At 45.1% G+C, this 68,995-nt stretch overlaps 5 protein-coding genes across 9 annotated transcripts; 2 read left to right on the top strand and 3 right to left on the bottom strand.

The window, feature by feature from the left end:
- Positions 1–4,802: 4,802 nt before the first annotated feature.
- Positions 4,803–9,871, top strand: LOC133922597 (uncharacterized). The gene is made up of 3 exons (XM_062367987.1): positions 4,803–6,496; positions 6,928–7,144; positions 9,469–9,871. The coding sequence occupies exons 1-3, from the start codon at positions 4,919–4,921 to the stop codon at positions 9,762–9,764; spliced, it is 2,091 nt and encodes a 696-aa protein (XP_062223971.1). The 5' UTR covers positions 4,803–4,918; the 3' UTR covers positions 9,765–9,871.
- Positions 9,872–18,102: 8,231 nt separating this feature from the next.
- Positions 18,103–23,013, bottom strand: LOC133922596 (nuclear transcription factor Y subunit C-4-like). 2 transcript variants are annotated; one of them, XM_062367986.1, is made up of 3 exons: positions 22,719–23,013; positions 20,322–20,377; positions 18,103–19,051 (listed from the first exon to the last, which is right to left on the bottom strand). In XM_062367986.1, exon 3 carries the CDS (start codon positions 19,015–19,017, stop codon positions 18,250–18,252), a length of 768 nt encoding a protein of 255 aa, XP_062223970.1. In that variant the 5' UTR covers positions 19,018–19,051; positions 20,322–20,377; positions 22,719–23,013; the 3' UTR covers positions 18,103–18,249. The 2 variants fall into 2 exon arrangements, with proteins under 2 accessions (XP_062223970.1, XP_062223969.1); XM_062367985.1 differs by lacking the exon at positions 20,322–20,377 and having other exon boundaries at positions 22,719–23,012.
- Positions 23,014–28,510: 5,497 nt separating this feature from the next.
- LOC133920692 (uncharacterized) lies at positions 28,511–29,677 on the bottom strand. Its single transcript, XM_062365293.1, has one exon. It carries the CDS (start codon positions 29,583–29,585, stop codon positions 29,223–29,225), a length of 363 nt encoding a protein of 120 aa, XP_062221277.1. The 5' UTR covers positions 29,586–29,677; the 3' UTR covers positions 28,511–29,222.
- A 5,658-nt stretch (positions 29,678–35,335) lies between these two features.
- LOC133922595 (uncharacterized) lies at positions 35,336–49,614 on the bottom strand. 4 transcript variants are annotated; one of them, XM_062367983.1, is made up of 15 exons: positions 49,424–49,546; positions 48,775–48,820; positions 48,124–48,333; positions 47,521–47,571; positions 47,141–47,271; positions 46,945–47,061; positions 46,716–46,838; positions 45,888–45,946; positions 45,583–45,752; positions 44,849–44,902; positions 44,100–44,209; positions 43,545–43,658; positions 43,338–43,463; positions 43,122–43,181; positions 35,336–35,670 (listed from the first exon to the last, which is right to left on the bottom strand). In XM_062367983.1, exons 3-14 carry the CDS (start codon positions 48,298–48,300, stop codon positions 43,154–43,156), a joined length of 1,260 nt encoding a protein of 419 aa, XP_062223967.1. In that variant the 5' UTR covers positions 48,301–48,333; positions 48,775–48,820; positions 49,424–49,546; the 3' UTR covers positions 35,336–35,670; positions 43,122–43,153. The 4 variants fall into 4 exon arrangements, with proteins under 4 accessions (XP_062223967.1, XP_062223966.1, XP_062223965.1 ...); XM_062367982.1 differs by having other exon boundaries at positions 35,336–35,591; XM_062367981.1 differs by lacking the exon at positions 35,336–35,670 and having other exon boundaries at positions 42,967–43,181.
- A 4,006-nt stretch (positions 49,615–53,620) lies between these two features.
- LOC133922593 (glyceraldehyde-3-phosphate dehydrogenase GAPCP1, chloroplastic-like) lies at positions 53,621–58,428 on the top strand. The gene is made up of 14 exons (XM_062367980.1): positions 53,621–53,859; positions 54,371–54,441; positions 54,521–54,579; positions 54,673–54,711; positions 55,074–55,174; positions 55,763–55,875; positions 56,437–56,536; positions 56,635–56,781; positions 56,931–56,991; positions 57,086–57,183; positions 57,259–57,401; positions 57,847–57,930; positions 58,015–58,104; positions 58,199–58,428. Exons 1-14 carry the CDS (start codon positions 53,797–53,799, stop codon positions 58,251–58,253), a joined length of 1,224 nt encoding a protein of 407 aa, XP_062223964.1. The 5' UTR covers positions 53,621–53,796; the 3' UTR covers positions 58,254–58,428.
- Positions 58,429–68,995: the final 10,567 nt, after the last annotated feature.

Here is a 68,995-nt window from a genome sequence, read left to right as displayed (position 1 = left end):
GATCCTTCAGATAACATTGTGAGTTTGTAACCCTCGGCTTCTATGCTAATTGACCATTTCTTTTTTTCCTTCATAGAAATGAATGCTGAATGTGGAGGCCTCCAGCCTTAGGGGCACTCAGTTTTTTTGTCATCAGTGTTTGAATTGCCTCTGATTATTCAAAACATTTATCCTAAGGGCAATCAACATTACCATGGCGATGTGGTAAAAATAGTGGTATCCTCAAATCATCTGAAAATGTTTTCTGTTATTTAATGATATATTTTAGTGTGCTCCATGTACACCTCAGAAACTAGTTGTCTTTCCAATAGACCTGAACCATAGGACAACAATGATTATTTCTAAGCACAGACCAATGATCATTTCTTTTGTGTCCCTCCATCCAAGAATACAGGGTGTGCTTTATTTTGAAAAAAAAATCAAGTTTTGTGTGCTTTGATCAACAATTAGTCAAATTATAAGTATGTCTAGTGTATAAAAATTATAAAACTAAATTCATATTTCAAAATACTTCCACACTATACTAGTTTTGTAGCTATAAATGAAATTTTGTAAAAAAAAAACTATGGCCAACGTCTAATTTTGGATACCAAGCCACAATAAAACAAGCCTTCTATTCCTGGACGGAGGGAGTATTCAATTATTGCTCCACTAGGTTAGAGTTTCACAGAACTGCATTCAATGTTACAAAATAAGTATTCACGATTCCATTCCATATTAATGTTGGTTTCAAGGGTATTTACTCAGGCTTTGGGTTTTCTCATTACTTTTTATGGTTTCTCATAGGTAAGCCCTTTTCCCTACTGATTAAATGGCCTATGATACAACAACTTGTTCTTCTTATATTCTGTACATAAATATGGTGAAGTCAGCTAAAAATAATTGGGATTTACTAATGTTGTATTGCAAGTATAGCAATTGAACCACATTCAAAAGGTGATGGAGAGGTGAGGTATATATACCATCTTTTAAATTTTGAGTTCCCTTTAATGTATGCTTTAAGGTGATGGAGAGGTGAGGTATACATACCAAGGTTCATTTCATGGCATAGAATTGAATCCAATGGCCTACATTGTGTTGTAATCAACCGTGAGAATCCTATGTTCACCCCCAAAAAGTGCTCACGGAACAATCAGTACCCTCATATTTGAATCCAATGGCTGAGATTGTGTTGTCCCTCCACTCTCCCCATGCTAGATTTTGCTCGATTGATGGCTTCCCCTAGCGGTGTGCAATTGATGGATTTTCATCCTTGTAGAAAAGGATGGCAATCACCTCACACGGCAAGCAAAGCTGCATGGTGCATTATATATTGATCTCTGGGGATTGTTTCCCAAGAATACAAGATACAACAGTAGTTAGATATGCACAGCTTAATGGAAGAAATCCAAACTAACCAAATATAGTTATGCAGTTAAGGAAACTATCCTAGACTACCAAAACAAGTAATGCACTACCCCCCCCCCCTCACAGTCGCAGCGGGAGGCTCCCGGATGCCAAGACTGGACCAGAAATCAAGAAAGAGGTTGATCGGCAATAGGGACATTAGGTGCCAAGGGACCGAAAATCAAGAAAGAGCTTGCCTCCAGTTTGCATCCTGCAACACAGAGCAATAGGACTTGGGCACTGGAGATATGTCAGGGTGAGTCGTGGGGAAGCCTTAGTGCTGAACTAGCGACAATACCGTCCTTGGCGCGTGTCCTCGTGGTGTGAGGAACGAGCCCAAGTCGAGTAGCTGGGGCATCCGGGACAATGGAGGCTGGAGCAGCAGGGACGTTAGGTGCCAAGGCTATTGTAGGAGTAGCCAGCCCTGAGGGAGGAGCAGCGAACGATGATGCAGCAGGAGCAATGGGTACTGTTAGCTCTGAAATCGTAGTAGGGGTAGCCGGTGATGCTGGTGTAGGCGCCTGGAGTCGACTAGGCGCACAGGCGACTTACTGAAGGCCCTTGGTGTTGTGACCTAGGGAACATGCGCATGTGGTGCTATTGGACAACAAAGAATCCCATCAAATGCTTGCAAAAATCAAGGTATCATGTCGTAGAAGGTGAAGATGAGGTTAACGAAGTGAACGGAAACATAGATTCGTCAAAAACCACATGACGAAACAAGATAATACGCCAACTGTGGGGATCATAGCAGCGATAGCTGGCGATGATTGAGCGGATACCCACGGAAGATGCAAGGGATAGATCGGGGCTAAAGTTTATTTGTGTCTGTGGAGGCGACATTTGGGTAGTATACGCAGCCGAACACCCAAAGATGATCATAGGAAGGATGAATCTTATGATGGGTGTAGTAGGGTGTAGCAAAAGCTAAGGCAGTACAATGATGCCTATTTAATAGATAGGTAGCAACAGAAAGAGCTTCAACCTAGAAGAGAGATGGATGCAGAGCTTGAAAAAGGAGAGTGCACATAACATCATTAATGGTGTGAATTGTGCATTCATCTTTGCCATTTTGTTGAGATGTACAGGGACATGACCGGTGGAATACCACCATGGCGAGTAAGAAAAGAAGCAGTCACATGATTGACAAACTCTTTACCATTATCAAGATGGAGCAAATTGAGACCCCAAATTGTGCGTGAACAAACGCAAAGAATGACTCCAACTCAGCAAAGGCATCGAATTTTGCATGGAGTGGAACAGTCTAATAAAAGTGCAAGAAATCATCAACTATAACAAGATAATATTGATAACCCGACATGATGATGACCGGAGAAGTCCACAAATCATAATGTATTAAATTAAAAGGGGCCTTAGACACTGAAGTAGAGGGACTGAATGACAAGTGGACATGTTTGCCAAGCTAATAGGCATGACACAAAGAGCTACAAGGCTTTATTTGTGGAATGGCGGAGGACCACTATAGTGAGGCAGTGGCATCACAACCAGGATGACCGAGGTGACGGTGCCATCTGTCAGGAGACACTGCGAAGACACAAAGGTTGTAGGACTGAGATAGACGACTAGAGGAGGGTGAATAGACGCCTTACAAATTTCTTCTAAAATAGATGTCATACTCCTTGCTCACCCAACGCTCCTCAAAACGCACAAACAGAAACATAAACTTTAAAGAGACAAAGCGAGAAAGAAAGTTCCAAACTAACATGACTCTACGGATGAAATATGAATCATATGCTCTATTTAAGATCATTCCATGTGTCTTTGTATAAAAACTTGAAACTTGAATGAATAACAAAGCAAAACGACAGTCACTAAAAAAAGCAACTCTCCAAGTTAATGGTCTAAAGGCAAGGAGATTCAAGACCCTCTCAAATACATGAGTATATGGATGTTATACCTCTAGTAATAAGAAGAATTACTTCACAAATGTGAAAAATTGCAGCTCAAAAAGAAGAAGAAAATCACAATCGAAAAAGATAAACTTGCAAGAGAACCAATAGAGAAAAACTAGAAGGAGGGGAATTCAAGCATATGCAAAAAATATAAACTTCATTACTCAAAGAGGTCTGTCCAATTTTAAACGGATTACAAGGATTTTTCTCTCAAAAACTCTCACCTATTATATAGTATAAATATTTATATTTCTTTCCTCTAAAACCCTAGCAGTAGACTCTCAATTAGGTGGCACAAGGGGCTCAAATTGCTAGTTCACTCTCTCCTATAGTCATATTCTTCTATTTATAGGCATAGAAAACTTGAAAACTTGACCCTAAGTTTTCTAGCTTGTTACCAAAATACCACTCTTTTGTAGTACACTTCTACCTACTATCGAGGGTATTTTGGTCCATTTCTTGCTCCGTCCATCGAACGGTCATGACACCTTCACGACTTAGTTTCACCTCGACGCAATCTTTGCGATTGTGATACATACTCCTCCAATCCTCCTACAGTTTTGAGGCCCAACCGTGAAACCCTTTGCACGCTTCTCAAAACGTGACTCGCCACTTGTTTACACCTTAAACAAACACTCTGATGTCGACACATATACTCCATCTTGCAATCGTAACCATCGTCAAGTCTCTCTCACTCTCGACCTCTCAGGCCACCTTGTCACTTGCACCAACATTCGTTTCACTTGACTTTGTTAACACACTGTCTTCATCCTCCATTTCATACTTTGCTTGATCTTCACATGTATAATTAGGATCACCCTTGACTCTGTCCAGCCTCCTTGATCATCCGGCACCAAACACCTGCTTAGCCTCGATCACCCACTGGTGACCACCAAGTTGCATATGTCACCTGTACACCATGAGACAAGCAACCACATTGCTTTAACTCTAACTACAGTTAGTCTATAATCAAAATGTTCAAACCAAACTCAACCAATCCAAAACTCGACAACATTATCAATCACTTATCATATATAAATCAAGACATATTTCAACTTGGTTTCTCAATCTCTCCTTTGATAAGTGCATCGACAACATTTCAAAGCACAAAGATTTAGTACTAATAAATAGGTATTACAAAGTAAGTTACTTTTTCACATCATAATGTAGGGTGGGAGATAATTTTATAAATTATTACATCATATTAGAGGAATATTAGTGAATTTTTTCATATTTTTTGAAATTTTTGTGAGGACTTAAAAATTACTACAAGTTGCAAAAATAACATATTTTGAAGAATTTTACTTTGAATTCTACACGAGATTTCTAGATGAATCCAGTTAAAATAGGTTGCTTGTGAATTATAGAGCAGCTACAAAAAATCTTTTTTAACTTATGGTTACTGTTCACAACGACTGTGCGCGATGAAAACCGCGTTCCAACAGTTTTTGGTGGTAAATGGGTAAGAAAATTTGGTAAGATGGTATTTGGACGAGCGCTATTCGGTAGAATGGAAAAAATCAATTGCCCCAGAATTCGAGGAAGGGGAATAGTATTAGAAACCCTAACTAAATTGGAGTTCTCCCACCGATCCACGCCCACAGCTCACCCTAACCGACATGGCCGGCCGACGGCGGCGTGGCGGGAGCGACGGCTGTAATCCGGACCTTTCTGACGACTCCCGGGCGGGCATGGCTCGCAACAGACGCGAAATTCTAAGATTCATGTACGGGTACTACGAGGCGGCGTTCGACGCGCTGCCGCTAGAGCACATGCCGGCGCTTGCCCCACGCCTCCTCGACGCCGGCGTTTGCTTCGGCTTCGCCGACCCCGTCACCAACATCATCGCCAACACTGTCTGCTTCCTCCCCGACGAGGATGGCGAGCCCGAGCCCAACGGCGCCAAGAAGCGGAAGATGAAGACGATGGCCTCAGGGCAGGCAAGAGCGAGGGACGAGATCCTCTCCAAGATCGTCGCCGGCGACGTCCCCTCTAGCTTGGAGGCACGGACCATAGCGGAGCGCTCTCTGGAGGGCCTCGTCAGCTTCCTCACATCTTACTTCCGCTACCTCCCCACCTGGGATACGCTGCGCTACCTCTGTCTGGCCCGGGCCGACCTCCTCGTCGCCGTCCACCTCATCGAGCACGACCGCTGCTACCGCAGGAAGGATGAATTCGGCATCCGCTCGCACACGGCCAAGACCGCCCTCAAATGTGCTGCGTGTTCGGCGAGGCAGCCCAATATCGATGCCTTCCTCACCTGCTCATTTTCCCTAGTGTCTCATCTCAGCGTGATCGCCCAGACTGTGCCGGCAGGGCGCCGCTGCCGCCTCTCCATTCAAGATATCTGCTGGTTGTCTGGATTGCTTCTGAAGCCGGTGAAGCTGAAGAACTCACAGAATCCTATGAAGCTTGCTGCTCTGCGGTTGGATCAATATGGCATAGAGAAGGTGCCACCCATGCTGACTGAATCACTTCGTGGTGTTCTTCTAGACAAAATCCGTGTTGTGTACCTGAAGGCGATTTCTAGGATGCCAATGGAAGATTTCCGCAGTCTTCACCACCACGGCCTCCTCAAGGGAGGTTACTGCTATGGCCCATTCAGTCCTATCTCGAACATCATCGTCAACACCGTCTGGTACGGCACCGCCTTCCCTGCAGCACAAGCTTTTGAGCTCGACATGATCTGCACTCGAATTTCTATACGCACTGAGTCTCGATCTCTTGATGGACTCATCAACCTCTTGCGTGCACGCATCTCTGAAATCTCTGAACATGATGCTATGGTCTATCTGCTCAAAAATAATCTAAAAGTGTGCAAAGCAGTTCTGATGGCAAGACAAGATGGGCATAATACATCCAGCTGCAATGCCAGTGCTTACAAGGCTGCGGCGGATGCAGCGCGTCACCCTGAACCTGAAGCATATGTGCAGTTCGCCATTAAGTCGCTACCTGTGGTGTCCTCTGCTGTCAAGGCACTGCTGACTACTCACACACTCTCCTCTAGCGATATTCTTTGCCTCTCTAGGCTGTTGTCACCTTCAAGGAGTTACCCTTCTAAATCTTTGGAGCCAATTGATGAGCTGACTAAGGATGCCATAGAGATGCTCTCAAGCTACAAAGAAAATTTCTTCACTCAACAGAAATTTGTCCGCAGAAAGGTGGAAGCTGCTTTGCAGAACTGTGAGCAAACTAAGGTCAGTTCATTTTCTCCTGTCTGCTGCTACTAAAGTAGATAAAAGTCCATTTTCGGTCCTTCAACTTTAGCCTCGGTGTAATTTATGCCCTCAACCACGATACCATTTAATTTGCATTCTCCAATCTTCAATACCAGTTATTTTCTTCAGCCCATTAATCTTTCATCCGATTTCTAGGGTATTGGAGTGTATACATTTAATCTTTCTTCTGTTTTTTTGGATGGTATAAAAAGTAAATATGACACATGCTACAAGGAAAAAAAGGTCTTCTTGACACATATGCACCCGAACCCGCCCCCGTTGGGTCTGAAACCCGCGGGAACCAACCTGACGGGGGAAATTGCCACCCTTACTCATATGTGTCATCATAGCTGCACTAATCTGCACGTTCAATCTCTATGTGTTTGCTTATTTGACATTCCTGACCGTAGGGACAGTATGAGCTACGTGTTATCTGTGCTGTGAATGATAGTGTGGGCAGAAAAAGCTTCAGGGACTTGAAATATCCATATTCCCATGTCAACTTTTGGGCAAGTCCAAAAGCTGGAACAAGTCTTACCTTATTTTTCGCCGAAGTCAGTAACGATGAAGAAGATGACGAAACTCAACAGTCTTTTTGCCGCCCTGTGTTAGATCCATCAACAAATGGTATGTTTCTATCTACACCAGATACATCTACATGTGTGGTATTTTCTTAAACTAATTTCGTTTTTGCCATTAGCACAGACTAAATCTTGCTTCTGCCATCGTCTTTTATCATGTTTCGTTTCTGCAGCCAGGCTGGTTCAGTCAGTTAGACCACCTTTATGCGCATGCTTTTACCGTTTTGCCCTTTGATTCTGTTAGAGCATGTACAATGGGGTACGTAGAGTAGTTGCTTATATAAAAAACCGGTTAGTTATGCCACGTCAAATGGGGTAGGTGCTTATAGGGAGGAAAAGGTGCTTAAGTTTGCTTTAGGTACTTAAAGTGTGCTAACAAGGTAATTGAACCTTTTTAAGCACCAGTTTGTATTGGAGAGAAGGATTTTTCTATAAGTGCTTAATGACGTGGTAATATTCTCTTTCCTTAAGCACTCGTGTCTAAGAACCTTGCATTGTACATGCCCTTATAAGGCCCAGCCAGACACGGGAAGAGAGAGGAAGCGAGGGAACAAAGCGCGTGAAAGGAAAGACCGAGACCTTGCAAGCAGGTAGTAACTGATGTATGTGCGACAAACAGATGTATTTCGTGTCCACCATGTAGTGCAACTATCAAATTAACATGGAACATTGCAGTTGCAAGCAGGTAACACATAGCATCAGCATGTCAGTGCACAAAATACTACATGTCCAGGACCCCAAAATACATCATGTTGGACTAAGTTCTACATCATCTTGGACCCCAAAATACCATAGAAGTTACTTACACTCCACTGCTCGAGACAAATGAAGCTTCTTCCAGCTCCTATTGCCAAAGGCTGGGCTGTCCGGTGCTTCTGCAGCAGTCCTCTGGACTGGAGGTGGTGAAGTAGCAGAAGCGCCATTGTCAAGGTCTTTTTGAAGCTTTCCTCTCCGTTCCCTTTACGCGTGCCTTGGTTGAGCTACACAAAATGAGAGTGCATATCATGACCAGAACTGAAGAATGACTGTATAAGGAAAAGGGATGAGCGTGATGAGAACACTTACATCTCAATGTCAACTGGTTCCTTGCAAGTTCTAGTAAAATTGCGAAATCCACGACACCTCTTGCATCTCCTCTTTTTCCTAGTTTTCAAAAACTTCTCACTAGCTGGCTTTATCCTTTCAGTCCTAGGCCTACCTGGCGGCCTTCTAAACACAGGAGGGTGTAGCTTGAAGCCCGGATCAACATGTGCCCACTGTTCCTTATCTGTCAGGGTGGGGAGGGGGGGATCATGCCTGCATAGGTTGCTCTGAACCTTGCAACTGAGAACATTTCATCCACAAAACCTTCTATGGGACACTTTCTCATAGAAGTGATGAGTGCAAGAGCATGATCACATGGCAAACCTGTAGCGTGCCACTTTCTACATGTTTGATCATCCCTTAAGCAGGCCAGGACAACTTCACAAATCCACTTCCTCTTGGCAGCCATCACTTTCTTATCCCTGGTGGTGCTCGCACAATCATGTTCACAAGGTATAACCTTCACTTGCATTGAACATGAAACATGACAATTATTACCAAATTACAGAATCTAAATGGAAGCTTGAAAACAAACTATGAGATAACCTGGAAAGTGTGACTATCCTTCATATTAGAAGCCTGAATCCTCCACCTACAACCTTCAGCAGCACGAGAGCCTCTAAATCTGGTTGGATCACTCTTTTGAGTAGTATATGAAAATTTCTTTTTTATTGGAAAATTGACACAGCGCCATCCTAAACTCATCAATTGATCGAAATACTGTGCCCACTTTAATGTCTGGCTTAGCTTTGTCATAGTGCAGCACAGGCATGTCTTCCCCATCCCTTGAATCAACATTTTCCCTATCCTCCGGTGCCTCTTCATCCACAACTTTGTCAACTGTTGGACCTGCCGCACCTTCAGTCACTGTGTTAACTATTGAACTCTCCTTGTCAATTGTTGCTCCTTGAGTGGCCTTGTCCTTCTCTTTGCCATTTTCATCATACATGGTTGCCTCATTGACTTCTACATCAGAATCCTGCCCACCAAAACGACACTCAATTGGATTAACCTTTCTTTTCTCTAGATCAACTGCTTTTCTTTTCGCTGTAGGTTCAATAGTACTGAATAAAGTGACCACTTGGACCACCTTTGACTCACCATGCTTCCCAAACATTTCAGCAAACTCACTATCACATGATAAAAGACGATGGCAGAAGCAAGGTTTGGTCTGTGCTAATGACAAAAACGAAATTGTCCCTTGGATTTAATTACATATTTACTTATGTTTGTACTATTGAAGCTAACTGTTTTCTCTTTATGTTTTCTATCGCCCCTCTCGAAAAGTTCGTTGCTGCTATTGTGAGTTTGAAGGGACTAGGATTGTGCATCCAGTTGAGGGTTACTGTGGAGGTGCCATGGATTTTGAGAAAATGGCTTCGGGGAGACATACTATCACCAATGCACGAATTATCAGTCATGGGGAGCTAAAAGCTTGCCCAGTGGGCATATTAGGAGAGGAATACATCTATTTTGATCCTGCTCGGGATGCCAATTTTATTCGAGCTATGAACCAGTCTGCGTGGGCAGCGAATCTTGATTGGGGGGATGAAATTAGGAGAATAAGACAAATGAGAGCATGAGAGGATAAGACAAATAGATACATATTGATATCTTTTTATTTGTATAAAGGCGCCTTTTCTTGGTGCGGTTAAACATGTGTTTAAGTGGTACTGCCAGCAAAACTGCATGTCTCGTGTTATTGTTTTTTGTTTCCTTAGGCGTATATTCTTGTTCTGGGTATTGAGTTGTGAGATACTCCTTGTTTTCTGGAATATGGGGCAACTTATGTGACCCTGCAAACCTAGCTGAAGTGAAATTTTGCCTTAGAACCTGTTTGAAATGTTGGAATTTCACAAGAATTGTATAGAAATTGTTATTTTTGTGGATTGATTATATACTTGCCAAGTCGAGTTCCCAAATGTGATGTGGGCGAAGCACTTTTAGTGCCTAGCCATTTGCAACATGATACGATCGCTTCTACCGTTGACGAAATGAAGTCACAGTAACAACATTTCCTTTTTTCCGTATTCTTGTGCTTACAGGTTCTAGGTTAGTACTCCCTATGTTTCCATATACTTAGTACCGGTACATGTTTTACTTTTATATCCTCTTCGTCCGTGACTCTTGTTGGGTTTCGTCTATAGCCTATCTAACTTGCTTGACTAAATGCTTTATTGTAGTTGTTGTTGCATCTTTCCCATCGGTTAGTTTGGTTTTTGCGCATTTTCCATTGGAAAAGCATAAATGCAAATGTATCATTTTTCTTGCCATAAATTTTGGAGCGTTCCGAGGGATGGCCTCTTCCCCTCGCCCGCCCAGCCCCTCGCCGGTGCTTCGCCCGAGCCCGGCGTCCACCATCAATGCTCCCTCCTCTCCGCTGTCCCCGCTAGCCACTCCCTTCTTCCCCGGCTCCGCTACCGCAGGCAGGTCCAAGGTGCAGAGATGGCTGCACGATACCCCAGCCTCTGCGTCCTCAGCCGAAAGCCCCCCTTCTCTGGTTGTTGGTGTCGCTGGGGAGCCGGAGGTGGTGCGCGCCGGGAGTGCTGCCCTGGTTCCCCAGCCCTCCTCGCCGGCTCGCCCGGCCCTCCCCCCTAGACTCCTTCACGGTTGCGCGAAGACCCCCTCGCAAAGCCCGTCGTGGTGGTGAGTGCACGGTCCCTGACCGTGGTTGTCCCCAGCGCCTGTCCGCGCCGGTTGCGCCTTCACCGGTGGTTGAGGACGGCTGGACGGTTGTGGAGTGCCGTCGTCGGGTTCGGCAGCGGGGTTACGGGCTCGGCCGGCGACATCCTGCGCCTCGTCGGGCTCTTGCGGCTGTGTTAGATGGGCGCTGCCTCAACTGCTTCTCATGGAATCACCGTCGTGCGGCATGCCGTTTGCCTCCAAGGTGCCTACGGTGCAAGGGCTTTTGTCATCAGGCCAAAGACTGTAAGCGCCTGCGCTCCCACTCCTCTGGCTTCGGTGATTCTGGCCACGTTAGGGTGCTCTGGCGTCTCCCGGAGGGTTCGGCTACTCCTGAGGCTTCATCCGGTAATGCCGCCACCACGCCTTCCGTCTCCTCTGGTCGTGGTTTCAGCTCCACTCCCACGGGCTCCGCAGCCTTGGGCCCCACCCCTCCGGCTTCCCCGCCGCGACTGGTCCAGCGCTCTCCGCCAGTTAGGCCCACCCCTGGTGCTTCTACCTCCATCGCGTCGGCCACGGAGGCCACCTATTCCGTTCCGGTGGCAGTGCCCTGGCGCTGCGTTGTGCCGTGGTCAGCTGAGTTGGCCGTTGCAGAAGGGGACCTGCGCTGGGCGCTCCTCGCCTATGCGGATCGTGCTCATCGGGCTTTTCTGCCCCGGCAGCTTGCCTCCTCCATCTCCCATTCGCTGGCGGTGCCGGGTGCTGAGTTCTCAGTCAAGACCTCCTTCCCCGACAATTTTCTTATTATCTGCCAGACACAGCGGGCACGGGACTCCATCCTGGCTGCCAGTGGTCGGCTCTTGGCCGGCAGCGGCACGTGGTTCTTCCGGCCCTGGACGCGGCTAGCTTTCGCGTCCGCCGGCACTCTTCCCTTTCGGGTCGTCCTATCTCTGCGAGGTGTTCTGCCGCACGCGTGGTCGGTTTCTACGGTTCAGCGTCTCCTCGCCGGCGTCTGTTTGATCGAGGGGCCAGAGCCGACCTGTGGGGCAGTTCATCATTCAGATTTTGATGTCTTGCGTGTTGTCGGGTGGTGCGATCGTCCGCAGGATATCCCCAGCTCCATCGTCTTGGATGTCTCTGAGCCGCCCGCGCCCGTCAGCGACGATGGCCTTCGGCCTCTCAGCATGGAGATGAAGTTTCTCAGGTACTCCGTGGAGGTCCAAATCTTGTCGGTGGCGGAATACCGTCTTCCTTCTTCATCCAGCAGCGATGGGTCCTTTCCGTCGGACGATGGCGACGACGGGTTCGACGGCAGCTTCGCGGGCAACATGGGCCGGTCCGGGATTCCTCGTGGACGGCAGTTGTCTGTTCTCCCGCTTCCGCCAACGTCGGCGGGTGCCTTCGCGGCTGGTGTTGTGCGGTGCTGCGGCGTGCGGTGGGCGGCCGGCATCCTTCCGTCCTCTTCGGACTGCGTGCCAATCCGGTTCGGCTCTTTCGCAGCTACGTCGGTCGCCGCGCCCACGCCTGCGCCCCGCGGTGTGGGCAAATCGTCTCATGCTCCTCTGTTTCCGGCCGGGGCACTAGGCGGAGAGGGCTCCCGCGTTCTGTCCTGTCAAATCAAGCCCATGCTGCCCCGTGAGTCCATGCCCATGCTGTCCCGTGATGTCTTGCCGATCAGGGACTACGACCCTATGGCGGACGAAGCTGTTCCTCGGGTGGCGGGCCAACTTCTTAGCTTGCCTCCCGGGTCTTGTCGGTCCTTGGTGCTCGCCGCCAGGTCTGCGCCATCCCGTCACTCTAGACCGCGCCTCGTGAAGCTCTACTACTATAGGCGTCGCTTTCGCACATCTTCCGCTGTGTGTCAGCCTCCTCCGAACCCTGCTTCCTTCACCGAGGTTTCGGGGTGTCAATCACCAAGTCTTCCGCGCTCCTGCTAGCTCCGGAACAATTGGGCCATTCTTCGCCTGCATCTGCCTTGGCTCGCTTTGGGTCTTTGCGGCCCAGCCCATGTTCGGCTTCAAATCGAAGAAATCTTCGCCCAGACGTGCGCCGAGGCTCTGGTCGTCCCTACATCCGAGGGTTGCCAGCTCGTCGTTCTCTACTGCGGGCTTCTCGGCGTGGCGGCTTTTCCTCCGATGAGGCCTCCAATGCTCCTACCATCTATCGTTCTGCGTCTGAGACGTCTGAGATAGCTGCCACGACTCCCGTGCCAAACTCCTCTTCGCCTTCTTCAGGCGCTCAGGCTACTGTTGTGTCCGCCACGCCAGGCGATCGGCCGCCGCTGTCCGCCCCTGCGGAGATTGTGGAGTTCTTGGCCAGCCTCTCTAAGGAGATTCCCGCTCCGTTTGCACCGCCTGCGTGCAGGTCCACCTCTCGCATTCCTGTGGACGGTGCGCTGAGGAGAAGCGGCCGCTTGGCAGCCAAGACTTGCACTGCAGCTGTTCGTCCGTCTGCTCCATGCGGATGAGGTTCTGCTAATGCGGCGCCTTGGTCTGCTCCATGCGGATGAGGTGGTCACGCCGAAGCTGCGCCAATCCTACGCCACGTTGTTCGAGCAACCACTGTCCACTCAGCACATTCAGGCTCTACGGGACATCTTCCCCAGTTCTGCATTGCCTCTCCCGGCTTCGGTGGACGACGCCGAGACGTCGGACTGCTAAAAGCGCTAGCCGGCTATTGCGTGCACTCGAATGGAGAACCACAACATACTCAGTTGGAATGTCCGCGGGCTTAATATCAAAGCCCGGCGGGACGTTGTCCGTACGTTAGTTAGCGACTACAATGTGTCTCTTGTCTGCCTTCTTGAAACTAAGCTGGATGTAATCTCCAACGTCTACGTCAATGAGATTTGTGGTCCTGCTTTCCAGGATTTTTTCTACCTTCCTGCTTCGGCTACCAGAGGGGGCATACTTGTGGCCGACCGTCCACCGTTCTCCCTGTCGCTTGTCCACCTCGGGCGTTTCGCGGTTACTGTATTGGCTTCCTCGACGGTGGATGGATCCTTCCGTCTGACAGCGGTTTACGGTCCTACTGACAATGGTTTGAAGGAGTCATTCCTCGCAGAGCTTACGGACGTGCGCCAGAACTCTCCTGAGCCGTGGTTGTTGCTGGGGGATTTCAATATGATTGCAACAGCTTCCGACAAAAACAACAACCATGTTTCCCGGCACTCCATTTCTCGCTTTCGTCGTTTCATTTCAGACCATGAGCTCAAGGATATTCCTCTGTATGTCCGGCGTTATACATGGTCCAACGAGCGCGCTTCCCCGATGCTCGTCCGCCTGGATAGGATGTTGTGCTCCCTGGAATGGGACGCGTTGTTTCCAGATTGTTTTCTTCAAGCACTATCTAGCGATTCTTCCGACCACTGCCCCCTGCTACTCTCGACCACGCTGCAAATCCCCAGCCGTCACCGCTTTCGCTTCGAAGCCTTTTGGACTAGGATGTCCGGCTTCCTGTCCGCGGTGGGTCAAGGCTGGAGGTTGTTGCCTCAGGAGCGCTCCCTCCCTCCTTTGATTCGGCTAGACATCCTTCTTCGGCGCACCTCTGCCCAATTGACTAGTTGGAGCGCCAGGAATGTGGGCAACGTTCGCGATCAGCTACTCATGGCACGGGAAGTGGTCTCTCGTTTGGATGCCGCCCAGGATTGGAGGCCTCTTTCGGTGGATGAGGCGCAGCTCCGCAAACACGTCAAGGTCATATCCCTCGGCCTGGCTTTGCTGCAGCGCTCAATTGCCCGGAGTCACTCCAGTCTGGCATGGCTGCGGGACGGCGATGCAGACACGTGCCTGTTCTTCGCCTTCGCCAACTCTCGCTCCCGAAAGAAGCTTATTCCGTCTATCCTGTCAGAAGACGGACTGATTTCCTCGCATCATGGCATGGAAGACGCGTTGTTCCAGCATTTTGACTCCATATTAGGCGTCGCCCCCGCGAGGCAGTTCACGATGGATCTCCCTGCTCTTGGTTTTGCTCCTCTAGATCTGCAGTCTCTTGAAGCCCCTTTCAGCGAAGAAGAAATTGCCCAGGTCATTAGGTGCTTGCCGGCTAACAAGGCTCCCGGTCCGGATGGCTATACTGCGGAATTCTACAAGTCTGCTTGGCACATCATCAAAGCGGATGTATTTGCTGCGGTGTGCGCGGTTGGTGTCGGCGACCGTCGGGGCTTCAGATAGCTCAACAACGCCTTCATTTCTTTGCTCCCCAAAGTTCAGCCGGCTATAACCCCGTCTGATTTCCGCCCCATCAGCCTCCTTCATAGCTTTGGTAAGATAATTTCGAAGGCTTTGTCCCTCAGACTCGCTCCGCTGCTTAGCCAGTTGGTGTCAAACAATCAGAGTGCTTTCATTGCCGGTCGCTCCATACATGACAACTTTAAGTTCGTGCACTCGGCAGTTCGGGTGCTGAAGCGGTCCAGGCTCCCGGCTATCCTTCTGAAGCTCGACATCTCTAAGGCTTTCGATTCAGTTTCCTGGCCTTTCCTCCTTGAGGTTCTGCGGGCTAGAGGCTTCGGACAACGGTGGTGTAGCTGCATAGAGAGTATTCTGGCCTCCTCTACCACTTGCGTTCTCCTCAATTCGTATCCAGGGCGGACCATTCAGCATGTCAGGGGCTTGCGGCAGGGCGACCCCCTGTCGCCATTCTTATTCGTCATTGTTATGGACACTTTGTCTCAACTCCTGGTTAAAGCCGAGGAAGCCGGTGTTGTTGATCCAATTGGACATGCCTGCATCAAGCACCGGTGCTCACTCTACGCGGACGACGCTGTGCTCTTCTTATCACCGTCTCGGCGAGATATTCTGGGCCATCTCGCCATCCTCCGCTTCTTTGGGGAAGCTTCTGGACTCCGAACTAATTTGAACAAAAGCATGGCAGCCTCGCTTAACTGCTCTGAAGAGGAGACCAGCCGTGCCCGGGAACTCCTTCCTTGCGGGCTTTCTAATTTTCCCCTGCAGTACTTGGGTGTTCCGCTGTCTCTCGGCCGCCTCCGTAGGTGTGATCTTCAACCTTTAATCAACAGGGTGGCGGCCAGGTTGCCGACTTGGCAGGCTAAGCTGATTTCAATACCCGGCAGAGCAGCTCCGGTGCGTTCTGTGCTGTCCTCTACGCCCCTGCACATCATGCTGTCCATTACCGTGCCGCTTTGGGCGATTAAGGAGGTTGACAGGATAAGAAAATCTTTCTTATGGGCCGGAGAGAGGACCTCTTCCGGGGGCTGCAACATCGTCGCTTGGTCCAAGGTTTGCCGGCCTCTGGACTATGGTGGTCTCGGGATTCTTGATCTCCAACGTGCTGGGGTGGCCCTCCGCTTGCGCTGGCTGTGGTGGCAGAGGACGGACCCTGATAGGCCGTGGGGCTCTCTTCCTTTGCAGCATGAGCGCCAGGTTCTCGCTCTCTTCGACGCTTCGACGACCGTGGAGGTCGGCAATGGTAGAAGAGCGCTGTTCTGGCGAGATGCTTGGTTGGACGGGAAGTCTATTCGCTCTCTGGCTCCTGATCTCCTTCCTTGCGTTGCGCCGTCGGTGGTCAACTCAAGAACGGTGGCTGATGCTCTGTGTGGGTGGCGTTGGACCAGGGACTTGTCAGGGCCGCTCCATCTGGACATGCTTGCCCAGTACCTGCGGCTATGGGTTCGGCTGGATTCTGTCCATCTCTCTTCTGGTGAAGACCGGCCGGTGTGGAGGTGGACCGCAACGGGCGAGTACTCGGCCCGCTCCGCTTATAGGATGCTATTCCAAGGTTTCGAGTTCTTCGTTGGGGCCAAGTTGATCTGGAAGTCTTGGGCGCCCAGAAAGGTGAAATTCTTTGCCTGGCAGGGTTTGATAGGGAGGTTGTGGACGGCTGATCGTCGGCGGCGCCACGGGCTGCAGGCGGATGGCTCTTGTGCGTTCTGTTCCCAGCTCCCAGAGACGACACACCACTTGCTTCTCCAATGTGTCTGGGCGAGGGAAATCTGGTGGCGACTGCTAGGAGTTCAACCTCATTTGGATCATCCGTCTTTTGGGGATTGGTGGCTCGACTTGAGAGGTGGAGTTGTTAAGGACCTGCGCCGTGGATTGGACTCTCTTATTCTCCTTGCTGCCTGGACAATTTGGGTGACGCGTAACAGCATCGTGTTCAATAATAGTCGTTCTTCTACCGCATCGTTGTTGGCTTCCATCTGGAGTGCGGCGGAGCAATGGTGCGCAGCCAGAGCAGTTCACCTAGCTACGCTTTTGGCTCACTTGCGTAGCTCTCGATCAATCCAATAAGCTGTGCAGCGCGCTGTAGTTGGTTTCTGCCTGTTGCTTTCCTCCGTGTATTTCTTCCTTCCTTCTTCCTTTCTTTCTTTCTTCGTCCGTGGTCCCAAGGGTCCATTGTATCTAACATCAAATTATTGGCTACCGGATCTCTCTCTTCCGGGTCTTTCTTAATGCAATGATACGCACGTCTCCTGCGTATTCTAGAAAAAAAAATGTTAAATTTGAATAACACTCCTTGACTGTGTAAATACCTCATGACCCTCTTTATTTCTGCCCTCTAAATCCCAAGCGCTAGCATGTAGTCGGAGGCCTCGGTGATGCACCTCAGGAACGACAGCTTCCGGCAGCCCCAGCCCCTTCGCCACCTTCACCAGCGTCTTTGGGCTCTCCCCTGCCTCGGAGGTGGCAGCGGTGGCATGGCCTCGGAGGTGACATTTGTTCTAAGAGGAAGTCCACATTTCACAGCCCAGCAGAAAAGGTTGGAAAATGCATGTCCAACACATGGTATGGTCACTTTCTTATTTTGTTTGCACAAAGTATTCCTCTAAAGCTAGAAAGACAGCAAGTTATGTTTTACACATACAGACGTGCGATGCATTACAAAGAATGCTACCAACCTGTTATCCAAACTTCATCAGTAGACTTCACTCTTCATGCTTACCAGTTTCCTGCATCCTATTTCTTGCGAAGCAAACAGCATAATGGGCAGCAAATGAGGCAAACAAACAGAGGCGTCATACGAGCTTCCACCACCCAATTCAAACAAGCCTCCTTAGGCCAGCACTTGCTCCCGGATAGACTTTTTTACTTTTCCTTGAAAAAAAGCTAAAAGTTACCTAAATGGTTGGCATCTGATCCTATTTCCAATGATTTTTAGCTGTCTGAGGAAACAGTTATGACTGAAATAAACTAAAAATTAAGAAACAGATTCTAACTAGTTTTAAAACTAGCCTTTAGGTGTGCTAAGAAACTAAAAATTTATTATAAAAATAAACAAATAAAATTCAACAGACACAACCACTTTCTCAACTAGTCAGAAACTTTAAAGCCGCATTATATCCAAACAAGCCCTTACAATATCGGATTAGAATGAAACGGTATAGTATGATTCCTACATTTGTTGCAAATCACCTGTCAAATCACAATCTTTTTCTACTGCTGCATAGCAGCATCGAAAGTCGAAACTACCATTAGGAAACCCTATGACCTAAGACTGCTGCTGCTCTTCCGGAGGCTCTTCCTCTTGCCCCTGAGGCTGCTGCCACACATACGTCACCGGGCGACCCTGCTGACCACCATACATCATTCCAGCCCCTGGCACCTGCTGTGCTGGCACATAGTAATAGGGTGGATAACAATCAGCTGGTGCCCCCATAGCTGGCGGCAAACCAACCCTCGGAAGCCCAAGTCCCTCCTCTTTCATTTCATCCCTCGGAATGATGTCCACCAAGAAGTCATATATGTCAGTCCTAGTTATGGCAGCTGCAATATCATTCTTCTGCAAGGTCCGGCGCTTGTTCTCCTCAGTGTGCATCCATGACCTCAATGTCAGCTCTAATATGAATATCTCGCATGCCTTCGCAAAGACAACAGGAGCTTCAGAAGAGATCATCCGCACATCCTCATCAGCCTTCATTATCTTCTTTATCCTTGCAAGTGGCAAGCTGTGGTTCTTGAAGTCCGTTGTCTGCTCGATCTCATCCATCTGGGTAGTCCAGAACTCCCTGAGCTGCTTCTGTTGCTGTTGCTGCAATTGTTGGTGAAATTGCTGAGCTTGTTGGTAGACCAGCTGGTGCTGAGCACTGAGTTCAGCTGGGAATGGTGCTGTTGGCTGTGAGCCAAGAGGAACAACAGCAGGAGCTCCAGGTACCATTGCTGGAGGCGGATAAGCAGCAGCAGCAGCAGCAGCAGGATATCCTTGTGGTCCACCAGCAGTAATACCTATCACAGGCTGAGGCTGTGAGGATGGTTCCATTTCAAATCTTCTCCGTCCAAAATCAATGATCTTCCTGCAATGGGGAAACAAATACAAAACTGCTTAACTTATTTTCCATCAGGATTACAGATCAGCACATGTACCCGCATCATGTACAAGTGCAAAAATCGTATTGTAGGTTCTAAACTTGTAAATTGCTCAAACATATGTAAATGAATGGGAATGATTTTGTATATGAATAAAATTACAGGTTTTTATCCTTTACCCTTGTAGCTTGAATTTTACACTTGAGTGCAGGGATAATCTGATTGAAGGAACAAAAGCAACATGCTTGTAATATTTCATCTTTCAGAATTCACGAGTAACTTGACGATGCGTTTGGTTCATTGTATGAGCCTGGATGGGACGATCACATCCAGGACGCACAGTGTTGTCCATTGTTTGGTTGCTGGACTGGATGAGCTCGTACGGAATGAGTTGGTTCAGATGCTTAGGAATATTCGTTCAGATGCTGTACCGGTTCGTTCCAGAACCGATCGTCCCCGCGCGAAGAGTAAAATCTTGTGAACAGTATTCAACATTTTCCCACTGGTCTTTTGTTGCTTAAAATATTATATAACTTTTTTATATGTTCTATAATATATGTGTAACCTATTTTAATTAGATTCACATAAAAAACCTGTGTAGAATTGAAATTAAAATTCTTAAAAAAGTCTAATTTTATAACTTTTAACAATTATTAGTGCTTCAAATAAATTTCTAAAAATCTGAAAAAAAATTACTAATAATCATCATATATGATGGACTAATTTCTAAAATTATTTTCAGCCCTAAGTTATATGGTGAAAAAATAAGTTCCTTCGTAATACTCTATTTATTTATATTTTTATCAACCTATATAGCTCATTCAGCCAACCAAATATAATCTTATACCAAGTCGTCACATTCCATATAACCAACCAAATACATTCCCGTATCATCACATATATCTGACCAAATAATCTACTTGTACCATCTCATCTTATCCCATCTAGGACGATCTCATCCCATTCAACTTCGTTCAACCAACCAAACGCTATCTTAGCAACTACAGTTCTAGAACAGCTCATGAGCTCAGCATTTCAACGTGATAGTTGATTGCAATTTCCCAAACAGAAAGAAACTTTAATTAAACACGGAATAAAATACAAATGCATGATCACCCGGAACAAGTGAAATCAAAAGGAAAGATATCACCAGAAAACAAAACAAACAGCGATAGAATAATGCAGACAAGATCAATAGAAATCACAACCTTCTATTAACCTTGTCCCTATAATGCATAATAAGAAGGCAAAATTTACCTTTCATACTCACTGTCAATAATTTGAAAGTGGGTACTCGCATAACCAGTCAGTCCCTGCCAATATCGGTCAAATAGGTTATGGACAAATGCAAAAGTATCTAATATCTGGATTGTTATTACAAACCAAGTTGCATGGATCAACAGCATGAACCATGCAGAGAGTTCAGAGCCTCAGATGATCTATGTACAGCACACACCAAATGTCTGAGTTATCTCAATGCAAGCAGGCCCCATAAGTCAACCACAAAAGGCACATAGCCCTGCACCTCAGTTAGGTGTCCTCCAAACAGTTGCGTTAGTGGCTATTTATTCCTCCTAAATTAGCAAGGCAGTGTACTTGTCACCTATTTACGTTAAGAAGAAGGGAGTCTGGAAGTCTAAATCATAGCCACATGGCAGAACTTGTGAATTAAAATGATGTTAAACTGAAGTTACGTGTAAAAGAGTACTACACCAATCAAGCCAGTATGAAAAAAATTACAAGCAGACATCCAACAGAACAACGTATCTATCTGATAAATGACAAATGGTAACAAACTACCAATGCAATATTTTCTAATTGTCCACACCAAAGCTTACGTATAATATTGATGGAAAAGTCAGACTGTTTAGCTGGACCACTGGCACTAAGTGATTTAAGTTGTTATCATACTCTTTCCTTTCGCTATCAGTTTCCAAAATTAAAGGTTTTGTATGTTCAGCAAGTAAGCTTAAAGAGGACTGCAACTGCCTAAATAGGACTCCTTAAATAATATGGTAGTTGGGTAGTTTCAGGTGGTTCATTCCTTGGCTTGAGTGGAGTAAAGCTGACACTTGTCCTGTCAACATGACATACTGATATGAAGCGGGGATAACTCAGACATCTTCCAGAAATCAGACAATAGATGTATGGTAGCAAAAGTATACCTACAAGGCTACAGATTAAGACTTTGGAGTTAAGGGGATGCAACACATGCCATGACCAGTACTGTCAAAAAATGCGCTTGAAGTCTACAACCAGATCAACCGTCCCATCTAAGCATGTTGCAGAAACGTAGTCCATGCGAAATCTTACAGAACTAGCACCTGAGAGAAACACAGTAGTAAAAGTGCAAACTTGGAATTTCTTAACTCGTATTTGACATTGACAGAAATCACACGCCAACATAAGATAATGAGCGTGCCACTCATTGGAATATTTGTAGTCATATCTTATACCCCTCACCTTCCTAATTGATGAACTACTGTCTCATGCCTCTGACCGATCTTGGTTGCAAAATTAGTACAATTGGTCTCACTGTAGCCTCCACTAAAAAAGTTGGAGTATATATTACAGGCCTCAAACATTTCTTAAATTGTGAATTCTGTAGAGGTGGGTTCATGGGTATTTTTTGTGAGGGGTCGCATAGGCCGATGAATAAAAAACCATCGACCATGCCTTGTTCGGTTCTTCCCCTCACCTAATTCCTCCTCCAGCCCCTCACTTCTTCCTCATCTCTGGAGCCAGCGGCACCCTCACTGCCACCACCACCTACCTGCCGCCCCTATTCTACGGTGAGAGGGGAGAGAAAGCCCCCACCCAAACACCTTAACACTGACTCGCCTCCGCCACCGCCATTGGGGTGAGCCGTAGCTTTCTATTCGTAGCACGAGCCACAGAAAGGGAAACCCCGTCCATAGTGCACCAAGATGGCATTTTTCCTTTTATTTATTATTTTGAGAAACAGAAACCTAACACATGGAACAGGCACATCGCGCTGTCCCCAAGAGAATTATCTCTCCAACAAGAGATTATCACGTCTCTAGGCGAAAACACAATGCAACTTCCGAAAGGAATACTCTCCACTTGTGACGGTTCATCTGAACAAACAAATGACGACAACTAACAGTATCAAGAGTACTCAAACAGGGCATATTCAAAACCGGCATGAGAACAGCATGCCCGCGTCAGACACACCGCCTAGAGGCGCGACACGTACACCTCTTCTCCAGAATAAGCTGTAGCACACATCACTGAAGCACATGCACCAGAGCAGTGCCAAGGCTTTAGCTAAGGTGGAGGGTACACGCGAGTCAACATACTGTCCTTCCAATACCACACGCACAGTTATCAGAGGAACAGTGATATGCTATTTTCAGAAGTCAACCCAGGTCTAAACCAAGCTAGGAGTTCTCAAGCGGCATGGGGATCAATTGAACCCCCAAAATTTTGGGGAGTTTAGTTTTCAACTACTAGTACCCCTAACACGCAGCAACCAAATCCGCAATCCACAACAAACCGGATGGGTAAATCGGAGGAGCACCTACCCCGCCAGAAAAGATCCGGATTTGATTGGTCGGAACAAAGCAAAGGTCATGCAGAACAGAGCTTCAAACTCCTAGAACCATCCATCCAAGAAAGCTAGAGCTTCCTTACCAGCAAAAGAAGGAATCGGTCCTCCGAGTCCGGCTGGATCTCCACGCCACCCCAGTCCAGCAGAGGCGAGGAGGAGGAGGACGGCGGCAGCTACACGGGACGAATTCCTTCCACTTCAGCGGCGTGATTCATTCGCCTCCGTGGAAGGTGTATCCGCCCGAGATGGATCCGCCGTGCGGAGGGACCGGGAGGGCGGCTGCTTCGTCGGGCGAGGAGAGGAGCGAGAGAGATGCGAGCTTGGGTCGGGCGCGTCTGGTTTCGACTTTCGAGCGAGAGAGAGCGCAACAGGTCGAGGGCAAGATGGTCCTTTCCGGTGGCAAAAAAACAAGACAAGGAAAGGAAATGGATTAAGAGGTTGTTTGGTTATCGCCTGATAAGCCGAGCCAACATCTCAAAACTGAGGTTATGTTAGAATCAGGATAATAAGTATTTGGTTTGAGATTAAACTAAATTTTTGGCTGGCCAAAAATCAAAGTGGCCATTTTGGACGTCAAACTATTGTCTAATTTTACTATAGAAAAATTTGGTTCGTTAAGTTGGATGCCAAATTTTCTATACAAGGCTAAATTTTGGTTTGACTTGTCTGAGGTAAGAACCAAACAACCCTAAGACCATGTTTGCAGAGCTCTAGCTCCACGATCCATATCGGATTTAAAATTTATATTATAAAATAAAGTAGTTTTAATATTTATTTTCAGTTCAAAATAAAAACAAGATACATAAACTAAAGACTCTTAATATGCTAGCTAATGGTAATTAACTCTAAAAAAATTTTAAAGCTAGAGCTCTACTTAAATAGAGACTAAAATGATAGATTTTCTCTATCCATAGTGGGTGTTTGGCGGCGAAAAGGGGATGACGAGACGATGGAAGAAGAGGGGCTGATGGGCTGAGGATATGAGTGGGTGTAGAACTTTTAGAGTGCTTTTTACAAGTTTGTCAGAGCGGTTTGGAAAAAATTTATTTTTATATTTTTTAACATAAATAATTAAATAAATATACTATGAATGAAAAGATTTGTAGAATTAGACGTCTATCGCTCTTTCATAGGTGGTAAGTACCACCGTGGCAGATCCATCCCTTACTGCACTGTGATGAGAGTTGGTTAGGCTTGAATGAAAAGTACCCACCTTTTCTCTAATATTTCTACTTTCTTATTTTTCTATTTGAGCAGTGGGGTTGTCGTACTCTAAAATTTATGAATTTTTTTTATAGTGCCTATAATTTATGAAGAATCTATTTTAAAAGGATTCACCTCAATATCCGTGTAGGTTTCAAAATAAAAAATTTCAGAGAGGGCTACTTTTAGAACTTCTGGTAATTTTTAAGTTCTCAAAAAATTCCCAAATATCTAGAAAAATTCACTAATATTCCTCTCGTGTGTCTTAATAATATCTAAAATTATTTTCAACTATATGTTACTTGGTGAAAAAGCGAGTTCCTTAGCAATGCTCCATTTAGCATTTTTATCATTTCATGTGATATTTTCTTTTTAATATAATTTGAATTCAAACATGCAAAAATTCATCCAAACTCTTATGAAATACATATATAAAGTATATGAGTACATGAGTACATGAGTCCACTTGGGTAACCTTGCAGTTATTTATCGTAAACTCGACGACTATCGAGAAACGGCCAGGCCGTACGATGTTATCAGGGCAATCTTTTTGGCCGAAGGATATTTTGGTGTCCAACGATCTCACGACCTGATGAATGTGCATAAAATTACATAAGAGTTTGGATGATTTTGTGCAGGTACTTGTCCGGTTGCTGACATTTTTTTATTTGATGTCACACCCTAAATTGTGCACATTCATATTATATGTATTTCATAATAGTTTGGATGAATTTGTGCATGTTTGAAATTTGTTTGAATTCTGAAAGTGCATCTAGGCTCCTATGTGAGTTTTGGATAATTGATGATAAACGATTAAGAGACTAATGAGTTTATTAAAGTTATAAATAGGTTTATTCACATCAAGAAGTTAAATGACGTTGGCGTCCATCCAAAAGAAAAGAGAAGCGATATGTAGTCACTCAATAGATTTAAATTGATTTTATTTTTAAATTTGAGTATAGCTATGTTGTAATATCAAGAGGGATGCGTATAGATAGACTTGAAGATGTTTCAGTGCTTAAAGTACCTATTTAGACCAAAGAAGAGAGACACAAATCACCCACGAACACCGAGAAGTTCTAAGTCTTATTCTGTACCTGGAGCGTATGGGCTGACCCGGATACTCTGGATTCTGGTGTGTCAGCCGGAGTCTCTGAGTCCAGCTCCAGCAGGGGGTGTTCAGTTAGGGCTTTTATGTTTACCCATAATCTCCAGATTAACCCGGATACTCTAGGATCTGTCAGTCATCCGGACCCTCCGAGTTGGGTTCCAGATAGGGCTCTCGGCTACGCGTTAAAGTGTCAACCCGGATACTCTGGGTCATTACAAAAACGCTGTAACGACTAGTTTTTTTAGGAAAGGGTATAAATACCCCCTTCCCCCTCCATTTATATGTTGTTGTTGCTTAACCAACTCGAGACAAACAAATTCATAGCCATTCAATAGCCCTCCTAACTCCTCTAGTGTATCAAATCTTGCAAGATTTTGAGAGTTGGGTTGCAAAAGTGAGATTAGATGTTAGTGAGTATAAGTCCATCTTTTGAGCACTTGAGTTCATCATTAAGCCGTCGATTCGTGTTCGCTACTATTGGAGCTTAGAGCTCCTAGACGGTTAGGCGTCACCCGGAGAGCACCCAAGTTTGTGGAGTACCCTGGGAAGTTTGTGAATATCATCCTCACCTCTGCAAGGAAAGAGGAAGCTTTGAGTAAGTTCAAGCTCGATCTTCATGGTCGCTTGGTGAGGATAAGGGTTGAAAAAGATCCAACTCTTTGTGACCACCTCAACAGAGACGTAGGATCATTTGATCCGAACTTCAGGAAACAAATTCTTATCTCCTTAACCTCCTTGCATACTTTCTCATTCTAGTTGATCTTTGAGAAAGTTGTTCGATTTATATCCGTGTCATTCGGGCGTACGCCATATTTTGATGGCACGCACTATGCCGCTTGTGGCACGAAATAAAATTGCATCTAATCTCTCTTCATCCAAATATTTAGAAGATTATTTGCACAGATTTTGAGCTACTAGATGAGGACAAAGAGCTTACTCCCGAGTAAGAATAAAATCTTCACCACAATGCACAAACCGCAAGTGTATTGCTTAGTGCCTTGAACCCCAAAGAGTTCAACAAGGTGGATGGGCTTGAGGAAGCCAAAATGATATGAGATACACTCCAAATCACACGTGAGGCACTCACTGTCACATAACAGGCCATCAGTGCCGGTTTAAAATCGTTATTAAACTGGCATTGATTACTCGACACTGATTAATAATGAAGTTGATTAGTTGTTGGAGACAGGGCGAGAAGAGGTTGAATCTTCCATTGACCTGCCTATTGCCATAAGAAAGGGAACAAGGTGTACTGCAGTAAAGTCTCCAATAAGGTATGGCTTTGAGGATGAAAATAGTGATAAAAATGAAAATGACATAGCTAACTATGTCTCATATGAGTCATTGTCTCCTTCTTATCGAGCTTTTTGTGACATCACTACAACTAGTGACAATTCCATAAGACTGGAGAGAAACCAAACATAATCCAAGGTGGAAGGATGCCATGCTTAAGGAGCTGGCAGCACTTGAGAAGAACGAGACTTGGGATCTTGTCCCATCCCTGCGGCCAAGAAGGTAGTTAGTTGCAACTGGGTTTACACGGTGAAACAGAACCTTAAGGGTAAGATAGAGAGGTATAAGGCAAGATTAGTGGCAAAAGGATATAACCAGACTTATGGAATTGATTATGATGAGACATTTGCGCCAGTTGCAAAGATGAGCATGGTAAGAACACTAATCTTTTGTGCAGCTAATTTTGATTGGCCATTGTACCAATTTGATGTTAAGAATGCATTATTACATAGAAATCTTCATGAGGAAGTTTATATAAAAATTCCACCTGGATTTGCTACTGATCAAACTAAGGGAAAAGTATTGAGATTGAAGAAATCATTGTATGGTCTAAAGCAATCGCTAAGAGCGTGGTTTGATTTATTCAGATGTGCAATGCGTAATATGGGATATAGACAGTGTAATGGAAATCACACCTGTGTTTTATCGTCATTCTGGTAAACATGTCACTATTCTTGTTGTTTATGTGGATGACATGATTATTAGGGGTGATGACACTTTGGACATGACCCGACTAAAGGAGAATCTAAGCAAAGAATTCAAAGTCAAGGATTTAGGCCAACCCCATTACTTCTTAGGCATTGAAATAGCAAGATCTCCTAGAGGGATTATTCTATCACAACGAAAGTATGTCCTAGATTTACTAAATGAGACAGGTATGCTTGGGTGTCGTCCTGCTTCTACACTCATAGAACAAAACTACAAGTTAAGTGTGCAGTCTGGAGATCTGGTAGATAAAGAAAGGTATCAAAGGTTTATGGGATGGTTGGTTTACTTATGTCATACAATGCATGATATAACTTACGCTGTGAGTGTAGTAAGTCGCTATATGCATAATCCTAGAAGTGAACACTTGGATACAATTTATAGGATCCTACTATATTTGAAGAGTAGTCATGGTAAAGGACTATGGTTCAAGAGCAATGGTCACTTGAGTGTGAAAGTTGTCCTGATGATAGAAGGTCAACTTTTGGTTATTGTATTTTTATTGTAGGAAATATGGTGTCAAGGAGAAGCAAAAAGCAATCGGTGGTGTCTTAGTCAACTGCATAAGCTGAGTATCGAGCTATGTATGTGTGCCTAAGTGAGACGTTATGGATAATAAACTTATTATCTGAATTGAAGCTATCAGAATGCACTTTAGAGCTTTGGTGTGATAATAAGTCGGCGATCAATATTGCAGGGATCAAGTAGCAGACTGTCTAACAAAAATCTTAGAAGTTAAAGAATGTGTGGCAGCTTGTAGCAAGATATGGATGATAGATATCTATCATCGATCTTAAGAGGGAATGTTGGTATGTATATGTAAATATGTACTTAGTGTAGGGACTAAAATATAAAAATACATTGAGATAAATGAAATACCGGAGAGGATGGTAGAGTTCGATCTAGAAAATTCTACACTTTTCACTTCCTCCCAAACCAGACAGAAAAGATTGGCATGTATAGTTGTCAATTGACAATGATCTACCGCTAGAAACAGTGCGGTACAGCCAGAAAACAAGCATTCTCATGTCTACAGTACCACCACACTGCAATGAGACACACCCTGAAGTCAATCGTCATCGTCCTAAACTTAGCCTTTATTAGAGATAGATCAACTATCTGACCGATAAAACAAACCTGAAGGTTAACAAATGAGCATTGGCATTTCATCTTTGACTGTCATGTCTAGTTTACACAATGAATATGGAAACCTATGATGCACAGTGTGAAAACATAAAATTATTTGGTGTAAACGTTGGAAAGCAAAGTGGTCACTCGAGGAGTGTAACAACTGAAATCGTTATCTTTCTTTTCTTCCTTTTTATATTTTTCCATCAATTCAGAAAATTGATGCACTGTGATCTGCGATCTTGAAACATTTAAATGCTACTGCCGTCTACATTTCGGTGGATGCATTGCAAAAGAAACATCCACAAATCTCTAAATACGCAATCTTTTCAAACAACTATCATCATCTGAATCATTTCATAAGACGCAGGTAGAAATCAAAAGGTGTAGACCATAACAGGATCGAAGCAATTTCTACTGCGCCAAACCGACTGGACCAAATTGAATGCAAAAGGTGTAGTCTTTAACCTCCGTTCCCGGAGGAGCTACATGGCGTGGTCCCAAACGGCGGCGTGGAGCTTTGTTGGGGTCGACGACCCTGAACCTGGGGTAGCTCCGGAGGGCGACGGCGTGGTGGTCGAGCACTGGGGGCACGACGAGGTGGAGAGGAGGGCGCGGTGCATGGTGAAGTGGCATCCTCATCATCCGTACCCAAACCTATGCATCCTGCTTCGACCGGTGCTCACAGGCAGCCAGGGGAAGGAGACGGTGATGTTCGCCGGCTACGACGGAACCCTGTCGAGGACCCCGACCGTGCGTCAATTCATGGTTTAGAAGGTCAAAATTTTCCCTTGTCTGCTGAATGTAAAAAAAGAACACGAAGAAAGAAACTTCTCTCAAGCTTTCGTTCGCTCTAGGAAGCAGGGCATGCTCTGTTCTGTTCGTTGCTGCTCTTCCTCTCTCTCTCTCTTTGAATTTTTCTTCTATTTTTGTGTGCACTGAAGGTGAGAGATGCGGTGAGGCCGCGACAGGCAGGCGTGCAGCAGCGCACAGTTATCTCACGAACAAGTTTTGTTGCTAGTTTTTTGGAAGCCATTGCTTGTTGCCAGAGTGCATGCTAGTGTGACAAGAAATCAAGAATCGCTCGCTTGCTCCTTATGTATGTACAAGAGGATGGATGCAGCTCATCAACCTGACTAGTCGATTGTTATTTAATGGATACTAGTCGCGATTGATCGGCTGTTGAGGCCGCTGGGAGCAGCGGCGCCGGCGCCGAGGAGGGGGCGAGCACGAAGCGGGAGGAGAAGACGCGCGCGGCGTCGTCGCCGAGGTCAAAGTTGCGCGCGTAGCTCAGCGGGTCGTACTGGCACTGGCACCCGCGGCGGGTCGGCGGGGGCCGGGCCGCGCACAGCACCCGCCTGCCCTGCCGGCGCAGCCGCCGCACCAGCTGCCGCGCGAGCCCGAGCCCACACCCACATGCGCCACCGCCACAGCACCGGAGGCCGGACGCCGACGAAGGCCCGGCGCCGCGCCGTGCTGTGGACGGAGCGGCCGGGATGCTCTCCGCCATCGCCTCGGGCGGGCGCTTCGCTCTCCTCTTCGTGGTGCGGCCTTGCGTGACAGTGCGAGAGGGCAGTGCGCAGCGTATGTGGGGGCTAGTGTGTGTGCGGTTGGTGGGTGGAGTGTCCGTGATTTATAGGGTCACCTACCTAATCACTCCGATTATGCGCCGATTCGGAAAAGTCAATTTTACCTAATCACTCTTCGGAACTCTAATTTCTACCGTCGACTACAAAATTGTCTAACTCTAGGCCCAAGCCCCCAATAGTGAAACCGGTTTAATTTTCACTCCGAGCCCATTGAAGTGGTATTCGAGTGACATGACGACGGTTTCTATCGTGTTGATGGCTACATCACATGTTATTTATTGACATATCAGCCCATCTAGCCAAAACAAAAAAAATAAAATAAAACAAACAATGGATCCCCAACAGCCACAATCCTCTCTTCTTCATCCTCCCCCTTTTCTCTCTGCTCTCTCCCTCCTCTTCCTTTTGGGTGACCAAGTGAGTGACAAGGCTAGCGCCACCACCGCTCGGAGCTCATCTTCGCTTCTCAGTCACCAATGTGCAGCTCGGCAAGCGAGGTCCTGCCCATAGCGTTCCAGACCAGCTGGGCATGTGAGGTAGACGGGTTCAATCTACTACAGTGCTTTAGACCCTCACCGGGGAGAGGACGAGCGACAACTGCATGCCATTGAGATCCAGCGGGCCAACGCATTCGACACCAACAACACCAACAACGCGGACCCCTCCTACATGCTCCCGTTCCTCCAAGGCCTCCTCAACCTTCCGCCACTCCGCACCTCTAGCATCGTGCCTATGATGCCACTGCTATCGTCACCAACGGATTCATAGCCGCCCAAGGTCTAGAAGCCCAACTGGGATGCCGTCATCGACCCATTCCGTCACCTGTTCTTCGCAGTCTCTGCCCCTGCTAGCCTCACCCAAGCGCGTCAGCGTGAGCACCCATCCCCGAGCAGTGGCGGATCCAGACCAAATATTTAGCGAGGGGGGGGGGGTCTAGGCTAAGCTAAACAAACAATCGTCTAGTTCAAACTTCGAAGAAATATTTTATACAAACATAGTGGTGAAAAAAATACAAAACACATAAAAAAAGAGTATACCACTAACTGAGCCCAATATTCTTCAACCACGATAATATCCCAAAATTCTTCAAAGATCTGTACATAAACACAGTAAAATAGTGATAATAAGTGCTAAAAAAAGACTAGCTACTACATATAGCTATTGAGTACTGACCTAGCTACAACACCATTTCCCTCATGAAATTAGGAATACATCTTCAGCATTTTAAAGTTTCAGTCATCCTATAATCAGATTGTAATCTTATATTCACATAAAGTACTACTAATTTCCATACATTTCTGAACTAAAATAGTTGGACAGCTAGAGATGTTATAAAAGATCTGTGTTGCTTCATGAGGTCGATCTGCTCCAATAGCTTAGATGATCCTATTCCAAACAATTGGTACATGCTTGAGCTTATAATTGTTGAGCTTTATTATCCAAATTAGTTGTTTTAAACTTTTTCCCTCAATGCAGCAACTACAAAATGCGGATATCAGATTATCCTACATTACAAGTTATTTGTCAATTCAGATGATATGCATTTTTGAAAAGAAATATCAATCCACTCAGCATGACAGCATACTCATATGCAATAACCTAGGGGCCTACTCAACTAGCTTGCTGCTTGCCGCCGTGCGCCCACCGCGTCATTGCTAGCGCTAGGGTTCAACTTCGGCCATTTGCCTATTTGCTACTGGCTTGAAGCCGACTCAGCCAGCCCAGGCCGATTGGCATTGGGCCTTTAGCCCATGACGCCCACCGACCCATGCTCTGTGCCCCTATCTTCTTCCACCTTCCAGCAATCCAGTACAGGGGCGCCCCGTCGGCCTCCCGACACTGACGGTCGACCTGCTTAGGAGGGCCCGTCCCTGCTGCACTGGCAAAGTACCCCCCCCCCCCTGGGAAGATCTGCCATTGTCTCTGAGTGCGACAAGTCGAACGTCTTAGCGGTGGGCTCCGACCAGTGAGAGAGAAGTAAGGACTACGTAGCACCGATACGGATACGGTGTATGTTATTTTCAAAGAAAACCTAATACGCGGATACATTTTATTTCAAAAAAATAGTAATAAGTTTGAAGGGCATGTTTATATTATCTAAATTACTCAGAGGCTACTATTGCCAACATGTCATATCAAACAGAGCATATGCCTAGATTTAACTCATCAGTAATTTGCATATGAGATGACAAAATATTGTCCAAATTATGTAATATCAACACTAGTTTGCTTTTATCTTCACAACATGCAAAATTATTTTCACTCCATATGAACCATAACCACCAGCCAGTTTGGTTAACCAATTAACCTAAAACCCAATGCAATAAGAAATTTTTAAGGCACCGTACTTACAAGAAGGCAATCATCACTACTTGAAGTTCAATCATGGCATCAACAGTTCAGCAACACATAAGTACATGACACATCACATATCACACATCAGTCGGTCACTACTCGGTCGAACAGTATCTCAAATAGTCAAATCATAGAAAAGAGTGAAGGGGAAGAAAGAAGGAGGAAAGGGGGGCAGAGAGGAACTCAAAGCCGCTGACGGATGTGGCTAGGAGGGCATCACACGCGATGTGTGGGTGGCTCTACGAGAAGGAGGCATTCGGGACTACAGGTGACTTATTATGTTATGCGGACGCAAATGGGTTAGGTTGTATCCCCGAAGTATCAAATTGTGTATCCGGACTTTACATAAATATTTTTTATACTTGTCGAATACGTATCAGGTGCATGTCAGTATCGGATACGATATCCAATAATATACGGTGCCTTCTTGAAGTATTGGTGTGTCAGAAAGTAGGAGACGACGCTGTTGTGTTGCTTGGGTTGGTTGAGCGAGATGGCCGTTGTTAGTTTGTGGTGGTGGTGGATACTCTCTGAAGAGATATAGCAGTGAAGTGATGTTCTCCTGTGTGACGGAGACGACCAAAGCAAGGAAGAAGGGGAGGAGAGAGAAGAAAAGAAAGAGGGAGGTTGGGGATAACAGGTAGGACCAGTGGTAAGAGAGAGCATGCTTATGTGACCTAAAATAGCTGCCATGTTATCCGAATACCACCTCAAACAGGCTTGGGTATTAATTAAGTTGGATTTCACAGTTGGGAGTCAAAGTTAGATGGTTTTATAGTTTAGAGTAGAAATTAGACTTTCACAAAAGTTGAAGGGCCAAAATTAGACTTTTTCCGTCCGATTTAAGAAGTTGGAATGGATACTTGTGTATCCAATCTATAATCGGATTCAAACGAATCGAAATGGAAGTTGGCGCCACTCCACTCCACCAGTCGGATTCTCGACTCTAGAGGGAACAATATGATGGGTGGTTCTACGACGCAAACCATGGTGGCTCATCTGCATCTGTCACTGGCCGTCACGTTGAAAAGACGTCATGGCCCATGGTTGTATCTGTAGTGCTTAACTAGCAACAATTCGCTGTGTCACTAGCTAGCTGCACATATCCGTTCTGCTCCGTTTTAGAATCTTGATCGTGACACATGAAGCGGCTGGTGCACCGAAATGAAACAGGTGGTGCAGGTTGCTCGCTACCAAGTACAAGTGTGGGTCGACTGACAGTTTGTCAGCGGCTATAACCTAAGAACCATCTCAGGCTATCTCTAGTAATACTTAAAAATACATCTTTATAATACTATTACAATATTTTCTATTTTTTATCTCTATTAGCTACTTTATTTCCTACATTTTATTATTATTATGTATCTTTCAAACTAATAATCATCCTCTATAAACCGTGTTAAGGGAGAAGGGACATTCCTCAAACCCAAGGCACTTCATCCCACCGGCAGCACTGTAGCTACAGTACTAAAGTGTGGCGAAGTGCTATGCCGATCCTACTGGAGACGTTCAGTACACATTCCTCTTGAAATTCTGACGACTCACATACATTTTCAGAACAAGCAAAAGTAGTGACGGTTACCAGAGCGCGGCGAAGAGAAGGAAACAAAGCAAGCACCCAAAAGCAAGATTTTGATTAACTGAGCAACTTGCCCATGAGGCATGATCCCGAGACGCCGCATGCAGACAGGACGAGCGCATGTGACCGGATGGGCGAGCCATGGCACCCCTGCATGCAAGGGCCTATCGTACTTTTTTTTAAAAGTTAAAAGTTTGGACACGCTCACACACTTACGTATACATACATATATATTTACGTAGATTTGTTCTATCACACATCTAAATAAAATTAGATGGCATACGTACTTACAGGTTAAATAATCAGAGATCCTGCACAGAAATGCTGCCATGGATCGGATCATCGGATTGAGCTAAGAGCATCAGCAGAAGAGGGGAAAAGAGCATTGCTTAAAGTGCACGGCTCATGATTAAAGTTAGACGAAAAACAGAAAAGTTCCGGCGCTTTGTCCATCCCGGCAGTGCAGGGCGTCCGACAAGATTGCAGTGGAGGTAGCCATCATCGATCGATCGGCAGTACGCTGAGTCACTCTCACGTTTGCAATGGTGCATTGATATGCTCCTAGTACGAACTACTGCATGCTAATCTCATCTGTTCTGCTTTGCTGGATGCTTGGTATATGGTAGGCGCCTGGTTCCTGAGATCCGTCAGTCAGGTTTCTCACATGCCTGCACAATTTGATTGGGCGCTTATTGCTGCATATAATGAGTAATAGATTCAGAATCAAGAAGGAGTTTTTTTTCTTTTTTTGCCTGTTTAGCAGAGTTTTCAGAACAATTTTTCGACTAGAATTAAAGGGAGCTCTGCCAAATAGCAGTTTTCACCTTTTAGCTTCCTGAGTGAAATCCGTGGTAGTGATTCTCTGAAATAAATTAGAAGTTAAGGAGCTGAAAAAACAGTTTCCCCTTATTCACTTCCTAAACAGAATCATTTCCTCCATATATTTTATTTTAAAAAATCATTTTTAATCACAGAATCATTTCCTATGTAGAATTACTTCTCACAAAAAATTTGAAGAAAGCCCCAGGGTTCTCAAATGCGCTCGGGGTAGGAGGACTTGACCTCCCCTGCCCCCTCCCCCACCCCACCAGTGGATCCGCCGCTGCTTACAACCACAGAGCATAACAGGGAAAGACCAGTACTCCAGGGAGACCAAATTGGGGCAACCGCCCATCCGTTCCGGTCCTCCATGCATCTTACTGAGTTCAGCTAGCTTACAAGAAGATGGCTTTGTTCATGCTCACCTGGCGCGAATGATCAGATGGGGTCAAGCGTCGCGGTTTGTCCGTTACGATTCAAGTGGGTAGGTACTGGTGGTTGCTACTACGGGAGACTGAAGACATCACATGGTAACATGGTCATGTTCAGAACTACTACAGTTTTGAAACGCAGTGTTCACGGCTTGTGAAGTGATTTTTTGAGGTTCTGCTGATGATCCTGGCCGTTATAGTCGTTGGTTACTACGGTGAAGTTTTGCTCAAGACTCTGAAAGGAGCAGTCGACGGCGACGGGGACTGCTTCGGATGGAGAAGCGATCAGTGAGTCTACCGTACCGGCTGGAAAGGAGATCGATCCTTTGCATTGGAACAAAGAGGAATCTGTGGGAGAGGCTGTAGGGTGGGTCGCACACAAAGATGCTACACATTGGAACAGATAAGCTAACTGCACGCGTCTTAGCGCCTATTTACAATTACACAATGAGCAAAATAGATGCCATTGGAATTTAAAACTCCTATATAAGAGAGCTTTTCTTCTAAAGTTCCTTTATAACAAAATGAGTTTTACAATATACCAATACACGTAAAGAGTCATGCGGAAATGCCGTTAATATATTCACCAGGGGAAAAAACGGTTATGAACAGATGTAGCGGGAAGTGGCACTAAGAACAGCGATGGGATCGATCAGACAATCACTACGAAAGGATAGGCCCTACACCTCAAGGAGTCCATACAAACGCGCTGCTTCTTAATGCCGAATCCTTGGGGAGGTAATCTGAAATTTGGCGAAACGTCGACGAAAGTTCGTAACTTGCCATCCGCATAAACCCCTTATTCTGTTTACACTCAAATCACTAAAATAACAGACCATGTTGCATGAATAAAATATACCGTGCTGACAGTGCTTTTTCCATATTTAATATAGAAAAAAAAAGCTATAGTTGTTCAAATACGAACAGACATGATCTCATCAAAACAAAAGTACAAACAAACGACACTAACCAGCAAGTCATGTGTAATCTGATAGAAAAACTTGACCGCAACTGCATGCGATGAGCCCTAGCTGAATTATTCCAAGTAACTCAAATTACGAAGATAGGCTAATGGTGGCAGGATACTTTGTCTGACGTATTTCTGCAAGAAACTATACTTTTGTAGAAACGAAAAAAAAAAGAGAGGATGTAATAGATGGACAAAGTGGCGTCAAATCATTTTCATTTCACTATTGGTTTCAAGAAGAATGGCGAGCGACTCCCCTCGTTCACCTCCACGGGCCTCACCCCGCGCCCGGCGTCCACCGCCTCCCAGCCACCTACCCCCCTACTCCCAGCATCCACAGCGACGTCTTCTCCCCTCTCTCCTCTGGCTCGCCCCTTCTGGCCCGGCGCCCTGTGCTCAGGTAGGACGAAGGAGCAGCGTTGGCTCTTCGATTCCCCTTGTTCTGGTTCTTACTCAGCCGCGCTTTCTCCGTCCGTACCGCCTGGCCCAACCTTGCCTAGCGTCGTGCCACCGGCGGAGCGGAAGGGGAAGGCCGTCCTCCTTGAAGAAGGGCCAATGCATGTCCCCCGCCCCACCCTTTCCCATGGCTTCATGGCGGCCGCTCGGCGCACTCATTTGGCCATGCCTCTCCCTTGCAACAATTCTGTGCCGGAGCCTATCCCGTCTAGCCAGGCTGACTCCGACGGGTGGACTTTGGTCACCGGTCATCACCGACATCGTGCTCCGCCGGCTGGCCGCCGTCGCAAGCCACCATCTACCCCCAAGCATTGTCGGCCCGCCGCTCTAGACGGCCGGTGCCTCAATTGTTTGTCGTGGACGCACCGCCGGGCGGAATGCCATCTTCCTCCCCGATGCTTCCGTTGTAGAGGGTTCCGACACCATGCCAAGAATTGCAAGCGTCCGCGCTCATCCACTTCGGGGTTTGGGAACTCTGATGGTTGGCGCCAGATCGTCCGTTCGTCCCTTGGTCAATCCACGTCAACCGGTTCGGCAGCAGAGGATCCCACCCCGCCACGCCACCTCGGACCTGGCTCTGAAGGCTCCACACCGTCAGGCTCCTTGGCCTTGGGGCCATCTCCTCCAGGCTCTCCGCCGGTGAACATGGGCCCCCTTTGCCGGCAGATCCAATCCTCAACGCTGGCTACTAGGTCTCCGCCCAGGAGGCTATTGACTCAGGCGTCGCTCCCTCGCCGGTTCGACGCATCGTCCCATGGTCGGTTGCGTTCGCTGCGGAGGAGGGTCAACTCTGGTGGGCACTCCTAGCATACGTTGAGCACTCCTAGCATACGTTGATCGTGCTCATCAAGGCTTCTCTGCTCGCGAGCTTTCCTTCCTTCTCTCAAGCGAGCTCTTTGTCCTGGCTGAGCAATTCAGCGTGAAGGCCTTCTTCCCCGACAACTTCTTGATCATCTGCAGTTCTCAAGCCATCCGTGACACCATCCTGGCCACCAGGGAAGACCTTTACCGGCCACTGTCACCTGGTTCTTTGGGCCATGGACGCGGTTGTCCTACGCATCTGGTGCTGTTCTGACCTACCAGGCGGTTGTTGCCCTGCGCGGCGTTCCACCCCACACATGATCTGCGCCCACTGCCCAACATCTCCTCGGCGAACGCTGCTGGGTCGAGAAGCTTGACGTTGCGGACAACTTGGCTGATCGAATAGACCTCGCGGATCTACGTGTGGTTGCTTGGTGTGTTTCACCTCAGGGCTTCCCCAGCAACGTAGTGATGGAGGTGACGGAGCCGGAGAGGGTGATCCAGTATGAGGACCCCTCCATGCAACGACTTTTTCGTTATCTCCTGCCCCACATCATGGAGAAAAGGTCCTTGCGCTACAACATTTCTATCCGCCTTGTTTCACCCTTCGTCTTCGAGCAGCGATGGCTCTATTCCATCTGAAGATGGCAACGGCGAATTCGACGGCTGTCTTGCCAGTAGCATGGGGGTGGTGGTTCTACGGCTTGTCGTTGCAATCTTCGTCGTCGGGCCTGCCTTCCTCTCCGGCAGGCGGTCATGCTCACGGCGTTCGATGGGCGGCGGGCGTTCTTCCGACGCAGCCGAGCTTGGTGCACATCTCCTTCCACTCATTTTTTTGGCTCGATTTCCAATGCTGCAGCTCCCGCGAGGGGAGCAGATGCCTCGCGTCACAAGCTGCTGCCTTTTGAAGAGCCTCTAACAGGGTTCACGAACCCTGTTGTTATCTCTCTTCCAACTCGTGAAGGGCCTACTGCTACTGCCTTTGACCCTATGTCTATGGAGCTCTCCTCGGGACTCGCTATAGTACAATGTCATCCTGGTCTTGTGCCTTTGGTATGCCCCAGCCTAGCGCCACGTGCTCCATCTCCGCCAATGCGTCGTCGACACATATCTCTGGTGTACATGAGGCGTTGCAGATTTCCCACATCACGGGTGGGTTCTGCGCTTGCGGTGTCCCCTGGGGCTCTAGTCGCTGGCTCCCCTATTGATGTGAGTCACGTTAGTGACAGCCCTATATCTTCAGGCCCGGGGCCACGGCCCACTTCCCGTTGTGCCTCCAGGTGCACATAGAGCCCGGCGTGGCTGCCCGGCTCGAGGCGTGGCTCCATGACGCATTGCCAGACGAACAATAGGCGCCTTCTGAATCGGCGTCAGCCCATATCCGCTATTGATGCTGCCTCTAAGGGACAAGCCAACACTGTGCATGCTAGATCCGAAGGGAACGTGGACGCCCAGGCTACTTTGGGTTCGTCCGTTCAGGCCTTCCTTCAAAGCCTCACTAGGGAGATCCCCACCCCCTCAGGTCACCTCCCCGCCGACTCCATCTCGTGTCTAACCAAGGTCCTCGGTGAAGCTCCTGTTTGGCCGCTAAGAGTCGGGTTTCCGCTGTTTGGCCATCCAAGCAGGGAGAAATCCCCTGATGCCCCGCTTGGGCAATATCAAGGATGGTGTAGCTGTTCCCCCCCCCCCCCCACCAGCATCAGGAATACCTATGGCTTTTCGAGAAGCCGCTTACTGAGCAACACATTCAAGCGATTCAAGAACTTTTCCCCGCACATGGTCTCTTTGCAGGGGAGGCATCTTCTCCCTCAGGCCCCTCAGCTTGAGTGGTGAATTGGTCTCCTTGCGGTCGTCTCCATTGATGGATAACCTTAACATCCTCAACTGGAATGTTCGTAGTCTCAATTGTGAGGCTCGGCGTAACGTGGTTCGTGCTTTGGTCGCAGACCATGGTGCATCGGTTGTGTGTTTGATCAAAACTAAGTTGGAGGTTGTTACTCCCTTCCTAGTGAATGAATTTTGTGGTCCTGCTGTTTCGGGATACTCCTTTTTGCCTGCCTCCGGCACTCACGATGGCGTGTTAGTTGCCTGCCGACACCCACACTCCCTGTCTGCAGTCCAGATGCCGCGATTCTCTGTCACGGTCTGCATCTCCTCGGAAGTAGCCGGTGACTTTTTCCTAACAGCAGTGTACAGACCAAATGATGACAACTTGAAAGACACCTTCCTATCTGAGCTCGTCGGGATCCATTCATAGTCGCTGGGACCATCGTTGATCATTGGAGACTTCAACATGATAGCCTCGGCAGCCGACAATAAAACCTCTAACCTTAATAAGCGATAGTTGCTCATTTCCGTCGCTTCATCTCTGACCACGAGATGAAAGATCTGCATCTTTTTGGGAGGCGCTACACATGGTCTAATGAGAGGGCCTCCCACACTCTGGTGCGGTTGGACCAAGCTTTGATTTCTTCGGAGTGGGATGTGGCCTTTCCAGATTGTCTCTTGCAAGCCTTGTCCTCGGAGTGCTCCGACCACTGTCCACTGCTCCCCTCAACTTCGGTGCTCTCCCAGGGGCGTCGTCGTTTCCAGTTCGAAGCTCTCTGGACCAAGTTGCCTGGTTGTCTGCAAGCTACCAAGCGTGGTTGGTTCCTGCTGCCTAGTGAACATGCCAAAGCTCTGCTCATGCATCTGCACCTTCTGCTCTCACGCGTTGCCAAGGAACTGCAAAGCCGGAATAGTAGGATTGTAGGCAACATTAAGGAGCAGCTTCTTCTTGCTTGAGAGGTCATCGTTCGCTTGGAATCCGCCTAGGATGGCAGAGCTCTTTCTTCTGCTAAGTCTTTGCTTCGTAAGGATCTCAAACGTCTTAGCCTCCCTGGAGCGTACAATGGCGAGGAGCCGTTCCAGGATCACCTGGTTGCGGGAAGGCGATGTTGACTCCCGGCTCTTTCATTCATATGCCAAATCCCGAGCACAAAAGAACTTCATCAACTCCCTCTCCACTCCGGAAGGCCCACTCTCGTCGCATTCTGACATGGAGAGCGCTTTGCATTCTCATTTCAACTCCATCCTTGGAGTAGCTCCAGCCAGGGACTTCTCCGTCAATCTATCTGCGCTCGAGATCAGCCACCTGTACATGGGTTCACTGGACTTGCCTCTCTCTGAGGAAAAAGTTGCGACTGCCATTAAGTGCATGCCTTTCAACAAATCGTCGGGACCCGATGGGTTCATGGTTGAATTTTACTGCATCGCTTGGCCAATCATTCTTAACGACGTCATGCTGGCCACCAGGGCCTTTGATCTCGGTGATCGTAGGGGGCTTGCCTCTCTGAACAGCGCTTTAGTCACTTCGCTGCCCAAGGCGAAACCTGCCACCTCTCCAGCCGACTTCCGCCCGATAAGTTTGATCCACGGTGTCGGCAAGTTGATCTCCAAGGCCTTGGCTCTCTGGCTTACACCGCGGCTCAATTCTCTCATCACATGCAGCTAGAGTGCTTTTATCATCGGACGTTGTATTCACGACAACTTCAAGCTTGTGCATTCCACGACGAAGTTACTCAAGAAAATCAACCGACAAAAGATCCTCCTCAAACTCGACATTTCGGAAGCTTTCGACTCGGTTAGCTGGGCTTTCCTCTTGGATGTCTTGAGAGCTTGGGGTTTCGACCCCCGTTGGTGCAGTTGGATCGAAGCGCTCTTGGGCTCTTCGACAATTAGGATCCTCCTTAATTCTCTCCCCGGGCCTCCTATCTTTCATTCCAGAGGGCTCAAACAGGGGGGCTCCATGTTGCCATTCTTGTTCGTGCTAGTCATGGATGCTCTAGCTCGTCTTCTAACCTTGGCCGATGAGGCTGCTGTTATTGATCCGATTGGCCACGGTTCTATCCATCACCGTTGCTCCCTCTATGCAGATGACGTGGTGTTGTTCTTATAGCCAACTCGACAAGAAATTAACGCTCATTTGTCCATCCTTAACTTCTTTGGGGAGGCCTCGAGCCTAAGAACTAATCTGAACAAATATGCCACCGTCCCCATATGTTGTTCTAAGGAGGACATCAACACTATCAATGAGCTGCTTCCTTGCGGCTCCTCATCTTTCCCTATCCAATACTTTGGAGTTCCTCTGACAATCGCCCGCTTCTCAAATGCCACCTGCAGCCTATTGTTGACAAGGTTGCAGCTAAACTTCCTACTTGGCTGGGCAAGTTGATTTCTAAGCCGCGGCGGGCGACCCTTGTGCGCTCGGTTCTCTCCTCGACGCTGTTGCACACGCTTATGTCCATAGTTGTGCCCCCGTGGGTGATAAAGGAAATTGACAAGGTTAGAAAAGCTTTCTTATGGGCAAGCGACAAGGAGACGACCGAGGGGCGTTGTTCCCTATCTTGGTCCTGTGTCTGCCGGCCTCTGGGGTTCGGAGGCCTTGGCATCCAGGATCTTCGCCTCGCCGGGTTTGCCCTTCGCCTCAGATGGTTGTGGTGGCAGTGGGTCGACCCGACGAAGCCATAGGCCAACCTTCCTCTTCATCATGAGCGTGAGGTCCAAGCTTTGTTCCTCGCGTCTACCAGGTTCGAATTGGGTGACAGTGCTTCCTTTCTCTTCTAGTCTGATCCATGGCTCAACGTGCAGTCTATAAAGGCTATCGCGCCTGAGCTGATCAAGTGCGTAGCTCCATTGATCTCAAAGAAAAGGGCGGTGCGGGAGGCGTTGCACAATCGTAGATGGGCTTAGGACATTACTGGCCCCCTGACGGTGCCTGTGCTTGTGCAATTCCTGCATGTGTGGAGCCTAGTCGATTCTGTTAACTTGAGCAACGTTGCAGATCGCTTCGTCTGGAGATGGATGAATTAGGGGCACTACTTTTCCAATTCGGCTTATCAGGCCATGTTATTGGGATCCGTTAGCTTCAAGGGTGCTTCGTTGGTGTGGAAATCTTGGGCTCCATACAAGGTCGAATTCTTTGCTTGGTTGGCCTTGCACGGTCGGCTCTGGATTACGGTTCGTAGGCGCCAGCATGGCCTTCAACCCGACGACTCTTGCACCCATTGCTCACAATTGCCCGAAACTACAAATCACTTGTTTCTCCATTGCCATGTGGATCGCGAGCTTTGGTGGAGGATTTTGGGAATCCAAGCTCCTGCTACGGCAGTCTCACTCATTGTTTGGTGGTTAGACCTTCGGTGTTGTGTGGCTTCGAGCTTTCGAAAGGGAGTAGACTCGCTAATTCTTCTCACCTGGTGGAGGCTCTGGCTAGCACGTAACGATATCATTTTCAACAACCATCGCATCTCCTCGGATTCCTAGGTTGCTCTTATCAGAGACGACATCGTCCGATGGTGCGAAGCAGGAGCGAGGCATTTGGCGATCACCATGGAGCGGTTGCGTTCTTCTGTCATGATCCTATGATCTAGCACAGGCTTGTGGACTTCTTGTTGCCTCCTTTTTCTGTAATCTCCTATTTCTTGATCGTTCTTACTGCTTTTGGCAGCTATTGTAACCTAGCCAGGGGCGTTGCGTAAAACTATCTATTCATTATCTCTTCTTAATACAATGATACGTAACTCTCCTGCGTATTCGAAAAAAACTATTGGTTTCGAACTCATTGATTGCGTTGGAAGATAACGAGGGTCCACAAACTATTCTTACAGAAATACACTCCAACAGTTCTCCATCTGGCATATAAAGAAGAGAAAGGTATCTGACAGTGTCCCAAACTCATAATCTGAGTCACCATACAGTTTCGAAGCACAACTAGTTCTGCAATTACCCGGCAAGAATCAAATTCTTATCTATAAAAATAATCATTCCTAATGCACTACTCGAGATAAATGGCTAAGTGAACATTATGCTAGTTAGGGACATGTGTGAGATAAAAGGAGGCATCGGGAAGACCATATCAGCAAAAACAACATTAAAGTACTATGAAATCCTTGCTAGCCTGACAAGTGTTTTCATAAGAGAGAAAAAAAAAGAAAAATACACATTGTTCGCTAAAAATATTAAAGTAGTAAAATAGAATGATAAGATGGGGTCGGAATGAAATAAATACCTTCAGCAACCACAGAGACATATCAGACAACTTCACAAAATACAACAGCTTGTATGGTCCCTGAAAATGTACAATTTACTAGTATAATTAGAAATGAGCAAACCAATGCCCATTTATGAGATTGCTAAGTAACATAGTCAGAAAATGAACTCTGATGTCCAAGGTATGCTTGGCATTTATGAACATAAAAATGTAGTAAAAGAATCAGAAGCGTACTTCTTTGGATCTTGATAGTGTTTTAATACTTCCAGGAATTGGTTCCAAAACGGGCCAGTTTCCTGGACGTTAACATTTTCTGGTCCCCCCAGGTAAGCTTGAACAATGAATTCATGGCTCCTTTCCCTGAAATAGAATGCACCAGCTCTTTGTAGAAGTTCATGAATCTACTAAGATGAAGAAAGCGTTCGATCTGTTTCAACTGACCTTCCTTCGTATTGCGACAACCATCCCAAGTAAGCGGCGCCAAAGTACATGGATGCAAAAGGATTGTAGAGATCATCCACAGAGATGACTGTGTACGCCCTATAGCCACAATCTCTGTGTATCCAAAGGGAACTGCAGGTAAGTTTACATGGAAATTGTAATAGTATTATAGACGCAGAGCAGTGGCAGCTTTGCACCCGATAGCCTAAGCAACCAACTATTTCTAGTGCCTAGTTAATTTTCCAGATATTCCACTCAAGCATGCTTTTATCTGACTTCTAAAGTTATGGAAAGAATTTTAGTATTGGATAGTAGTATACTTTTATCACTGCATACATACTAGTGGAACAGTATAGGCCAAAACTGAAGTTCAACTATCTTGCAAAAGAAACAAGGAGGTAAAACAAAAGGGGGTTACAGTTTGTTGGGATGACCAGTACAATTCAAAACGCTATTCTCCTACTGATACTCCAAATTAGCTCACCATAATTTTTTGATACAGTATGCAACTTCATGGCTAGTGGAAGTGTATGGTAAACACAATATCTCACTTGCCTGGAAAGCCATGCGGCAGTAGGGTAGTCTATTCCCATCAATCCAGTCCGGGTACTTACTCCATGGACAAAGCGCATACTGCATACCTCTGCAAGAGCCGCAAGAGCTTCCTGTGCAGATTTCAATCAGAAATAGAGAACTCAATAGATATTAATTTAATGCAGGAGTTCATAAAACTAACTATAAGAAATTCTAAATATATATTTACTGTTAATAGGACAGGCATCTGCATAGGTCAATATCATTGGACTTCCAACCCAAATTACTTATTTTATTCATCATTTTGACAGGAGATATATCCTAACGTGATCGACAAACCCAAAGTGTATGAATGTAACATGTTCAATATAACAAGCAAGAAAAATAGGGATTTTTGGACATTTACATAATATTCGAACATTCATAGCGTAAGAGAAAATAAACGAAATATTATGAGAAATATCCTGCAAATGCACCAGTTATACAATGATGTTGCATGAACTGAAGACCAAAATATGGCGACCATAGCATGTGATGGATACTCATACTTGGGTACTAAGTTTAGGCCTTCAAATGTAATACAATATAACAAAGAAAAAGCTCTAAGAGCTAAATGATGGATGCTTTTGGTGCGAAAACATGTTTGTGTTTCACCTCATTACAAATTTACAATTGGAGAAGGACCACAAAGAGGTGGCATCTTTTATTGGTACATGACATTACATTATCTGGTAGATTAGCATGCACTGGCTTCTCAATCCAAAACTTACCGGTTTTACTCCTCTTGAGCTCAAATGGCGTGATATGGTTATTTCAGCAACAGCCTGAAATCATAATTCAAAATTGCACAGGTCTGCCATAAAGGGAAATTAACGTATTGGTGGCAAATTCACCAACGATGAGATGATAAATAGTGTTCCTATCAAATAAGGAGTGAGGCGATGGCATTTAAGTAAAAGATAGCAAATATTCCTCTGGACAATATTTGGTCATGGCGCTGGGAATCGCATGATAGGGAAAGTGTATATCGCAGATGGTGAGGCATTCCTCAAAAAAAAAAAAAAAAAATGGTGAGGATTTTCACCTTTTCCAGACTAGCAAATACAAAAACGTAACAAACTATAGTTTGGATGTACTGAATACATAATAAGGTACCATCCTAAAACAAGCTGCGGAACTTAGGGACCTGGCCATAACGAAACGTCTGAATTGCACGGGAAGCAGCAGACTACTAGCAAACAACTATGCCTATACACTATACTGCAATATGGGCTATGCAAAACAATACAGTTATTCTGTTACATGGCATCCACATGAGAGGTTCTTTTGATAAAATCAAAGTCATAACTTTACTAGGTCAATTCGGAAGTTGAGTAGTGCTTCTGTGATCTCCCAATGTACAAATCATAAATCCGTATTGTTATTAGTGGAGTGTTTTTTTAGAACAGAAGTGGAGAAATGTGAAGTAAATATGGCATATTCAAATATTCATAATCACATTTACCTTCACCTCCACGCGAGAAAGGTAAGGCCTCTTCTTTGCATCAAGGGAGAATCGTACATTTCCACGTCTCTCACCAGATTTTGTCCACTCCTTAAGCACATCATGATGTCTCCACATTGCATCCATATCTCCCTCTGATACCTTGGAATCCCAATATATCAACTGTGTTCCTGACTCAAAAATGATGACAAGATATCAGCTTGTTTTTTATGGTGGAAGATCATATGTCATTATGTTTGGCCCATAGCTCAACATCACATGTACCTAGAATAAGAAAAAAAAATAGCAACAAAGTAAAATGTAACCTGTGCTTGAGGAATCTGCTAGGATATCAGGAGTAAGATCATTGCAATTTTCTGGTTGTCTGCCCAAAAATAGTGGGAAACAGTCTGTCAACAGGTTCAAACTTCCAAAGGGAACATATGAAAGTGTACTGATGAAGCTGGATATAAGTTCAAACTTCAAACAAAGGCATAGCTTTATCTGCAAAAGCATAGCATTCTGATTTCAGTTCGCTATGTAGTTTCTGCGGTGCTAACCTGAATGGATATTTGATGGGATATAGGGACTAGGGAGTTTTAAAGCCCTGTAAAGGATGATTTTTAGATAACATTCAATCCATGTAGCCTGAAGTTCTGAATACATTAGTTAGATCTACTTCGCAATACAATCATCAGGAAAAGATTGCTTCCTGAAAAAACTGCTTAGTTCATTGACTTCATACATTGGAGTGTCAGATGAACAGAAATGATTAATCTTCATGTCCATTGTAGGTTACTACATTCCAATATAATAGTAGAATGATAGATAACAACACTATAAAGGCTTGAAGCCCAACATTTTTATTTTTATTATGAACTCAATTATTTTAGGGGTTTTAACTTGACATGAGACCTACTGCAGGCCCAAACCCTGTCAAGCAAGTCAAGTTTTGGCTTAAAGCCCAGCTATTATAAGAACAAACCATCTTCCCCCAGCCTGGGCTTACTAGTCCTGCACATAAGTCAAGCTCTGTACAACAGGACCTTCATGCGCCACATGTGCTAAGAGAAACAAATTTAGCTAAGGCACACTGCTGTAGAACATAAGAAAGTTAGATGTGCAACACGGAAAGAAACTATTAAGAAAGAAACCTTATAGACAACAAGCTCTCTTTCACATAAAGATAACGCTGGAAAATTGGGGCAGTTGATTTGTGAGTAGCCTTCTTTTTGCCTCCCTTATATGCCCTAACAACAAATTCTTCAGTTCTTTGCCTGCAGCATTTCGTAAAATAATTGTGTCTTAACTATTGAAATGTCAGAGATGATAATATCCGTTGAAGTTAATGGCAAAACATAGTGTGCCAAATGAAATACATACTTGTCATCACAAGAGAACAGCCATTTTGCGTAAGCAGCACCAAAGTAGACATTTACAAATGGCCAGTAGAGCAAATTGATATTATCTTCAATGTCATAATTCTTGTAACCCAGTTCCCTTGTTAAAAATAATAAATTTAGTTTCAGAACATAGAAGACAAAGATAGTAAATTGTCTTAACCGGGCATGATGAGTACCTGCTAAGCCATTGAGCAACTTCAGGTATCACCTGCATCATGCCAGCCTTTGTCTCTTTAGTCTTGCGATCGTAGGTATCTACAAAGAGTCTCCTTCCACTTGCAATTTCTGCAAGTGCGCCTATCATATACTGCACAAGAGGAAAGATCATGCTCAGCAAAGTCCACAAGGATCTACCAGTAATAAGATAGCTTATGTTATGACCTCTTCGTCTCACACATTTGTTGTTAAGTATTATCTTTAGAATCCAGAAAACCATCGCAGCCAATGTGTTGTGGCGATAAGTAAACATGCAGTTTGTACTCCAGTATTGGATTTGATAATTACAGGAAAAAAGAAGAGCAAATAATAGTCCAACATCGAGCAATAGAGCCAATACCGGGTCTAGTTGCGATTGGAAATGTCTATGAACAGTAATTCCAGCCACTGCCTGAAACAATCAATGAATGTACACAGGAATCAGTGTAAAGCCACAAACAACAGAAGGAATTTTGAATAAAGAGCACCCTTGGTTATCAGTCTTTTTCATGGTTCAGCAAACTTATTTCAAACAGCATTGCAGCAACAAATTCCCAACCACTAATTTAATAAATAACCACTTTGTTCAATATTGCAACTTATTTATTGTTGTTTTATCATCATCTTTTTAGTTGGATCTTGTGGGTTCCATGTCTAGCCTACTCCAACTTGCTTGGGATAAAGGCTTTGTTGTTGTTGCTTGTTCAATATTGCAACAGAAAACAATATGGTTGGCGACTCAATTCTCAGTGTTGATAGTCTTTTTATCTTTGGTTAACTCGAGTGAAAATTTTGCTAGTCACTGCCGATAGCCTTCTTGAGAAACTTAGAAGGCCATTACACCATACGAGATACAGAAATGATTAGTCAAATGAGCCAAGTAAATCTTAACAGGTGTCAGTATGATTTCCATTATTCTGGAACAATTAATATCAAGATTTACGGAATTCAACTGACCACTCACCATCATTTCAGTTTGCGTGAGATATGCCTCGCCATCAGGGTCCCGTGATAGGTGAACTTTCTGTCCCTGTTCTTCCCCAGCATCAGCCCACTCTTTACTTACGTTAGGATCTTGCCACATTAATCTCATATCCTCTGGATCCAAGCAGTCATCCCAATATTTGAAGCTTACAGGCATTTTGGGCTGATCAACAGTTGCTTCTGTTGATAGCTGTTGGAAAGAAAAAGAGGAATGAAATCTAGATGCCTTGCACTATCTTATCTCTAGGTAAAACGAAACTCGGTGCCCCAGTTTGCATTATGTTTTTGACTTACATAGAAGTCGAAACCTTTTTTAAAGAAACTTTGTGATGGATAATTTGCATAAAGTTGATGACATGATAACAGAAAGGAAAGGAGTATGCAATTATTGCATCCTAATCGATATCAGGAGCGACCAAGTTTCTGCAAACCAAAGATGAATTCACTTCCAGATGAAAGCACTTGGCTCACATATGTTTCATCGTCTGACAAAACATATGTGAAATAAATAAACATAAAATGAAACCAAGTAAATAATCATTTAGAAGCACAGAGATGCAGTAAGCAAACATGGAAGCATTACAGGATATTAGAAGATCATAAAAAGTATCCATCATTCAGCAATACACACCGCAAGCAGGCCAATTTGAGGGAGCCACGCACTCAGATTGGACAATCTACGACAAAACAAAATTAGCAAAATCAGCTCCCGAACACTGTACAGGTCCCCTAAATTTGTGAAACATGTACCCAAATTTTCACACGACGTTCGAATTGGCCAAAACAATAAGACTCCAGGCGCACATAGCACCTCACGATCAATATCACTCACCGCAATGTGCCTTAAAATCACGTCGCACACATGATCCGCAACAAAAACAGTGAGCACCAAACCTTGACACCGCAGATCCAAATCCACCACCGACGCATGCACAGTGAGATTACCGGAACAGCAATGCGAAATATGAGAACCACACGCAATCCGAACGGAACGGCCACCCAACAACAGCGTCGCGTGGTGGTACCAGCCACTCCATAGCGTCACGCGCACGCCGCACAGTGAGATTACCGGAACAGCAACGCACCTCCACCAAACGGAGGGAATGCTCTAAGCGTCACATGCAAAAGCGCACCCCCCGCGATCTAGCCGGAAAACCCATCTCCGAATCCCAAAACAGCCCCAAAAATCAGTGCCCGCGACGAGCACCTCGCTCCCCTCGCTTGATCACCGACGAGAACGGCGAAAAAAAAAATGAGGCGGGATCGCGAATCGAGCTCACCAGTGCGTCGGCGCCTCGCTGGAGGATGCTGTTCAGGAGATTGCGCCTCCGATCCCTTCCGACTCGTCGGGGATTGGGGAGCAAATGGTTTGGTGGGATGGGGAACTGGAGAGAGAGAGAGAGGCGCGTGGATTGGAAAGGAGAGGGATGGGTGGCGAGCGGGACGTTTAAATGTGGGGGCGCGGCCCGGGGGCACGTGTCTGGTGGGTGTAGCAGCGCAATGCTGGTGGGAGATTAGCATCAGCGGATCAATCGTGTCGCGTCTGATCGAAGCGACGGTGTTGGGTTGTGATCTCTTGGACAGAAAGCGCCAGCTGTCACCTCCGAGCGACTCTGCATCCTCCACTGCTCAAACATCAAAAGCATGGCCCTGCTGTGGCTGTGCGGCATTGGTGCACCAAACTTGCACGGCCCCAGCACAAATCATGTCCTCCGGATCCTCTCGGTACGATTGGTTCCTCGTATATATTTTATCCGTATAGATTATATGTTCAGGTTGAATAGAATTAAATTTATTAAAAAAATGTTTTTTTATATTTATCTAGACATACTGAGTTGAGTTTTTATTTGTTTGATTAAATCTGAGATTGTATAAGCGAATGTAAGAGTTGAGATTATGATTAATTGTTCGTATAAAAGTGATTTTATGATACTGATAAGTAATCCAGCCTGTATAAGTGAATGCATGAGCCTACCTTCACTGAGCTAGGCTACAGGTGTACAATTATATCTATCAGATCAAGCTAAAATAATGCATACAGGTAACTAAATAAGCTTCTTTACAAGACTATATGTATCTACTGGACTAGATTGTTCGCAAACAATCAACCCCTAAATGCATTGGTGCACCAAACTTGCACGGCCCCGGCACAAATCATGTCAGAGGAGCACAGCACTATGACTTCACCTCATTTTGAGCCGTCAGATCCGATTTGCATGGTCCAGATCCTCTGCTACAATTAATTTTTGCACAGGGGACAAATGAAGTATTCTGGGTGAACAACCCGACTGCAGAGGATTCGTTGGCTTGGCTGTGGAGTTTGACTACAGTTGGCAAGTCTCGGTTCTTGAATTTTGTGATTTTTTGTACTGGAGAATGTCATGTGTTTTATTGCAATGTGACCTGATCGTTGGATGTGGATTTTTTGAAGTCCATGAGGTATCACATTCCAATCTGGACCGTTGAGATTCGTGCAAAGGGGGATTGGAAAAAAAACAGCCGGATTTCTAGTCTATAGAATTAGTAGAACCTCTTTCTCATAATCAAGAGAGGGACATTAGCTAGTATCTTTCGGAAGATATTAGCTGGGCTCAAAATCTAATAGATGGACAATATAAAATATACATCTGATAATTTATGTCTTATACGATGTAAGATGAGGAGAAATATATATTAGTTGCGAATGAGTACGGAGCTCGGCGACTAAGCACAAAAGGTGGCCAAACCCACCGAGTTAGATTCTCAGTGTCGCAGACCTCAGATTTGGTCTTCAATGTAGACACTAGGTAAAGAGGACCCGATGTTTATGTCATATGATGTGACAACATTGAGATATTAGTTCGTGATGTCCCAAATCGCCCTAGGACGCGATTGGTTCACTTGTGAGATCTTTGTTCGGCCTTGGCTCGTTGGACAGGTATTTCGTAGGATTCAGGAAAGCTAGCTTTACCCATCAAACTGGCAGAACCTGACATAGATTTCTTTGTCGTACAGGTTCGGAATTTTCATTCCGGGCTGCTCTTTGATTAGCGGGTTGCGGCCTCCGGAAACTCACGACCTTAGGCCGGACTGTCCTAGGCCTTTTCGGCCCATTCCCAAAGCTGCATGATAACGATGGCACTTGATCAAGAAAAACTCAATCATGGCTCCGATTAAGCTTTAATTACGAAAAAGAATTTTCTGCCATCTTCTATGAAGACATCCTGACAATTTAAAAAATGTATTGTCTTCATGGCTCGTAGTCGAAATCGATCGACGGGTATATATGTAGCACTTTTTCTCGTAGCGAACGAGTGGGAACCATGCACAATTTTCCTTTGTGTGCAGAACGATGGCATCCAAGCACAAATTTGTTTTACTAGTGTTGCTCGTCATCTTTCGTTGAAGCTGACATTTGATTGCACGTTATGCTTCCAAAAGTGCTATATTACTTAGTGCTGATGATGTATCCCAGCTCTCAAGCAACCAAGGTGCACGTGCACATTGAGTTCGTGATTACAACAGTGAGGAACTAGCTGTGTTATTTGAGAGTGTGGATATATGATTAGACTATTTAAATTTTAGTCCTCTTCAATATGAATTTATGTGTCTACTTCTTTTTAATAAAAAGGCAACAAGTTTACGTTAAGGTTCATCTAGTTTATTTGTTCAAAAAGTGATTGCGAGTAATACGCAGGGGAAGAAGGCATCTATTCTAGGTGGAAATTCCCATGAAGGCATCTATTCTAGGGTGGAAATTCCCATGCTCCAAACTAGGCCAAACCCTACATGATCACTCGAAAAAAACTAATCAGCGACTTGATGTAGAAAAAACGAAAACCAACTCAATTCGGGGTGGAAAAAACGAAAACCACTCAATTCGGGGGAGAAAGATCGATGGAGTCAAAGATAGACGAATGGGGTTTGATCTCTGTAGACGAACGGCAATTGATCTCTTTTCTTAATCAAGAGCATGATGGGGCTCTCACTGTCTTTTACCGGAGTGGTTAGGATTATATTAAGAGCCCAGAGTGTGGGAGGTTTGGTGGGGGTAGGCGAAGCACAAGTTTGCAGACCAAGAGCAGAGCAGAGCGGAGAACACGGAGAGCTGTATTGTATATGTAGACTGAGCAGTCATATTAGTTGAAAAGAAAATGTTTGATTTGTTGTATTTGTTTGGATAAACTAAGTTGAGTTTATATTTAGTTGACTAAATTTGAGACGCATGAGCAAATGCAAGAGTTGTACTTGTGATTGGTTGCTTGTATAAAGATAAATTTATGATACTGATAAATGGGTTCGTCTTCATAAATAGATGCCAAGCTTGCAAATAGCGGCGATATGACGCTATAGCGTCTAAATAGTGGCTGGCGCCAAAAAAATACAAGAAAATCATAATTCATGTTTTTTTATTTATCATCGATTATAGTAATATATCATCTTAGCGCAAGACTAATATATCACCGATATACATCAAATTATGTTTGGGTCAGGTTTTTATCCAATTTAATCTAATAGTGCCCAATCAATGGCTACATATATAAAGGTGAAATGCAATCATAAACCTTAAACATAAAAACATTGAGCTAGCACCGGATCAACGGCTGAACTTGTACATGTGGCATCTTCTGCATGTCCAACAAGGAAAAGAAGGATAGAGACAGCACATAATACTGCATCTTCTAGTTCTAACCAAGCAAAGAGAAGAAATAAAGTTATTTATGTTGAGAAGGAAGAATTGCAGTTCTCACCCTCATCTTCTTCCAATGAGAAAAATGAAGACATTGAGATGTGGTCATTAACGACATGAAAGTTCATTCCCTAAATCAGGAGGTGGTGAATCAGATGTTTGATATTTATGTGACATAGATTTTAATTTAGATAATTATTTAGTGCTTGTTATCCAACTTATTTGTGAGACTTTGAGATGTCATTGTTATATTAGTAAAGTTGAGCTTAAAAGATTAATGGACCATATTTATCTATTTTTATTAGTAATGTTTCCTTTGCTACTATGTCTCATACTTTATCAATATATTTTATGTATTGATTAGTAAATATAACTACACAAAATTATATAAAATAGGTAAATATTCATAATATATTTTATCCTTTATCGTTCGATAGGTAACGCTAAAAGCTAAGTGAAACACTTGTCGCTAAGCGTCGCTATACGCTATGTGCAACTTTGACGGATGCATAAGTCTACATCTGTTAGATCAGATTGTAAAATGAAATTCAAATCGAGTTTTACTCTCGAGCCATACTATATATATTTACATCTATTAGATAATATTAAAATAATAAATACAGATAATAAACACGTTTCTCTCTTGTGTATTATACGCATTCACCCGCCGTGGGGCAAATTCAGTCAACCAAGAACACCGGAAGGGAGCGAACGGAGCGGCGTACACCGCCTACCTACCCAGGGGCCGGAAAGCGCACGTTGCGCGGCCACCCTTTTTTTTTTCCTTCTTCTTTTTTAGTATAAGGACATGGTGAACGCTTCCGCCGAGCTGCCACCTTCCCCTCCCCTGCTCGCCTCCCTCAGCCTCCAACGTTTCAGGCCCCGGAAAAGGCAGCCCCCTTCTCTCTTCTCCCCTCCTGCCTCGGTCAAACCCTAGCGCACCCACCCACCCACGCGCTGCCACCGCCCATTCCCCTGCCTCCCATGGCGGCGCTCTCCGTGCCCCTCCGCGCCGCCGGACCCCGCGCCGCCGCCGACCCCGTCAAGGTATACCTACTGGTTCTCCGTGCTGCCGCGTCCCCGTCCCGTCCCCCTTGCCCTGGTTTTTCTAGATTTTATTAGCAATCTACGGGGCTCGTGCTGTTGGTTGGTAGTTCCTTTCGTGTTTTTATTTCTGCGTCTAGATTTGGCTCCGATCCTATTTTGGTTCGGTTCGGCGGAACTCTCAACCGTGTCTTAGGCAACAATTACGGTATGTTTCCCCTGCGTTCCGGCCGTTCGGTCGGTGTAAATTGCAATGTTTCTTGCTTTTAGAGTTCTTGTCCGTTGTGTTGTTTCCAGAAGCCAGCAGGTTCCTGTTTGGGAAAAATCGATAATTTGCCACCAAAACTTGGGCCACTTTGATTGTAATGCCACCCAAGTCAATGACAGATGGACTGTCTGAGTCTATGACTATGTGCCAGCGTGGCAAATAAGCGAAGCCCATTTTCTCACTCCTGATACGTAATTCCCAGCAGATTGTAAACCCCACTGATGCAATTTGGCTGCTGTGTTGTAGGTCTCGTGCGCGAGGAGCACTGGCTCAGCTCACTTCGGCTGCAGCTTCCTCTCCATCGCAGCCTCCTCGTCGTAAGCGCCTGTTTCTCGCTACCTCGTACCTGTGATTTCAGATGTTGGTATGGTATGTCTAACTTCCTGTGAGCTCAAGTGCTAGGAACATTGAGCCGCTGAGGGCGATAGCTACACAGGCACCCCCTGCTATCCCACGTAAGTTGTTGAGCTCACCAACATTTACATTTGAAGAGAGTTGTGCATCCTGCAGTGGATTTATAATTTTGTTGTTCTTTTGTTGGTCTGTAGAATATTCGAGTGGGGAGAAGACGAAGATTGGCATCAATGGTGAGTTCCTTGTGTGCACCCTATGAACAAAGTTGATGTAGCAGTTTTTTTTGTAATTTGGATGAGACAGATTAATTGTGTACATCCTTGGCTTTGATGGTCAATTCATTTGTTCTTGATACTTAGGCCCTTTTTTCGCTATATTGGATGCACTGCAATCAGATGAACTAGTTTAAATATCATGTTGTAAGGTGTTAAAAAAATAGTTCTCAGTTCTCAGTTGAGTATTTGCTGCACTGGCTAACTACCTTGTGCTTACTGAATCACACTCGGCTACTGACTTACTTTGCAGTTCGGTACTACAAGTAGGTGAAATAGATCTATTTCTGATTTGTTCTTACCCCTATTTCTTGTTGTTGTAGGGTTTGGACGGATTGGCAGGTTGGTCTTGCGAATTGCAACCAGCAGAGACGATATTGAAGTTGTGGCTGTGAATGATCCTTTCATCGATGCTAAGTACATGGTAAGGAAGCAATGTGAAATGATTTGATTATAATATTTCATATTTTCGAGTCTGAACGTTTCATTTAACAGCAATGCACAATTTGTTTTCAATTTTTTTGGGGATTAGAGTTTTGCTTGCATCTTCCTTCTGGTCCTTTGAGAGCTGCTACACCTGAGCTGAGATGCACGATTACAGTGGATAATTCAAGATTTTACTAGATTAATCGAAATAATCCAATTTAGTCTGATGCAAACTGTATTTCCTATTAGCTCATTGATGATGTGCTTCATATGTTTTCACATAAGTTGCTTAAATATGATATGCAATTGATGGTTTTACCAGTCAACTGGTATAAGATCGTTTATAATACGATGTATTTCGCGTACAAAAGCATTGTTTCCATTTTCTTGCAACTGTCTTCCCTATTTTATCTGTTCAGTGAATGCAAATTGTCCACTGGAATGATGCAACGCATGAGAATTTGCCAAATTTAATTCTACTGCTACATTCTTTCCATCACTGTAGGAGTAACAACTCCATCTATGCATGAGATGTAGCTTTGGTTGTGTTTGATTTTAATTGCTATGTAATCTTCCCGTTTTCCAGGCCTATATGTTCAAGTATGACTCCACTCATGGTCCATTTAAAGGTTCTATTTATGTTGTGGATGATACAACCCTGGAGATCAATGGGAAGAAAATCACAATTACAAGCAAAAGGTAATGTCGACATTTGAGACTGCATCAGGATTATCTGATTGTATTTCTGTTGTGCTTAATCTTACTATTATATTTGTTTATTGTACACAGCATTGTTCTCTTGCAATTGTGTCAGTAAAGTTTGATTTGGTTGAATTCTTGTGGATGCATACCTCTGTTTCTCTGCGATTAGATGGCTTGTGTTTGAATTACTTTCAATATTCTTGGATTGTTTATTTCAGCCTGCTTTGTAGACACATCTCAGCACACTTTACAACTTGCAAGCATGTCTTGCAGTATCACGAATTTCTTCAATCTGTTACAATGTACAGTGTTTTCATGTATATGTACATTGTTTATTAGCACTTATGCTGTTTCTGGAGTACAAGAACTGCACTGTTGTATATCTGGAGTACTGCAACAATCCCTTCTTTTGCGTTTCTCATAGTCATATAATGAACTGTTGTGATTTTGCAATACTATTTGTTGGTTCTGTAGCTTTATTATTTTTTACCTCAAGATTCTTAGTTTTTGTTACATCTGTATTTAATAATTTGCAACTTTTTGCCTCAAAATTTCCAGAGATCCTGCACAGATTCCATGGGGTAACTATGGAGCTGAATATGTTGTTGAGTCTTCTGGTGTTTTTACGACGACTGAGACAGCATCGGCACACTTGAAGGTTTGTATACCAGTTCTTCAACAATGTCATCTAATCAGAAAACTACATACCTTTTCATATCAAACTAAACGGTGAGGTTTCTGCTGCCTTGTTTATAGGGTGGCGCTAAGAAAGTGGTGATTTCTGCGCCATCAGCAGATGCTCCCATGTTTGTAGTTGGAGTTAATGAGAATAGGTACGACCCAAAGATGAATGTTGTTTCTAACGCGAGTTGCACCACCAACTGTCTTGCTCCACTTGCCAAGGTCACTTCCCCATTCCTTTTTCCTGTTGCTTTCTTTTTACCAGTGTTCAGTTTCTGCTGAGCAGCAGACTTGACAATCACAATAAATGACTCATGGTTCATATTATCTGCCTTTTCCAATGATACTCATTTGTTGACCATGCTGTGCAGGTTGTCCACGAGGAATTTGGCATTGTTGAGGGCCTCATGACAACTGTTCATGCCACAACAGGTTGGTTACTGGTTGTCCTCCAGTCTCTTTATCTGTTAAGTCATTTGTCAGCTTCAAATTAGGTGTCATGAAAAGCTTACTTTGCTATATTCAGCCACCCAGAAGACTGTTGATGGTCCTTCAATGAAGGATTGGAGAGGTGGACGTGGTGCTGGCCAAAACATAATTCCTAGCTCCACTGGTGCAGCAAAGGTAGCTCAAGTCAATGGCACACTGTGTTTCTTTTAAAACTTTTTTTTTCGGCTGACTGGTTTGCCTTACTCTCAGGCTGTTGGAAAAGTCCTACCTGAGCTGAATGGAAAGCTCACTGGCATGGCCTTCCGAGTTCCAACACCAAATGTCTCTGTTGTGGACTTGACATGCCGTATCGAGAAAAGCGCCTCCTATGATGATGTGAAAGCAGCCATCAAGTATGTAGAATTATCTCATTTGTTCATGCATATTATTTGTTATTTCTGTTTGGTTCCTTGTTCAACACCTTTCGGCTTCCGGTTTGGTATTCTGTTGAGTAATACACAAGCTTTCAGCCTTTCACACAAGCTTATTGATAAAGGAGTCGTCAATGATTTGAGGGTCCACAGAATGTATGATGCATATTCACTGGAGGTAGTTGTAGCATGTGTAGGATGTAGAGAGGGGTATCAAAATGTCTCGGTTTAACATCTTGCTCCCCTTAGGCTGCGCAGTTGCACAAAGGGTAGTCAATTGTTTCCTGATGTTGACTCTAGTTGCGTTAGAAAATCTGTGTTGACTTCATTCAAAGTGTGTCCTGCTACAGTCTATGATTTATGTAGAGAGCACGAAGTGCACATTGTTTGACGACCTACAGTGGACCTTACCATCTCTTTGTTTCAGGGAGGCATCAGAGGGTGCACTCAAAGGTATTCTAGGCTACACAGATGAGGATGTTGTTTCCAATGACTTTGTTGGTGATTCCAGGTGATTACTTAAATCTACTCACATAATGTAAATTGTCTCGTGTGGGAAGGTAGCTGAAATCACATCATTGCCTTTGTATATCAGGTCAAGCATCTTTGATGCCAAGGCTGGTATTGGACTGAGCTCTTCCTTCATGAAGCTTGTGTCTTGGTACGACAACGAGTGGGGCTACAGGTGAGAGTTTGCTAATTATATCGTCACATCATTTCTTGAAGGTTCAATCTTCAAGTGGCCTAAGGATTCATGCGTGTTGTTTCCTTCTCTTCAGCAACCGGGTTCTGGATCTGATCGCCCACATGGCTCTTGTCAGCGCCAAGCATTGATGTGTTGAGAATCCTCCTGTAGCATAGGAAGGTTGCAATTTTGTCGGCCCTTTTTCTTTTTTAGATATGCCTTGGAATAATTTTAATGTTGAACACAGGCAAAAAGGGACTTGGATCCGTAGCAGGGGTAAAATTTGCTCTGTAGCACCCTGGTATGTGGAATTGCTGAGTGGATTATATGGTTTGTTTAGTCGACTTTATTCATTATTACTTGTAATGTCATAAGGAGATACGGTTAAGGTGATCCATGATTGGACTGAAACAATATAAGCACATGGAGAGACTGAAAGGCAATGGGTATCACCAATTCCACCAAATTTAGATTCATTTGCACCATTGTGAAGACATGACAATCAACATCTCTCTTTTTCTTAGTATCGTATCATCGCTAAGGTCTCGCGTCGTCTGCAATTTCCATCGATCGTAGGCGCTGGTGCATTGGCCAGAAAAGTCATAAATATGCACGGTGATTAAGCCGGAATAATGTTCAAAATAGAAAGAAAACTGGAATAATGTTCATATAGTTGTAAAGTGAACCAATTACGCATGCATCTCGATGATTATATATGTACATAAAAATGACGACTGACGAGCATATCAATGGTTGAGCAGCTAAAACTAAGCTGTGTGCAATGAGAGATGCACAGGCAGGAACTTATGTTCCTTATCTAAAAAAAAAAGCTCAAATTAAGCTGGCAATCTCGAACTGATCCAACCGTTCTTCCTGTCATCATCGATGCTGTACTTTTCAGTCAAGTGATGGACTACCAAATAACACAGAACATCCTGGATCAAAATCATTCCTTCCTATATTCATACTGCTACTATCACCGACCTATAGCCACAACATATATTTGGCTCCTGATAAATCCTTTTCAACTAAAATTGATTAAACAGACGGGGACAGTTGCCCGCTAATCATGGTTGCTAACTTGGTTGTGTCATTCTTCATCAGTCACGAAATGGTTCTTAATTAAATTCAAATCAATATTGTACAAGGTTTTTTTAAGTACGCGCACCACACTTACACCCACACATATCTACATGGATGCATATACATGGATGCACCTATGTCGAGTCTAGAATTTGAATTTGGATGGACAAATTCCACCACAAAAACACTAACTGAGCCTAAGCAATATTGTACTAGGTTGATGCAGCCTCTAATTAAACTGGCCTATCCTACATTAATCCCCGGTCATCTTTCTACAGTCTATAATAATAAGCGATCATTAAAGTCTGCCAAATATTAGTAAAACTCAGTTATTCGCCACCTCAAGCATTGCCTTTCATAAAACGACACCCAATTTGTGGAAATATAATCAGCTTTAATTTTGCTAGGTGCCAAATAATTTCTTGACAAATTAAGTTAAATATGTATATAGCATACCAGACCAGCTGACAATGCTCGACATTTTTCCCAAGTAATAACCCTATAAATAGGTGGTTAATCAAGCCTTACATACTAAACCTCAAACTTTTCCCAAGTAATAATCCTATAAATAGGTGTTTGATCAAGCCTTACATGCATGCAAAAGCAGGACATATCGATACATATCCATTTTGGCTGCCAATCAATATACTCCGTGCATGCATGTATGCAGGAGCCCTCTACAGCACGCCAAAAACCTGAACTGTACAAATTTTAGTGCAGCTTGAAACAAAATTTGAGTGCATGCATGCATGCATATATGCAAGTATTAATTAGATGCTATAGACGTCCACCTCTTAAAACAAAATTTACGTTCATTATTTTGTGTGTGTGTGTGTGTGTATCCAGGATCAATATATGCATGCACATAATTTTTTAATGATTGCAGAGTGCATGCAAAAGCAAGAAATATTGATACATATCCATTTTGGCTGCCAATCAATATATTCCATGCATGCATGCAAGTATATCTGCAGGGGAGCCCCCTACAGCATGCATGCAAGGTTCAAATCTTCATATATCTTTGATCTGCGGCAGGCGTTGAGGATCTGCAGGCCAGCGCCGGCGGCGAGTGCTCCGCCGTCGAGCGCAGTAGGACGTTCAAGGGCGACTGCGGGAGCAAGACCGCCTGCGTCGCCGCCTGCCGAGGCGAGGGGTACACGGATGGCTACTGCTTCACCGACGTCGCCGACCCGGACCACCGCGTCTGCCTGTGCACCGCGCCGTGCCCGTCGCCGGAGCGGGAGAATGTTAGCTAGCTAGCAGTTGCAACGAATGATGATGGTGTCGACATGATCCTCGAAGAAAAGAAATATGACGATATCGGGATATTTTGATTTTGTGTTAACAAATTTCTATTGCTTCACCCAAAATAAACAAATAAACAAGTTTCTTGTGCCCGGCATGCATGTTCAGTTGCAAAACCCCAAAGAGATGCTAACAGATGGTGAGATGCTAGTATATGTTCAATTTCAATAACATGAGGATGTGGTGCTAAACCTAATCATAAAAGCTAGCCAGCACACTTGAGTGTGTGAATGTGGAAAAACTAAGTGTCACAAGCATCTATGAGTCGAACTTGGTTAATTTTTCTTCATAAACTAGTAACTCATGTTTTCAACTTGATTAATGTCAATTTGTTAGTTTGTGAAAAATACTTTGCATGATGTATATGATGAGTGTCGCACTAAACGTTGGATTAATGTCCCGAGCTATCATAGCATGCGACCATGCATTGTTGCGAGGATACTTGGATGATCCATATTGTGCCAATATATAGCATGAAAACCTTTGCTTTGCTTGTTAATTATTGTGCGAATAATTTGAGTGCTTTTGATGTTCCAACAAATTTTCGTGGCCACATTCTACTTTTATTAATTCTATATTATTCGTGGTAATATCTGGGGTATTCGTATTCATATTCATTTTCATTTCTAACAAAAAAAATAAAAACAAATACAGTAAGCACATTTTCCATCCGTTTCCTCTCCGTTTTTGTCGCAAAGCACTAGTAGTCTACTACGTAGGGCACACCTCGAATCAACGTTTTAAATTTGTTTGCATCGCCAATAGTGCATGCATGAACAATATACCCTGGGGCTCTCCTACAATAATGCCAATCACACACTTACATTTTATATTTGGCTCCGTCTACATGGCACCTACTAGGTGAAATAAAGTTATTAGTACCGGGTGATAACCGGCACCAGTGACGGGTCTCGTACTCGTCACTCTTATCGCGTCACTAATGATAGGTCTTATCATTAGTGACGGATGATGATCCGTCACTAATAATCTCATTAGTGGTAGGTCATTATGTTCAGTCATCAGTGACAGGTCGTAACCGTGATCCGTCACTATTCATTGAACATTAGTGATGGGTTGTAATCTTGACCGTCAATGACCAATGAACATTTTTTATTTTTTTTTGACACGCAAAAGTCAAAAAAAAATTCACCTGAGTCATCCCAACGCAAGCACGTCCTATATGCCTCATAAGCTACGTTTTTTTCACATTATTTTCAAGATTGCGTTCCATGGAAATCGAACCCGCAACCTCCTCCTCGCGTGTGTAGCCACCTTATCACATTTACTATCACGTAGTTGTGATAGAAACTGGATAATTTATCCTTTTAACATTCTTTGCCGAAGGTTATTAGTGACACGTTATAACCACGACTCGTCACTAATGACTAATTTTTGCCAAATTTCACCGAGGGTTATAATTTGATAGGTGACCCGGAGTGCATTCGGTAAAACAGGCATAACTTTTGCATACTGACTCCAATTTTAACTTTTTTTGACTCTACGTACATCTACAAAAATAGTTACATCCGTTTCTCCCTCACTTTGTCTGGTTCAGAGAATTTTTTAAGGCCAAAAATGGCTTGAAAGATTGTGTTCTCGTCCCTGAAAGTTTCTGCATCATTTTCGAAGCGCGTGTTTGTGTCCATAGCCGCCACACCTTACATCAAACTTGAGCAGAAATATACAATGGTTTCTATTCTAGTGCTGCTAAGATGAAAAAAAGAGAAAATAAAATAAAAATAAAAATATTTGCGAATACTGTCATTAGTGACTGGAGTTGGTCATTAGTGATAGATTATAAGTTGACCCGTCACTTATGACTGGCATAGAACGAACCATCACTAATGATTGGTCTAGGACGGCCCATCACTGATGAACTTATCATTAGTGACGGGTCACAACTTGACCCGTCACCCTAGGACGACCCATCACGAATGACTTTATCATTAATGACGGATCACAACTTGACCTGTCACAAATAACTGCCCTAGGATGTCCCGTTACTGATGATCTAGTCATTAGTGACGAGTCACAACTTGATCCGTCGCTATTATCATCAGTGATGGGTCATATTACGACCCGTCACTAATGACCACTTATTAGTGACGGTAGTTTCTTATGTAGTGACCAGAGTGTTTTTCACTATTTTCTTCTTACTCCCGCCGCAGATCCATCCCTTGCCCCCACCGCTGCACATACGTGCTGCCACCCTACCCCATCGCCGAAGCCTCCTTGCCATCGTCTCGTTTGTTTCCCCTGTCATTGTTATCATAATCCCCGCTCTGCTCCACAATCCGTTCTCTGTAACCTAAGCCGGTGGCGCCCTCACCTCCTTGCCGCCTCGCACACAAATCGTCACCATCGCCGAGCTAGCCTGCCGCAGCAAGCTTCTCTCTCCAAGCTCGCTGGACTTTGATGAACCCTCATCCCTCACCCTAACCTCCAACCCTGAACCCTAACCTTGTCGGAGGAGAAGAAAGGGGCTGTCTGGACTCAGAATGTAACAACGCATAGGGAGGTCTAGAAATTGCGTGAGAACGAGGCTAGAAATACCCGGCTAGAATATACTTGTAGTTGTATGCATGCATGTACCACAGTTTAGTCTATTGTTAACCATAGGATGGATCGGTTATTTGACATTTTTAAGTCAAAAGTTTCGAATTGAAAGTTTTGAATTCCAATCAAAGTTTTTTTATTTTGTTAAAAAAGTTGGGACCGGTCTATGCTAGATAGGCTCTCAAACCTTCATTTAGCACAAACAAAACAAGACTTGCATGTCTCGTCCCTTACATTACAAAACTACTACGTAAAAGTTACTGTTTTTTAGTCATTCTTCATCAGCCACCAAACTGGACCTTGGTCATCCTTGGATGTAGTAGATGTAATGCTTTTATTTTATTATCTAAAAAAGGTAACATAACTTAATTCCAATCAACGATGTACAAATTTTACAGCATCATTTGTAGAACCTAATCAATACAAGGTTATCCTCCATTTGCATATAACCTCTAGCTAGCGCTGTTTGCAGAGCATCCTTGACAGTAATCCCCCTTTAATTTCACCTCTCCACAGTCCTACAAGCATCCAAGTTCACTCGCTCTTGTCATCCTAGCTACCCCTCGATCGGATTTTGCAAGCCAGTCGATCCCAAAGTTTAGCCATGGCTTGCAAGGCCACAGTCCTCGTTGCATCTGCCCTCATGCTGGCACTAGTCTTCGTGTCTCATGGTAAGCACGTAGTAGAAATTAAAACACATGCATGGCATTCTACCAATATGCATAACTTTTGTCCTCGTGATGATTGCTTTGTGTTTCACATGAAAACTTTTTTAACAAAATAAAAAACTTTGATGGAGCAGATGCAGGTGTGGAAGCTTGGTGCATAACGTTCCCGTCGCCGGACAGCGGCGCCTGCCGCGAGAAGGGCGGCCTGAAGACATGCGCCAGGAAGTGCGGGGCCGTCCACTACGACGGCGGCGAGTGCGACGAGCTCGGCGTCTGCCTCTGCGTCAAGTGCGCCGAGCAGGGGCCGCCGCCGCATGCACCGTAGAAATGTAGAAATATATGTGCATGTAACGAGCATGCATGACGAGCGCCATGCTCCGTAAAAATATTTTGGTTACATCCATGGTTTGTACCGTGCGTGATAATAAGCCGGTTGGCATAATGGAGAGTTATCGATTCATTGCATCGTGGTTATGTTTTGTTCTATGTGAGCAACCATATTTCCTAGGCCAAAGTATTTAAAATTTGACATGTATTCTTAAACGAAACTTGAAAACGGAAGGACCTTAAAAAAAAGATCTGTACTAAGGACGTCTCTAACTGATACTTTAAAAAATTATCCTTATAATATTATTATAATATTCTCTAACATTATTACAGTATCCCTATTTTTTTCATTTCCAACAGCTACCATATTTCCTAACTTTCGTTACTCTCCTCCTCCCCTCAAACCCGCAGTCATACACACGCCACAGTAATACAGATGGTCCAGCTCGGCAGCAAATTTGCTTCTGTCCTGATGGTACAGTGTCACGGCCACAACACTGTAGCACCGAATAGTTGGAGGGCGATGCAACCCTAGCCGAACGGCAAAACTGGCGCATAGTCGATGCCGATTCCAAAAACCGACTCTGTTAGAGATGTCCTAAGGCCGGTCCTGGGAGGGCAAGCGGGGCGACCACCTCAGGCCCCAAAAACAGGGGCCACCCATATATATACACATATAGTGTATTTTCTATTTTGTATCAAGTTTTTGCCCACCTCAATCAGTTAGGCCCATATTGTACAGGCCATATCACATATCAGCGGCGCATATGGCCCATATCGTGTGGTTGGCGCTTAGCAATAGCACGCTGCCCGCACACGTCTACCGATTGTTGAAGTGCCGATGCAGCCGGTCTGATCTCGTATTCTCGTGTCTTCTCATCTCCTTGTCGGCTCATCTCATCGTCTTGCGTCTGCCGAGTGCTAGGTTTTGCCAGCGATGTGTAGTGGGTGTGGTTGTGGGGTTGGCGCCTCCTGAGCTGGATGCTCGAGAGGTCAGCCAGGACCATCGTCATGCGGAAGCTATGGTATGGGTCTGGTCTGAAGACCAATGGGTATGAAAATGCCTGAAAAACGATTCGACCACCGCAGGCATTAGGCCGCGGCTACAGCACCGCTGAGGTGTTGATGCAGTGACCGCTCTGTCGGGAAAATCGATCAAGTCATCACATATTCACGTGCTGAGTGCAATCGATCAAGTCAGCCTGAACTTCAGGCCATATTGAGTGACCAGGAATCTGGCCATATGGGATTGCCACTCAGCCTGAAGATTGAAGTCTCAAGGTAAAGAAATTCTCATCTCAATTCTCACGGAAGCAACATCAGAACCTGTTCTTGATGAGTGATGACCTGATCGATGCAACATCAAACATCAAACATCAAACATGCAAGCAAAGTAGCAAGCATGCAACCGGTTCTTTCATATTTCCCATGTGTACAATTTAACAATTAGCACGTCAGTACTCATCATGTGATGACCAATTGCAATTTTGAAGTAATCATATTATCTCTATCAGCGACTTAGCTTAATTGGTAAGATTTGCACTTTTGCAGCAAACTGTAAGCCTTCAGTTGACGGCACGGGTTGGAATCTTGGGGTTACAAATTCTTAGGAGTTTATGTCACCACATGCTAATTGGTAAGATTTCATTAAGTTGATTATGTGCTTTTATAGTTTTACACTAGTTTTTAATCGCTAATGTAATTTTTTTTTTCAATTTTCACCACATGTTAGAAGAAATTATTTAAGATGATCTTTACAAAATATTTGAGGTGAACGTTATTTTTTATATACTTTAAGCGTTTACGAGAAATAACTTTTTTAATACATCAAATATTATCTTTATAATTATATATTAATTATTTTTTGATGTTTCAATTTAATGGGACATCGTTTTTAGCTTTGCCCTGGGCCACCAGAATCTCAGGATCAGCCCTGATCTGCACGTCCATTAATTTTGCTGATTACATATATCCAGGATCAATATATGCACACAAAATGTTTGCTTTGTTCGAACCAAAATGTTCAAATCTTTACTGGCAGTTAACGAAAAGTTCATGTGGCTCGATTGCCTCACAAAAAAGTTTTTTTTCAGCATTGAAAAAGCTGGAGTTAACAGTGATATGCATCGATCATGCCATCATGGTACAACTCATCAACAACGGCAGCGTGATTAACTGCGCGAGACATTGAAATTTGCATTGGCACGATTTTGGCGCCAACACTCGGACTATTGATGTCCGGGTACTGTAGCAAGCGAAGTTGTTGCTTCTCTTTACGTGAGCACAGGTGATTTGGATCGGCACAGTGCTTGCCAAGTAGCCATCTGCCTGACGCGTGCACCTTCACGTCATAGCTTTAAGTGATAGATGAGGACAGTACAATAGTACATGCAGCACGAAAAATCCGAGCACACGAACTGTTGAGTGTTCACCTGACGATGACAATCGGCACAGTGCTTGTCGATTAGTAAAATTGATTATTTATCTCCTCTTTTGAGGAGAAAACAGGCTGCTGATGGTTCCTTGGAACTTCATCTTCGTGTATTTCTCACGTGTACGCAAGAATCTCTGTCTACTGTACTCATGCCAACCAAAGATTGATGGACTTCTCTGCTCGTTAAGGTCTGTTTGGTAGAGCTACTAGAATAGTTAAATAGTAGCTTTTAATTTTTAGTTTACTGAGTGCAATCTGTGTAAGTGATTCTCTAAAATAAATTAGAATTTGAGAAGTTAAAAAAATAATTTTCTCTTATTCACTTTTCACGCAGAATCATTTTCTTTATATATTTTATTTAAAAAAATTACTTTTAATCATAGAATTACTTCCTCTAAAATCACTCACCGTACAAAATTTAGATAAGAGAGAACTCTACCAAGCAAATCCTAACGCACAACAAACAGCAGCAACAGGACTCGGCAAGGCGGAAGCAGGACTAGCTTTACCTGCCATTGCGTGTGACCGTGTAGTGGCTGATGAAGGGGACCGGCCAGGGAGACGACGTGACGCCAGCAGTGTGCACAGGGCCTCCACGCGATGGTCGATGGAGCAGGCGCAGCCGATGGACAGGGACGATCGGAGTCCTGAAGAGCAGCAGCGGAGCGTGGCGGCGCGCGTACGGGAGGAAGGAGAAAATTAAGAGCTACTCCATCCTAAACCTAGATGCAAAAGAAAAGATATAAGTAAAAAAAATAAAAGAACGATTACGTAGTTTTAGCTTTGTGCATATGTGAATCAGCTGTCCCCATAGATTTATATAGAGGCGGGTTTACGCCTCAAATCGGATGCAAATCGTGTAAGTCTCGGTTTCTATCAGTAAAAATAATTCTAAAATTAGATATTAAGCTCTTCTCTGTAATTCCTAAAATTCATAAAATTTCATCGAAATTTTAATCTTAGCTGAAGCCCCATCTCGGCCGAGCGCTAGGCGGTGCACGACGTGGTCCCTCTGCGCAGTATAACCCTGTTCTTCCATGCTGGCATACGACATGGCAAACCGAGTGTCACGTCACCTCTAATTGCTGATGTACCCCCTAAGGAGCCAAATTTAAAACTTTGTTAAGCATGTGGGGTGGCAAATGCAACTTTCAAAGTAGTGGGAGGGTTTTTGCAACTCTGACTAACTTTGGGGAGGTTTTTGCAATTTTGTCAAAAAATGCAACTTCTGGTATTAGAATTACTACTACTATGTATGGCCCAAGTTTCAAATACCCTGCGTATCCTCTAAAAAAAGATGTCGAATCCATCTTCATTTGTTAAACCATTTTGTATGTCATCATCAATTTTCTGCTTAAGTGCCTGTTAGGAAAAGATTTATTATCCAGGTTGACCACCTCGAGGGGTCGTGGCGGGCGGCACCAGGGTCGAGGAGGAAGACGAGCACTGCTTTACCTCCATCAGCTCACTCGTTGTGGTTTCACGTTGTGCCTCCACGCCGTCGTCTCTCGGTCACTGGCGATGGCGGCGGGGTCATTTCGATCGTTACCAATCCAGGACGCCTAGGTCCCGGGGGTGGTGCTGCAGTGTGAGGCCTATGTTGTCTTTTCCTTGTTCGTGATGGCGATCGAAGGAGGCCTCGGCGGTGGGCTGGTGGAACGAGGCAGCATCGGTTGCGTGTGTGGCGTGGGCACAGGTGGCCGCCCCCTTCTTGTCCCTGATTTGAGCGGTCAGTCTCCGCGCCACTCAGATCTACGACACCGGGGGATGGGGCCTCAGGGTCACGCGCTACTGTTGCTGCCTCGGGGTCTGTTGTAGTGTTGTGCCGGTGTCATAGTATGTTGATGCTACCTCGCATGCTACCAGTGTCGCGCTATGGCTGCCAGTGTCGTGTTAGGTGGTGGAGGCTAACCGCAGTTTGCTCTCGCACCATCGCACCGTCCTAGAGCCATTGGGCTCCTCTCCTTGCCCATCTGTCTTTCCCATCAGATTTGGCTCGTGGGGAGCCCGATGGCTACCGGTGGTGCGTAGAGATGGCAATGGGGTCCCGAAACCCGAAACCCGGCGGGTAATTGCTCCATTAGAGGTCGGGTATGGATCACTTCTCATATCCGCGGGTCTATTAATGGGAAAAATCGTCACCCGTCGGGTGGAACAGGTACGGATCTGTTTTCCTACTACCCGTACCCGTGTACCCATAGGTCCTCAATCTCCCAGGCCACCAGCAAATCTAGCCCACCTAGGCCCAACTAGCCCGATTAGCCCACATCACCCTCCCGGCCACCCCTCACAGCCGCCTCTAAGCCCCTCTCACCCGTCGCCCACCCCTCCCATTAGCCTCTCTCGGCCGCCGCCCCTCCCAGCCGTCTTCGCCCCTCCCGAGCACCGCCATCGTCGCCTCTCTTCGTCGTCGATGCTGCCTCCTCCATCAACCTCCTCGACCGTAGCCCCCTCTGCCGCCCCTCCCGGCCACCACCTCCTCCTCCATCGACCATCCCCGTCGCTGCCTCTTCTGCCA

The sequence above is a fragment of the Phragmites australis genome, chromosome 6 (genome assembly GCF_958298935.1).
Source record: "Phragmites australis chromosome 6, lpPhrAust1.1, whole genome shotgun sequence".
In the NCBI taxonomy this organism is placed as follows: domain Eukaryota; kingdom Viridiplantae; phylum Streptophyta; class Magnoliopsida; order Poales; family Poaceae; genus Phragmites; species Phragmites australis.
Note: the sequence above shows the minus strand (reverse complement) of the source record. Positions and strands in the feature narration are given on the sequence as shown.

Bases quoted from the DNA above. Each gene is read 5' to 3' on its own strand.
- LOC133922597 (XM_062367987.1), top strand. From the start codon at position 4,919: ATGGCCGGCCGACGGCGGCGTGGCGGGAGCGACGGCTGTAATCCGGAC. The intron at 6,497-6,927 runs GTCAGTTCATTT...TCCTGACCGTAG, and splicing joins AGAACTGTGAGCAAACTAAG to GGACAGTATGAGCTACGTGT. The intron at 7,145-9,468 runs GTATGTTTCTAT...CCTCTCGAAAAG, and splicing joins GTTAGATCCATCAACAAATG to TTCGTTGCTGCTATTGTGAG.
- LOC133922596 (XM_062367986.1), bottom strand. From the start codon at position 19,017: ATGGAACCATCCTCACAGCCTCAGCCTGTGATAGGTATTACTGCTGGT.
- LOC133920692 (XM_062365293.1), bottom strand. From the start codon at position 29,585: ATGGCGGAGAGCATCCCGGCCGCTCCGTCCACAGCACGGCGCGGCGCC.
- LOC133922595 (XM_062367984.1), bottom strand. From the start codon at position 48,300: ATGCCTGTAAGCTTCAAATATTGGGATGACTGCTTGGATCCAGAGGAT. The intron at 44,903-45,582 runs GTAAATGTGATT...TTATGATTTCAG, and splicing joins TTTCTCGCGTGGAGGTGAAG to GCTGTTGCTGAAATAACCAT. The intron at 43,182-43,337 runs GTACGCTTCTGA...GTACATTTTCAG, and splicing joins CACTATCAAGATCCAAAGAA to GGACCATACAAGCTGTTGTA.
- LOC133922593 (XM_062367980.1), top strand. From the start codon at position 53,797: ATGGCGGCGCTCTCCGTGCCCCTCCGCGCCGCCGGACCCCGCGCCGCC. The intron at 54,580-54,672 runs GTAAGTTGTTGA...GTTGGTCTGTAG, and splicing joins GGCACCCCCTGCTATCCCAC to AATATTCGAGTGGGGAGAAG. The intron at 56,782-56,930 runs GTCACTTCCCCA...CATGCTGTGCAG, and splicing joins GTCTTGCTCCACTTGCCAAG to GTTGTCCACGAGGAATTTGG.